The 72,089-nt window shown below is 40.6% G+C and overlaps 1 protein-coding gene across 1 annotated transcript; it reads left to right on the plus strand.

Moving 5' to 3' along the window:
* The first annotated feature begins 9,833 nt into the window (after positions 1 to 9,833).
* Positions 9,834 to 46,071, plus strand: fam204a (family with sequence similarity 204 member A). The gene is made up of 7 exons (XM_024424437.2): positions 9,834 to 10,260; positions 10,653 to 10,743; positions 11,213 to 11,255; positions 11,667 to 11,769; positions 23,549 to 23,638; positions 45,152 to 45,261; positions 45,709 to 46,071. The coding sequence occupies exons 1-7, from the start codon at positions 10,003 to 10,005 to the stop codon at positions 45,758 to 45,760; spliced, it is 747 nt and encodes a 248-aa protein (XP_024280205.1). The 5' UTR covers positions 9,834 to 10,002; the 3' UTR covers positions 45,761 to 46,071.
* Positions 46,072 to 72,089: the final 26,018 nt, after the last annotated feature.

Consider the following 72,089-nt stretch of genomic DNA (forward strand, 5'->3'; position numbering starts at 1 on the left):
TGCAGACTCTTGGGCCTTTCAGAACAAGTAAACAGATCATGCGACTCTTAAATTGCACACAGGTGGACTTTAACGAAATATGTGACTTCTGAAGGTAATTGGTTGCACCAGATCTTATTTAGGGGCTTCATAGCAAAGGGGGTGAATACAACAACCACCCGAGCCACTGCCTGTTCACCCCGCTATCATCCAGAAGGCGAGGTCAGTACAGGTGCATCAAAGCTGGGACCGAGAGACTGAAAAACAGCTTCTATCTCAAGGCCATCAGACTGTTAAACAGCCACCACTAACATTGAGTGGCTGCTGCCAACACACTGACTCAACTCCAGCCACTTTAATAATGGGAATTGATGGGAAATGATGTAAAATATATCACTAGCCACTTTAAACAATGCTACCTAATATAATGTTTACATACCCTACATTATTCATCTCATATGTATATGTATATACTGTACACTATATCATCTACTGCATCTTTATGTAATAGATGTATCACTAGCCACTTTAACTATGCCACTTTGTTTACATACTCATCTCATATGTATACACTGCACTCAATACCATCTACTGTATCTTCCCTATGCCGCTCTGTACCACCACTCATTCATATATCTTTATGTACATATTCTTTATCCCCTTACACTTGTGTCTATAAGGTAGTAGTTTTGGAATTGTTAGCTAGATTACTCGTTGGTTATTACTGCATTGTCGGAACTAGAAGCACAAGCATTTCGCTACACTCGCATTAACATCTGCTAACCATGTGTATGTGACAAATAAAATTTGCTTTGATTTGATTGATACATATGCACGCACCACTTTTCTGTTTTTTTTGTTTGTTTTTTTGAATTTTTTCATTTCACTTCACCAATTTGGACTTTTTGTGTATGTCCATTACATGAAATCCAAATAAAAATCTATTTAAATTACAGGTTGTAATGCAACAAAATAGGAAAAATACCAAGGGGGATGAATCATTTTGCAAGACACTGACTATGTCAGCTGTAGAGGGACACGAGAAAGCCATGATGTCTAAACACGTTTCCATGTGAGTAAAGTCATACGGTTTAAAAAACTCACGACAGCTATGATGGAAACAGGAAGTTTCAATACAATTTTATAAATGTCAGATCATTTGTTTGTTCTACATGGTGAGATCTTTTTGTGTAGGTAAAGTTCATTTATGCAAGAAATGTCGGTTGAGTCACGTGATGATATGGTGTGTGGTCCTCCCACTACGACTGCATGGGAAACCATGCAGTTTATTAAGCTACAGCTGAAATAAGATATGATGAACTTCACAGGGTGGTGAAAGTGCACAGTGATCTTGATTCTCCTTTCAAATAATTAATGAGGGTCTTATTCTGGTGACGATGATTGATGCTTGACTGCTTTGACAAAAATGCTTTGACAAAAATATTCTCGCTCTAATAATCTCATGTAGACTAGCCTAACCACACAGCCTACCTGCAATGTATCTGTGAGTTGTAGGCCAGAGTGCACGTGCCAAGACCAGAGTACATTTACTATTTACAGTGCCTTTGGAAAGTATTCAGACCCCTTCCCTTTTTCCATATTTTGTTACGTTACAGCCTCTTTCTAAAATATATATTCTGCAATCTACACCCAATACTCCATAATGATGTAACGAAAACAGGTTTAGACATTTGTATTTATTTATCAAAATTTAAAAAAAAACAGAAATACCTTATTTATATAAGTATTCAGACCCTTTGCTTTGAGACTCGAAATTGAGCTCAGGTGCATCCTTTTTCCATTGATCATCCTTGAGATGTTTTGGAAAGTCACACAACTGTCTCTGAAAAAAGGTCCCACAGTTGACAGCGCATGTCAGAGCAAATACCAAGCCATAAGGTCAAAGGAATTACCCATAGAGCTCCGAGACAGGATTGTGTCGAGGCACAGATATGGGGAAGGGTAACAAAACATTTCCACAGGTTTGAAGTTCAACAAGAACACAGTGGCCTCCATCATTCTTAAATGTAAGAAGTTTAGAACCACCAAGACCCTTCCTAGAGCTGGCCACCCGGCCAACCTGAGCAATCGGGGGAGACGGGCCTTGGTCAGGGAGGTGACCAAGAACCCAATGGTCACTGTGACAGAGCTCCAGAGCGAACATTCCAGAAGGACAACCATCTCTGCAGCACTCCACCAATCAGGCCTTTATGGTAGAGTGGCCAGACAGAAGCCACTCCTCAGTAAAAAGCACATGACAGCCCGCTTGGAGTTTGCCAAAAAACACAAAGACTATCAGACCATGAGAAACAAGATTCTCTGGTCTGATGAAACCAAGATTGAAGTCTTTGGCCTGAATGCCATGCGTCACATCTGGAGGAAATCTGGCAAAAGCATGGTGGTGGCAGCATCATGCTGTGGGGATGTTTTCAGCGGCAGGGACTGGGAGACTAGTCAGGATCGAGGAAAAGATGAACGGAGCAAAGTACAGAGAGATCCTTGATGAACATTTGCTCCTGAGTGCTCAGGACTTCCGACTGGGGTGAAGGTTCACCTTCCAACAGGACAACGACCCTAAGCACAGAGCCAAGACAATGCAGGAGTGGCTTTGGGACAAGTCTCTTAATGTCCTTGAGTGGCCCAGCCAGAGCCCGGACTTGATCCCGATCAAACATTTCTGGAGAGACCTGAAAATAGCTGGGCTGCAATGCTCCCCATCCAACCTGACAGAGCTTGAGAGGATCTGCAGAGAAGAATTGGAGAAACTCCCCCAAAAATACAGGTGTGCCAAGCTTGTAGCATCATACCCAAGAAGACTCAAGTTTGTAGTCGCTGCCAAAGGTGCTTCAAAAAAGTAAAGGGTCTGAATAATTATGTAAATGTGATATTTATTTTTTTAAATTATAAATGAGCAAAAAAAAAAGTTTTTTGCTTTGTCATTATGGGGTATTGTGTGTAAATATAAGGGGAAAAATTATCAATTTTAGACTAAGGTTGTATCGTAACAAAATGTGGAAAAGGTCAAGGGGTCTGAATACTTTCCCAAAGGCACTGTAACTACATTCTTTTGACAGGTGTCGCTTATTTTCCCCAGTGTATTCTGTCTCTCTGTGCAAGTTCGTCTTGTATGTTAGCCAAGTGAACCAGCGTGTTTTTCCCGCACACCTTTTGCTATTCTTTTTTTGATAGTCCTCTCGGTTTTGACCCCTGCCTGACTCTGGACTACTTTCCCGCCTGCCTGATCATCCTGCCTGCACTGACCTTGATTCTGCCTGCCCTCTGGTACCTTTTGGACTCTGAAATGGTTTTAACCCTTTTGCCTGTCCGCGACCATTCTATTGCCTTACCCTATTGGATTAATAAATATTGTAAGACTCCAACCATCTGCCTCCTGTGTCTGCATCTGGGTCTCGTCTTGTGTCATGATAAATATAGTTTATATTTGCAGATTCTTCAAAGTAGCCACCCTTTGTCTTGATGACAGCTTTGCACACTCTTGGCATTCTCTCACCCAGCTTCACCTGGAATGCTTTTCCAACAGTCTTGAAGGAGTTCCCACATATTCTGAGCACTTGTAGGCTGCTTTTCCTTCACTCTGCGGTCCGACTCATCTCAAACCATCTCAATTTGGTTGAGGTCGGGGGACTGTGGAGGCCAGGTCATCTGATGCAGCACTCCATCACTATAATTATTGGTAAAATAGACCTTACACAACCTAGAGGTGTGTTGGGTCATTGTCCTGTTGAAAAACAAATAATAATCCCACTAAGCCCAAACCAGATGGGATGGTGTGTTGCTGCAGAATGCTGCGGTAGCCATGCTGGTTAAGTGTTCCTTGAATCCTAAATAAATCACAGACAGTGTCACCAGCAAAGCACCCCCACACCATAACACCACCTCCTTTACGGTGGGAAATGCACATGCAGAGATCATCGGTTCACACACACCACTTCTCACAAAGACACGGCAGTTGGAAACAAACATCTTCAATTTGGACTAAAGACCAAAGGACAAATTTCCACAGGTCTAATGTCCATTGCTCGTGTTTCTTGGCCCAAGTAAGATTCTTCTTATTGGTGTCCTTTAGTAGTGGTTTGTTTGCAGGAATTCAACCATGAAGGCCTGATTCTCCTCTGAACAGTTGGTGTTGAAATGTTTCTGTTACTTGAACTCTGTGAAGCATTTATCTGGGCTCTAGGTCTTCCTTTCCTGTGGCAGTCTTCATGAGAGCCAGTTTCATCATAGCTCTTTATGGTTTTTGCGACTGCACTTGAAGAAACAAAAGTTGTTGAAATGTTCTGTATTGACTGACCTTCATGTCTTAAAGTAATGATGGACTACTGTTTCTCTTTGCTTATTTGAGCTGTTCTTGCCATAATATGGACTTTGTCTTTTACCAGAATAGGGCTATTTTCTGTATACCCCTCCTACCTTGTCACAACACAACTGATTGGCTCAAACACATTAAGAAGGAAAGAAATTCCACAAATTTGAAGAAGGCACACCTGTTAATTGAAATGCATTCCAGGTTACTACCACATGAAGCTGGTTGAGAGAATTCCAAGAGTGTGCAACGCTGTCATCAAGGAGGCTTCTCAATGGAAGCTTCTCTAATGTCAAACATGTAAAGTGTGGTGTACCAAAGGGCAGCTCCCTGCTCTCTACTCTTCCATTTTTTTTACCAATGACCTGCCACTGGCATTAAACAAAGCATGTATGTCCATGTATGCTGACGATTCAATCATATATGCATCAGCAACCACAGCTAATGAAGTCACTGAAACCCTTAAAGAGTTGCGGTCTGTTTTGGAATGAGCGGCCAGTAATAAACCGGTCTTGAACATTCCTTAAGTTCTAGACCTCAGCTGAATCTGGTAATGAATGGTGTGGCTGTTGAACAAGTTTAGGAGACTAAATTACTTGGCGTTAATTTAGATTGTAAACTGTCATGGTCAAAACATAGAAATTCAATGGTTGTAAAGATGGTGAGAGGTCTGGCCGTAATAAAGAGATGCTCTGTTTTTTGGACACCACACTCCAAAAAGCAAGTTCTGCAGACTATAGTTTTGTTTAATCTTGATTATTGTCCAGTCGTGTGCTCTAGTGCTGCAAGGAAAGACCTAGTTAAGCTGCAGCTGTCCCAGAACAGAGTGGCACGTTTTGCTCTTAATTGGAATCAGAGGGCTGATATAAATGCTATGCATGCCAGTCTCTCTTAGCTAAGAGTTGAGGAGAGACTGACTGCATCACTTCTTCTTTTTATAAGAAACATTAATGTGTTGAAAATCCCAAATGGTTTGCATAGTCAACTGACACACAGCTCTGACACACACACTTATCCCACCAGACATGCCACCAGGGGTCTTTTCACAGTCCCCAAATCCAGAACAAATTCAAGAAAGTGTACAGTAGAGACCTAATTGCATGGAACTTTCTTCCATCTCATATTGCTCAAATAAACAGCAAACCTGGTTTTAATAAACAGATAAACCAACACCTCGTGGCACAACGCCTCTCCCCTATTTGACCTAGATAGTTTGTGTATATGCATTCATATGGAGGCTACGTGTGCCTTTAAAAAAATGTATCTAGTTCTGTCTTTGAGCTGTTCTTATCTATTGATGTTCTGTATTATGTCATTCTGTATTATGTTTTGTGTGGACCCCAGGAAGAGTAGCTGCTGCTTTTGCAACATCTAATGGGGATCCTAATAAAATACCAAAAGGCAAAAGGTGGCTTTTTGAAGAATCTCACATATAAACTATATTTTGATTTGTTTAACACTTTTTCGGTTACTACATGTGTTATTTCATAGTTTTGATGACTTCACTATTACTCTACAATGTAGAAAATAGTAAAAATAAAGAAAAACCCTTGAATGAGTAGGTGTTCTTAAACTTTTGACCGGTAGTGTATATATTTGCAAACAAATGTATGGGGGATTGGAAGTGATGCAGACAATTACATTGATGGAAGCTACAATCTATCTGCAATATTAAAGCTGATCTACCCCCTAAATTTAGAAAATGTTGTTTCTGACATTTTCGGACTACTAAACAATCATTGATTTAGAACCATGGAGAGTTACCGCAAGTCGCAAACAAAACAGTACTATAACTGTGAGGTAAGTTTCAAACAAGCCTTTCCATTGCTCCCAGGGAATGTCAGGATCGCCTGGGTGAAGCAGAAATGAGTCTGGAGGAGGCAGAGAGTTGTGGGAATGACAGGTGGATGAAGAATGATACTTAGTTTTCTAGAAACGGCTCGGATTTATTAGCCACAACTCGAAGATCCTCACATTCGTGAACTAGCATAACAACAGCTGTTTAGCCAAGGTACAGTGGCTCCAGTAGAACATCTACGGTGAGTCAAAAGGAACACAACAATAACTCCCAGGGGCTACATAACAATGTTATATTCAATGGTTGCCTCAAGTTTGCATGTGGTGGCCTTATCGGTATGTGCTTTTAGCCAACTTGTTCAACTATATCATTGTCGATGATAGTCAGAGGACTTTGCTACTGCACATACAGATCTGAGACCAGACTACAGCAACAGAGAACCAACACAACGATATTTTCCGAGGATGACGTTAGATTGCACTCACTTTTCATCAACAGACTCTCGAAAACCATGAGCAATTTACGTGTTAATATATTTTAACAATGCCATGTGTGAAACCCATTAAGATGAATTAAAACTTTGTGAAATTTGACTTTACTCATAAAAACACTATTGTTCAAAAGCTATGCGTGGGATATGGATAAAATGTGACAAATTCCGTCAGAGTAAATATGGTTTAATAAATGAATTAGCTTCATAAATAATGTCTGTAATGACATTTTAGGGGACAATAAGCCTGAGCGTTGTCAGGAAATAGTTGATGTATGAGTTTCATGCCTCAGCGGTTCCTCAAAATGAATAGGCTTGGGAAGATAGCTGGGGCCAGCAACCAGCCTATTTCCTAGAATTATCTACTTGTTGTCAATTTGCACAGTGGAATTACACATGCAAATTGAACTGCCTGCACAAACACCACTTGGAGATGATAAAAACAAATTAACAAAGGCTATAGAAGGAAGATTTATTTCACTGGCTAACCCAGGTCAAGCAATACATGTATTTGATGATTGTGTGTACCCAATTTTGGTGTAATTATATCAGCAAATTATTCTTTGTAATCTTATAATTTTCCCACAACCTTCTCCTTACACACAAAATTAGCTTCCTCCGTATCCTTGCAGAAAACAATTATTCTTAATACCCTGTCGGATAACACTGCATAATCAGATTTGCGCCTCATATTTTTCAGTTTTAGATACAACGTTCAAAGTGGCTGACTGCTATGTGTGGAAGGTCAAAGGTTAGGTGATAAAGTATAACTGACTGGCTAACGGCACACACACGGATCCATATAGGGTAAGTCAGAATATGAAAATATATATAGTCGCCTCTTAACATCATCCCTCATCTTTGGCAGGAAATGATGAATCCCTGGACCTCCACGTTTGCTATTAGATATCTCATTTACTTTGTACACACAGTGCTAATCTGCACTAATGAATTCTGCCACCCCAAGCCAGATCGAGATTACTTAAAATTATTACCACTTCCACAGATATGCCTTTCCTCATTTGAGGCTCAATTTGGTGAGCTCGCAAAAACAGTCTGTCACACTAAGATACTAATAATTAGGGGTTTAAGATGATTAGTTTATCTCTCTGCACTTACAGTACTGCTGCCTCTTATCCACCATGGCCAAAACTTAATAAGAGACTCCAAGTTTAAAACAGCCAACTCCAAATTACCAAGAAATTATGGAAATAATGAGCTGGAGTACATGCCAAGGAGAGAGAGAGACAGCTCAGAGAGACAATAATTCAACTGTGAAATAGAACACAAAGTCTGGTAATCAATACAAAATAATTCAAGCTTCTACTGCCACCATGTTATTAAATAATATTTACCCTGACTTTGTGGTTCCTCGTTTACCTTCAGAGTTCACCCTGCTTTTTTCCATTGCATTGTCACATAAGTAATTCAATGGGTAATAATTCTGAGTGAGTGATAGCAGCTAATGGTAGCATATTTAAGGGGATAACATAGAGATTTCACATTTTCAGAATGACATTTTAATATACTAGGATAGCATAAGCCCTATCACCCTGGTTTATTTTGCATATTACATTTCTATTTAAAGTGGAGTAGAGAATATTTCCCACAAAGGGCGCAGGGAGGTCAAGGAGATTACTGAATCATTCACCTTTGTTTTGATTGAGGGTCACCTTTAAGGAAGATCTGGGTCATTAGTTGTGACTTTCACCCTGTCATGCATATTTGGACATCTGTAAACAATAATGTAAAGCTGTCTAGCAATCAATATAGTCCAGAGAGAATATGCACACATTTATTGTTGTCAGCCACATCCTTCCATACAATTGAAACAAACATCGTAGGCAACATTTTTCATATAGACATAATTCATGTAGATTATTGGTTTGGCAATCACTTGCAACTAAAAAAGACTGATGTGATTTACTGAATTAGCAATTTAAGGGTAGATGTTCCTTTGCCAATGCCAAGGGCTATACAAGATTTGCATGCTAATCATTCTAATGATAATGCAATGCCTTCAGCTGTTTGAATAAATTGTGAACCATTGGTCACAAAATAGAATACTTATCTTCCTGAGAACATGGCATAAATAACAGATTTACTTGCCAGTTGTCACAAACCACTTATCTACGATTACTAACACTGTATAACTTCCTTGGCGATACTGTTGGCTGAATCTAAATTATTTTTACTTGAATTTCTAGATCGGGAAAGCCAAATAGTTATTACCCTTATTGGCAAACCAGTGAGTGTAGCTTATGCTTTTGTTAAACAGTCAAAAATCGGAATAGAGTAAACCTAGTGTCTTAAACATAGTGTAGGCTGCTGCAACTCGCTGTTGGCTGGGCTCCCCGCTTGTGCCATCAAACCCCTGCAACTTATCCAGAACGCTGCAGCCCACCTGTGTTCAACCTTCCCAAGTTCTCCCACGTCACCTTGCTCTTCCGCACACTCCACTGGCTTCCAGTCGAAGCTCGCATCCACTACGAGTCCATGGTACTTGTCTACGGAGCAGCAAGAGGAACTATCCCTCCCTAGTTTCAGGCTATGGTCAAACCCTACGCTCCAACCCGAGCACTCCTTTCCGCCACCTCTGGTCTCTCAGCCCAGTCGAAGCTCTTCTCTGTCCTGGCACCCCAATGGTGGAACCAGCTTCCCCCTAAATCTAGGACAGCAGAGTCCCTGCCCATCTTCAGAAAACATCTGAAACCCTGACTCTTCACCCTATCATCTGAACCCTCCCCCCAATAAATAAATAAATAAATGAGGACTTTTGTGAACTAACCCTCGCACTTTCCTATTTTACACCTTACTAGCTCTGACTTTGCTGACAGATACTTTATTGAGGAAAATGTACTTACTATGACTGTGATATGTGGTTGTCCCACCTTGCTATCTTAATTTGAATCCACTAACTGTAAGTCACTTTGGATATGAGTGTCTGCTAAACTACTTTAAAAAAATGTTATGTACTGACCTTTTGAAAAACACAATAGCAGCAAATGTATTTTAAAATCATGGAATACCAACACATTTATGGTGGTTGTCGTCTTTTAAAACTAATCATGGAATACCAACACATTTATGGTGGTTATCTCCCTATAATTGTGTTAATTCTGAGAGGGACAATCGTTCAACATCTCAGCAATAATCTGAGTTGCGCAGCGCGACTGTAGTAAAGACGACCTGAAACGCAACCATCGGCTTTAGTGCAGCGATAGAACAGTTTTCATTGGTAGAGACTATATTGTTTTTCCCAATCGGAGTAGTTGTTTTGCAAGAGTCACAATGTCCACCAGGAAGTGAAAATGTTTACAACGCTTCAAGTAGTTTTCGATGCATTTTTAAAATATCAGTTTGACTAACACGTTTTATAAACCGAGTTGCTGTTGATTTGCCATTCTCAAGATGTATAGCGGACTTTTACCGAAAGGTCTGAGCGATGCAGAAATGAGTTCAGATGATGAGGACGACCAAGGACAAAGTGTAGTTGCAAATCAAGAAAAAACGTTAGCCTCAAACAAATGTCGTGCAGTTGGACTTTCGCGTGGTCTTAAGAAAAACGTTGGGACACTTGTAGACACAAGTTCTTCCCATATACAGCCCGTCGTAGAACATGACAAGTCGTTGGAATGCTTACCCGGGATTTCCGAGGAGAAGTGGCAAGTATGTCACACATGTTATGCTTCCTAGTCAGGTGTTGCATATCAAGCTAACGTTAGCTAGCTAGCGATGTTGCCTATATACTCTATAGCATCCCCTAATACTTTTGGATAGGCAGTCTATAAATGATGAAACCTGCATGGAAAACAATAACGTGTTATAACAAAATGGCTGCATTGCTTGGCTATACCACTTATTCCCGTTTCCCAGGATCAGCGCCACTTTCAAAAAGCAAGTCCAATGTGGATAAGCTACTCATCTTTGTAAAGCTACATTGTATGTTTTTCTACCATATACACATTACACACAATTCATGCTGAAAGGGTTAGGGTAAATGCTTTTGTTGCATACATTGTTGTTGCTTAAATGAATGGTTACACTTCATGTTCTTTTAGAGATTTAAAGAGCTACAGAAGAAAAAAGATGAGATTAAGAAGATGAAGCTCCCCAAAAAAAGACAGCGGGGAAAACGACGACATAAGAAAGGTCAATTGCACTTCTTTTTAACCACTGAAAAGATAGCGATCTTTGCCCTGGTCAGATGTAACCGACTTGACCTATCCCAGGAATAATGGAAATGGGAAAAGAAGAGGGTTTATCCTGTGTCCAAATTCTAAGTGTCACATGACCCTAACGTTAGTGTTTTTGTTAAAGTGCTGTGTTCCTTTGTCCTTGTTAAATAAAAAAATTGTATTATAATTGAGTTAGTCTTTTGTCTATAAAAGCTGAACTGGAATGGATCTGAGTGGAACATAATTAAATAATATACAATTCCATTGAAAGTTACTGAAATAAATAGTCAGCCAGTCTACCTCTTTTCACTGTTTTGGATATGATCACAGTGTATGTTAATATTTCTGAGGTCATGAGTTATGACACAATACTACAGACTGTAAAATTGGGTGATTTTGGAGTTTACAAGATTAATTTCTTTGTGTTTCATGTCACTAAACAGATGATGAATCAGGGACTAAGAACATGGAATCAAACAATGAAAGGTAATGTAGACCTAAATGTATCACACAATCTGTTCAAACATAGTTCTATACAGTATTCCACTAACTACTAAAGAGTCTTCAAAGGCTTTGTACCGATTTTCCACCATTCTCCCAAAAGTGCGCATTAGAGCTTGCACACTTTCTTGCACGGAAACTCCCTCCAGCCAATGCTTAGGCTACACCAATCCTATGCTTTAAATCCATGACAGGGAGTGTCCAAGTGCACACTTATGGAAAAGGGTGGAGAATCGGGACATAGCCTTGTTATTGGTGTAGGCCTAACTGAAAGCCTATTCTACCCGGGCATTCCAAAAATTTGATTGGTACTTAGCACCCATTTATAGCCTTAACATATGCTGTAGTCTTGTTCTGAACCGATAATAAACATGAACACTCTTTCTTCTTCGCCAGAGAGCCTCAAGCTGAGCATGACAAGCATTGGGATGGGCTGACGCAGTACTTTGGCATCAATGATAGATTTCAACCCCCTGCCTGTTACAAGCCTGCTCCCAAGGTAAAAATAAAGTCTGCCTGTGTCTAATGCCATCAAGTTATGGCAAAAGCATTGAACATGTTCTGTCTTTCCATATCCATGCGTGTGTAACTTCTTATTGTTTTATTAAATATGACAGGTGGCTTAAGAGGTTTCTAGACTCAAACCTGACATTGTGTAAAATATACAAGATTGTGTTACGTTTTAATGATGAGATTACCTTAATCTTGACATTGGGATGATTCTTCATTCCACTTTTCTTTGGTTGAGATTAAAGTAAGATGTAGATTTGCTCTAGAGAGAAGTGTCTGTACTGAATGTCTATACAGATACCTGACAGCTCCTGCTCACAGTGTTACTGTATGTGGAAAGCTCAGAGTGCACTCAGTACATGCACAATAACATAGGCTACTCAACGTGTGAGAGGCTAATTGTCAGACCCATGGATCTAGCCTACATGGATATGACTCTAGTCTACATAGCATTAGCCTACATTTTGATGAAAAGGTGTATAGAAAATGGCATCACAGACACTTGCTTGCTTTTGTTTTAGTGTCTCTCAGCCTTGTGTCTTTGTGAAGGAAAGTGCATGTGAATAGCTGTTTGTGTGTGTCCTAATAATAACCCTAATAAGAAACTCTTGGACAAATGAGTTAATTTCTTACTTATTTAGAAATACATCTGTGTACTTGATAAATCTGGTGTGATAGAACAAGAAAGAGACGTACATATTTTGATATGTAAATTGTCGTGCAAGCAAAATAATATATATATATATATACACTGCTCAAAAAAATAAAGGGAACACTAAAATAACACCCTAGATCTGAATGAATGAAATATTCTTATTAAATACTTTTTTCTTTACATAGTTGAATGTGCTGACAACAAAATCACACAAAAATGATCAATGGAAATCAAATTTATCAACCCATGGAGGTCTGGATTTGGAGTCACACTCAAAATGAAAGTGGAAAACCACACTACAGGCTGATCCAACTTTGATGTAATGTCCTTAAAACAAGTCAAAATGAGGCTCAGTAGTGTGTGTGTGTGGCCTTCACGTGCCTGTATGACCTCCCTACAACGCCTGGACATGCTCCTGATGAGGTGGCGGATGGTCTCCTGAGGGATCCCCTCCCAGACCTGGACTAAAGCATCCGCCAACTCCTGGACAGTCTGTGGTGCAACGTGGCATTGGTGGATGGAGCGAGACATGAAGTCCCAGATGTGCTCAATTGGATTCAGGTCTGGGGAACGGGTGGGCCAGTCCATAGCATCAATGCCTTCCTCTTGCAGGAACTGCTGACACACTCCAGCCACATGAGGTCTAGCATTGTCTTGCATTAGGAGGAACCCAGGGCCAACCGCACCAGCATATGGTTTCACAAGGGGTCTGAGGATCTCATCTCGGTACCTAATGGCAATCAGGCTACCTCTGGCGAGCACATGGAGGGCTGTGCGGCCCCCACACATGAAGGGCTGTGCGGCCCCCACACCATGACTGGCCCACCGCCAAACCAGTCATGCTGGAGGATGTTGCAGGCAGCAGAACGTTCTCCACGGCGTCTCCAGACTGTCACGTCTGTCACGTGCTCAGTGTGAACCTGCTTTCATCTGTGAAGAGCACAGGGCGTCAGTGGCGAATTTGCCAATCTTGGTGTTCTCTGGCAAATGCCAAACGTCCTGCACGGTGTTGGGCTGTAGTAAGCACAACCCCCACCTGTGGACGTCGGGCCCTCATAACACCCTCATGGAGTCTGTTTCTGACCGTTTGATCAGACATATGCACATTTGTGGCCTGCTGGAGGTCATTTTGCAGGGCTCTGGCAGTGCTCCTCCTGCTCCTCCTTGCACAAAGGCAGAGGTAGCGGTCCTGCTGCTGGGTTGTTGCCCTCCTACGGCCTCCTCCACGTCTCCTGATGTACTGGCCTGTCTCCTGGTAGCGCCTCCATGCTCTGGACACTACGCTTACAGACACAGCAAACCTTCTTGCCACAGCTCGCATTGATGTGCCATCCTGGATGAGCTGCACTACCTGAGCCACTTGTGTGGGTTGTAGACTCCGTCTCATGCTACCACTAGAGTGAAAGGACCGCCAGCATTCAAAAGTGACCAAAACATCAGCCAGGAAGCATAGGAACTGAGAAGTGGTCTGCGGTTATCACCTGCAGAACCACTCCTTTATTGGGGGTGTCTTGCTAATTGCCTATAATTTCCACCTGTTGTCTATTCCATTTGCACAACAGCATGTGAAATTTATTGTCAATCAGTGTTGCTTCCTAAGTGGACAGTTTGATTTCACAGAAGTGTGATTGACTTGGAGTTACATTGTGTTGTTTAAGTGTTTCCTTTATTTTTTTGAGCAGTGTATAATAGTGTATACTTTGCCCTAATTCAATTGGAAGTTCTCGTAATGCTTATTTGGAGTGTTATTTAAATTTTGTTTATCTGAAAGAACCATCAAATGTAGTTTTTGCTCTGTTTTTGCAGCAAAAACGGTTTACTTTGAATGGATATGATATATTTAACAAGAAGCTCAATTAAAGGCCTTGCTCCTCCATTTTCAAACATTCTCATTAGTGATCAATGTCATTTACATATTGACATTACATAAAAAAATGTTAGGCCTAAGTCAATTACACGCTAGACATTTAGAATCTATTTGGGTCTTTCTATAAACTACGGTACCAGTGAGAATTTCCTGCGGTGGACAACTTGTTACAGCTGTTAGGAAGTCAGTGATAATAATCTGCAAAACAATTTCATGTGATTACATTAAGATATAGGGGGAACATAGCCATGTTCAATCAAATTCATGCTGGTTTGACCAATCGGAATCTATGCTTCAGGACTGTTTTGATCACGCGGACTGGGAAATGTTCCGGGTTGCATCTGAATAGTGTCAACACAATGACTCTGTGACTTGGTTCATCAGTAAGTCCATAGAGGATGTTCTTCCTACTGTGATGATTAAAACTAATCCAACCAACGTAAGGCAATCAGAGGCAAAACGACAGTACAGGGACCAAAGTGGAGTCGCAATTCAACGGCTCAGACACAAGACGCTTGTGGCAGAGACTCCAGACAATCATGGATTATAAAGGGAAAGCGAGGCCTACCGAGAGGCGCAGTGGTCTAAGGCACTGCATCACAGTGCTAGCTGTGCCACTAGAGATCCTGGTTCAAGTCCAGGCTCTGTCGCAGAAGACCCATGGGACTGCGCACAATTGGCCCAGCGTCGTCCGGGTTAGGGGAGGGTTTGGCTGGCAAGGATTTACTTGTCCCATCGCGCACTAGCACTCCTGTGGTAGGCCCGGGTGCAGTGCATGCTGACACGGTCGCCAGGTGTATAGTGTTTCCTCCTGACACATTGGTGCAGCTGGCTTCTGGATTAAGCAGGCATTGTGTCAAGAAGCAGTGCGGATTGGCTGGGTTGTGTTTTGGAGGACGCATGACTCTCGACCTTCGCCTCTCCCGAGTCCGTACGGGAGTTGCAGTGATGGGACAAGACTAACTACCAATTGGATACCACGAAAAAGGGGTCAAAAATAAATAAATAAAGGGAAAACCAGCCATGTCGCGGACACCAATGCTCACTCCTGGTCAAGCTAAACATCTACTTTGCCCGCTTCGAGGAAAACAACACTTTAGCCGCTGACGTGTGCCCCCGTCGCTCACGAGGACTGTGTGCTCCCGATCTCCGTGACCGACGTGAGTAAGACATTCAAGCATCTTAACCTTTGCAAGGCTGCCGATCCAAACGGTATCCCAAGCCGCATCCTCTGACGTGTGCAGACCACCTGGCTGTAGTGTTTACGGACATATTCAATGTCTCCCTATGCCAGTCTGTTGTTCCCCACTTGCTTCAATATGCCCACCATTGTTCCTGTACCCAAGAAAGTGAAAGTAACTTATCTTAATGAGCAGTGTCCCGTATAAGGACCATATCACCTTACCCGACACCCTAGACTCAGTACAATTTGCATACTGCCCCAACAGATCCACGGATGACGCAATCACCATTACACTGCACACTTCTCAATTCAATCAACATTACAGTGCATAGTTCCCTATCCCACCTGGACAAGAGGAATACCTCAGCGTTCAACACCATGCCCTCCAAGCTCATCACTAAGCACAGGGCCCTGGGTCTGAGCCCCTCCCTGTGCAACTGGGTCCTTGACTTCCTGATGGGCTGACCCCAGGTGGTAAGGGTAGGCAACAACACCTCTGCCACGCTTATCCTCATCACGGGGGCCCCACAGTGGTGCGTGATCAGCTCCCTCCTGTACTCCCTGTTCACCCATGACTGCGCGGCTATGCACGTCTCCAACTCAATCATCAACTTTTCTGATGACACAACAGTGGTAGGCCTGATTACCAACAACGGTGAGACAGCCTACAGGGAGGAGGTGAGAGCCCTGGTGGAGTGGTGCCAGAATAACAACCTCTGCCTCGGAGGAGGTGAGAGCCCTGGTGGAGTGGTGCCAGAATAACAACCTCTGCCTCAACATTATCAAGACAAAGGAGATGATTGTGGACTACAGGAAAAGCAGGACCGAGCACTCCCCCATTCTCATCGACGGGGCTGTGGTGGAGCAGGTTGAGAGCTTCAAGTTCCTTGGTGTCCACATCACCAATAAACTAGAATGGTCCAAACACACCAAGACCGTCGTGAAGAGGGCACGACAAAGCCTATTCCCCCTCAGGAAACTAAAAAGATTTGGCATGGGCCCTCAGATCCTCAAAAGGTTCTACAGCTGCAACATCGGGAGCACCCTGATTGGTTGCATCACTGCCTGGTACGGAAACGGCTCGGCACTACAGAGAGTAGTACGTATGGCCCAGTACCCCACTGGGGCTAAGCTGGCTGCCATCAAGAACCTCTACACCAGGTGGTGTCAGAGGAAGGTCCTAAAAAATTGTCAAAGATCCCAGCCACCCCAGTCATAGACTGTTCTCTCTACTACCGCATGGCAAGCGATACCGGAACACCAAGTTTAGCACCAAAAGGCTTCTTTAACAGCTTCTAACCCCAAGCCATAAGATTCCTGAACAGGTAATCAAATGGCTACCCGGACTATCTGCATTGTGTCCCACCACACGCCAACCCCTCTTTTACGCTACTGTTACTTTCTGTTTATCATATATGCATAGTCACTTTAACTATACATTCATGTACATACTACCTCAACTGGGCCGACCAACCAGTGCTCCCGCACATTGGCTACCCGGACTATCTGCATTGTGTCCCACCACATGCCAACCCCTCTTTTACGCTACTGTTACTTTCTGTTTATCATATATGCATAGTCACTTTAACCATACCTACATGTACATACTACCTCAATTAGCCCGACTAACCAGTGCCTGTATATAGCCTCGCTACTGTATATAGCCTCGCTACTGTTATTTCTCACTGTCTTTTTACTGTTGTTTTTATTTCTTTACTTATCTATTGTTCACCTAATACCTATTTTTTACATAAAAATTCCACTGTTGGTTAGGGCCTGTAAGTAAGCATTTCACTGTACTTGTTGTATTCGGCACACACGACAAATAAACTTTGATTTGATTGTGTTTGTGTGGGAGTGTCAATATAGTGTGAGTGTGTATATGGTTGGTTTATATAGTCTAGTGTTATTTTATTAGGATCCCCATTAGTTGTTGCAAAAGCAGCAGCTACTCTTCCTCAGGTCCACACAAAACATGAAACGTTACATAATACAGGACATTAATAGACAAGGACAGAACTACGTCATATTTAAAAATAAAAAGGCACATGTAGCCTACATATCAGTACATACAAACAAACTGTCTAGGTCAAATAGTGAGTTTGTGTAGGGTCAGTGCAGATAGTCAATTAATAGTACCTGAACTATTTAGCAGTCTGGCTTTTTAGCAGTCTTATGGCTTGTGGGTAGAAGCTGTCCCTGGGCCTGTTGGGTCGAGAGCCGATGCTCCGGTACTGTTTACTGGACTGTAAAAGAGTGAATGGTCTATGGCTTGGGTTGCTGGAGTGTCTGACACCGCCTCATATAGAGGTCCGGGTGGATGGGAGCTCGGCCCCAGTGATGTACTGGGCTGTCTGCACCACCCTCCGTAGCACTTTGTGGTCAAGGGCGATATATTTTCCATACCAAGTGGTGATGTAGCCAGTCAAGATGTTCTCAATGGTGCAACTGTATAACCTTTTGAGGATACGAGAGCCCATGCCAAATCTTTTCAGTCTCTTTACGACCCTCTGTGTGGGTGTATGTGGACGCCAAGGAATTGAAGCTCTCGACCCGCATCACAACAGCCCCGTCGATCTGGATGGGGTCGTGCTCTCCCCTCTTTCCTCCTATAGTCCACAATCAGCTCCTTGGTCTTACTGACGTTGATGCAGAGGTTGTTGTCCTGTCGCCACACTACTAAGACCAACTCCCTCAGGCCTACCGCCGTCGTGTCGTCAGCAGACTTGATGGTGGTGTTGGAGTCGTGGGTGAACTGGTAGTACAGGAGGGGACTAAGCACACACCCCTGAGGGTCCCCCATGTTGAGGGTCAGCGTGGCGGAGATGTTGTTGCATACCCTCACCACCTGGGGCCGGCCTGTAAGAACGTCCAGGATCCAGTTGCAGATGGAGGGGTTCAGTCCCAGGGTCCCGAGCTTGGAGGGGACTATGGTGTTGGTCGCTGAACAGTAGTCTGAACAGTATTCTCAGTTATTTCCCCTCTTGTCCAGGTGGGAGAGGGTTGTGTGAAGTGCAATTAGATTGCGTCATCTGTGGATCTGTTCGGGCAGAATGCGAATTGGAGTGGGTTTAGGGGGTCTTGAACGGGGGTATTGGTATAAGCACTTCATAATTACAGATGTGAGTGCCACAGGGAGATAGCCATTTAGGCAGGTTACCTTGGAGCTCTTGGGAAGAGGGACAATGGTGGTCAGCTTGAAACATGTTGGGATTACAGAGTGGGACAAGGATAGATTGAAAATATCTGTGGAGACATTTGCCAGCTGGTCTGCGCATGCTTTGAGAACGTGCCAGCAGCCTTGTGATTTGTTAACCTGTTTAAATGTTTTGCTCACATCGGCCACGGAGCGCTAGATCACACAGTCATCCTTAACAACAGGGGCTTTTACGCAAGTCACAGTGTTAAATTCTTAGAATCGAGCATAAGGCATTTAGCTCGTTTGGTAGTTCTGCATCGCAGGGCAACTCATGGCTGGGTTTCCCATTGTAATGCGTTATTGTCTGCAAGCCCTGCCACATACAGTGGGGCAAAAAAGTATTTAGTCAGCCACCAATTGTGCAAGTTCTCCCACTTAAAAAGATGAGAGGCCTGTAATTTTCATCATAGGTACACTTCAACTATGACAGACAAAATGAGAGAAAAAAAATCATCCAGAAAATCACATTGTAGGATTTTTTAAATGAATTTATTTGCAAATTATGGTGGAAAGTAAGTATTTGGTCACCTACATACAAGCAGGATTTCTGGCTCTCACAGACCTGTAACTTCTTCTTTAAGAGGCTCCTCTGTCCTCCACTCGTTACCTGTATTAATGGCACCTGTTTGAACTTGTTATCAGTATAAAAGACACCTGTCCACAACCTCAAACAGTCACACTCCAAACTCCACTATGGCCAAGACCAAAGAGCTGTCAAAGGACACCAGAATCAAAATTGTAGACCTGCACCAGGCTGGGAAGACTGAATCTGCAATAGGTAAGCAGCTTGGTTTGAAGAAATCAACTGTGGGAGGAATTATTAGGAAATGGAAGACATACAAGACCACTGATAATCTCCCTCGATTTGGGGCTCCACGCAAGATCTCACCCCGTGGGGTCAAAATGATCACAAGAATGGTGAGCAAAAATCCCAGAACCACACGGGGGGACCTAGTGAATGACCTGCAGAGAGCTGGGACCAAAGTAACAAAGCCTACCACCAGTAACACATTACGCTGCCAGGGACTCAAATCCTGCAGTGCCAGACGTGTCCCCCTGCTTAAGCCAGTACATGTCCAGGCCTGTCTGAAGTTTGCTAGAGAGCATTTGGATGACCCAGAAGATGATTGGGAGAATGTCATATGGTCAGTTGAAACCAAAATATAACTTTTTGGTAAAAACTCAACTCGTCGTGTTTGGAGGACAAAGAATGCTGAGTTGCATCCAAAGAACACCATACCTACTGTGAAGCATGGGGGCTGAAACATCATGCTTTGGGGCTGTTTTTCTGCAAAGGGACCAGGACAACTGATCCGTGTAAAGGAAAGAATGAATGGGGCCATGTATCGTGAGATTTTGAGTGAAAACCTCCTTCCATCAGCAAGGGCATTGAAGATGAAACGTGGCTGGGTCTTTCAGCATGACATTGATCCCAAACACACCGCCCAGGCAACGAAGGAGTGGCTTCGTAAGAAGCATTTCAAGGTCCTGGAGTGGCCTAGCCAGTCTCCAGATCTCAACCCCATAGAAAATCTTTGGAGGGAGTTGAAAGTCCGTGTTGCCCAGCAACAGCCCCAAAACATCACTGCTCTAGAGGTGATCTGCATGGAGGAATGGGCCAAAATACCAGCAACAGTGTGCGAAAACCTCGTGAAGACTTACAGAAAACGTTTGACCTCTGTCATTGCCAACAAAGGGTATATAACAAAGTATTGAGATAAGCTTTTATTATTGACCAAATACTTATTTTCCACCATAATTTGCAAATAAACACATTAGGATTTTTAATGGATTTTTCTGGATTTTTCCCCCCCTCATTTTGTCTGTCATAGTTGCAGTGTACCTATGATGAAAATTACAGGCCTCATCTTTTTACGTGGGAGAACTTGCACAATTGGTGGCTGACTAAATACTTTTTTGCCCCACTGTACGTCGAGCGTCGGAACTGATGTAATAGGATATTGTCCTTTCGCATGTTTAATGTCTCGTCGGAGGTTGTATTGGGCTTTCTTGTATGTGTCCATGTCCCGTTCCTTGTAAGCCGTTTGTTCTTTAGTCCAGCGCGGATATTGCCTGTAATCCATGGTTTTTGGTTTAGGTACGTTCTTGTAGTCACTGTGGGGACGACATCGTCTATTTTTATTTTACCTTAACTAGGCAAGTCAGTTAAGAACAAATTCTTACTTTCAATGACGGCCTAGGAACAGTGGGTTAACTGCCTGTTCAGAGGCAGAACGACAGATTTGTACCTTGTCAGCTCGGGTGTTTGAACTAGCTACCTTCCGGTTACTAGTTCAACGCTCTAACCACTAGGGTACCCTGCCGCCCCATGCACTTATTATGGTGTTGAATGCTGAGCTATAGTCGATGAACAGCATTCTTACATAGGTATACCTCTTTTCCAGATGGGATAGGGCAGTGCGATGGCAATATGCATCTTGACATTAGAATGAGGTAACACATTACTTGACATTCAAACGTGTTTTTTCCCTTCCAGAAGTTTCCTTCCATTTGTTGTTGTTGTAATACATTCTTTACAGCCATGTTTTTTCCATCACATTTTAAATAACTTGTAGACTCCAACACCATCATTAAGTTTGCTGGCGACACAACAGTGGTCTGCCTGATCACCGACAATGATGAGACGGCCTATAGGGAGGAGGTCAGAGAACTGGCAGTATGGTGCCAGGACAACAACCTCTCCATCAATGTGAGCAAGACAAAGGAGCTGATCGTGGACTACAGGAAAAGGCGGGCCGAACAGGTCCCCATTAACACCGACGGGGTTGTAGTGGAGCGGGTAGAGAGTTTCAAGTTCCTTGGTGTCCACATCACCAACGAACTATCATGGTCCAAACGTACCAAGACAGTCGTGAAAAGGGCACAACAAAACCTTTTCCCGCTCAGGAGATTTGGCATGGGTCCCCAGATCCTCAAAGGGTTCTACAGCTGCACCATCGAGAGCATCCTGACCGGTTGCATCACCGCCTGGTATGGCAACTGCTCCTCATCTGACTGTAAGGCGCTAAAGAGGGTAGTGTGAACGGCCCAGTGCATCACTGGGGCATAGCTTTCTGCCATCCAGGACCTATATAATAGGCAGTGTCAGAGGAAAGCCCATAAAATTGTCAGAGACTCCAGTCACCCAAGTCATAGACTGTTTTCTCTGCTGCCGCACGGCAAGCGGTACCAGAGCACCAAGTCTAGGACCAACAGGCTCCTCAACAGCTTCTACCCCTTAGTCATAAGACAGCTGAACAATTAATTAAATTGCTACCAGACAATTTACATTGACCCCCCCTTCCTTTTGTACACGGCTGCTACTCGCTGTTTATTATCTATGCATAGTCACTTCACCCCACCTACATGTACAAATTACCTCACCTAACCTGTACCCACGCACACTGGCTCGGTACCGGTGCCCCCTGTATATAACCTCATTATTGTTATTCTTATTGTGTTACTTTTTTATTATTACTTTTTATTTTAGTCTACTTCGTAAATATTTTCTTAACTCTCCTTGAACTGCATTGTTGGTTAAGGGCTTGTAAGTAAACATTTCACGGTAAAGTCTACACTTGTTGTATTCGGCGCATGTGACAAATAAAGTTTGATTTGATTGGGCTAGTTGCATGTCTGACATCAACGTGTGCGCAATTACAATGGTCATTTAAGATGGTAAATTTCAGACAGTTTCATATAACATGGACTACTTGTCAACAGTGTGTTTATGGTATAATGGAATGTTTTGCCTTGTGTGCTAGGTTTTGTGGGTTTTGACACTGTCATAACCAGCCATAAATCCAGCCATATTTTTCACAACCGGTCTAAATATGTGTCATGACAGTGTTATGACCATGTTATGTCAGGTGTTTTGACGTATTATGACATGGTTTTGACCGTGTCATAACGTGTCATGGCGCTGGGTGTCAAGTGTTACCTAGAATGACAAGATAGTAGCCTAGAGGGCATTATTCACAATATGAACTGGTGATCAGGTTATGAAATGACAAATACATTTTGGTTTCCATTTTACTCTACTCCTGCAATTTTAAAGGATATAACTCCTTGTCCTAGGTCTATGCTGTTGTTAGGCAAAGTGATTTGCCAATTTGGCATATTCACTTTTATTCCTGTCAGGACACATGTGGAACTGCATTTATTAAAAAAAAAAAAATGTTATAACCATTTTGAAATGTTGATCCCAATGTCACACATTGAAAACCCATTAACAACATATTTTATTTGGAACATGAACATTGCCACTTTGCCAGCAAGTAGACCACTGTAAAGTTGTGGTAGAGGTAGATTTTATTATTGGTTTTTCTGTAATTATTACTATATTGCCATATCATTATTAGGCTCAGCTTGCTGTCTTTGTCCAAATTAATTTGAGGGATGAGTGTGCGTCTATAAACAACCGGAGTCCTTGAATCATTCGTATGAAGATGCTTCCGAGAGGGCTCCCCCCTAATTTAAAATGGTCTTGCTTTCATGTGTTCTGTGAAATTATTGACGAAATGATCTTAACTCTACTTCTTTGGATAGTCTCCTTTTTTTGGGGGAGAACCACCCCTGCCATCAGTAACCAGGGGCATCTTTGCTCCCTCCTCTGCTCCAGCCTGTAATGGAAATGTGTAATTAAAGAGTCACATTTATGTTTGGTAATCTCCAGTAGCATTTTTTGAAGATTTCCCCACTAATATCCAATCAAAAAGGTTTTCATTTGTGAAGGAAAATCTACATATTTGTAGTAATAGCAATCATATTAAAAGTAAGGCCCAGGGGACTTTTTGAAGTTACTCTTTGATTTCCCTCCCCCTTTTTCTATTTCTAAATCACTACATTTTCCCCTTCTCTCCAGTCCAGCTTAGAAAAGAGCATAGAGAGCGCCATCGCTGAAGGGGACTTTGGGAAGGCGGAGGAGATGAGCGACAGACTCGCCACTCGAGAGGTATGTTGTACCGATAAGAGATCTTTGGGGCGCTCCCGCTGTGACAAATTGAACTAATGGATCCGTGGCCATTTCTTCCTGCCAAGACATAGGGGAACAAAAACACACACAGGCACCCGCAATTGAGAAGTCCTGCAGCCCTTTCCCATTGAGTTAATGGAAAGCCCTCCCCCTTAGTTTTGGAGTTCGGCAGTGTCAAAAGCACTTTTGGCTCAGTTTTTTAATGAAGGGCTACATTGCTTTCAAGCCAACTGTTAAAACATTCTCAAGGTGCGAGTTTCATACCTTTGAAGTGCACACGTCCCTAAATGCACTGCCTGCAGTTTCGAAACCACTCGTCTTGGCAGGCATCGGGGATCAAGCGGTTTGAAGCTAATTTAGCAGAAAAAGTTGCCCACACACCCATAATTGTGCTTAAGAAGACATCGCTACTACTTTTCATAGTTGGCGATTGCAGTATGTTCAATTGTCACAACTTGAATTGTATTAAGTGAGAGATGTGATGCTCTTATAGAAGCACTGATATTAATGATACTTTTGAAAAACTAGATGATTTACTTTTGAATTCAGAAAGGATGTTTGGGGAATTTTTTGTTGTTGTTGACACTTCTCTGTTTTCTCAATGACATTTAAATCAGCGTTGAAAAAAGGCGCAAGTTTAAGTTTGTTCCGCCTGAGTGAATCTGACCACAAGTCAGAGACCACTATGATGACACACCAAATGTGGTTGATGGATTGTGGGAAAAGAGCAGGAATGGGCTTTTGTAGGCTACAGTCCAAGCCAATAGTGTGACTGTTGTAGGCATCCAAAGGTTATCCAATTTTAATAAACGCTTGGAGGTAAAGGATGACAGCAGTGGTGTAGTCTACGGCGATACGGATATCACTTATTATTGATATCTACATAGCACATTGATGTGAATCACACTGCTGCTCTCTCATTTAGCTATTTGCGCCTTACAGATTGTGGTTGTTGTGGGTGGCTGTTCACAAATCTCAACGTGTATTTGAACACAATAATGGTTGAATTCAAGAAGTTTAAGCTGCCTATCAATCATTGTTTTTGTAACCGATGGACAGCCTGTGAAAAATGCACTCTTGCAACAGCTGTATAGTGTGGATCCCAGCCTATGGAATAAAAGTGGGTCTTTTGTTGCTCAATCTAATTGATACTGATGAAAAAAAATCCATAGGCCTAAAGGACACGTGCTCAAACTTGCACAAGTTGACTTAAAGGGACAATCTGTAGTTGCTACATCAATTTTTGGATTTATAAATCTATATATATTATAATATATACTACTGTTCAATAGTTTGGGATCACTTAGAAATGTCCTTGTTTTTGAAAGAGAAGCAAAATAATGTCCATTAAAATAAAATCAAATTGATCAGAAATACAGTGTAGACATTGTTAATGTTGTAAATGACTATTGTAGCTTAAAACGGCAGATTTTTAATGGAATATCTGCATAGGCGCACAGAGGCCCATTATCAGCAACCATCAATCCTGTGTTCCAATGGCACGTTGTGTTAGCTAATCCAAGTTTATCATTTTAAAAGGCGAAATGATCATCGGAAATGCAATTGCAATTGTGTTAGCACAGCTGAAAACTGCTGTTCTGATTAAAGAAGCAATAAAACTGGTCTTCTTTAGACTAGTTGAGTATCTGGAGCATCAGCATTTGTGGGTTCGATTACAGGTTCAAAATGGCCAGAAACAAAGTCCTTTCTTCTGAAACTCGTCAGTCCTATTCTTTTTCTGAGAAATGAAGGCTATTCCATGTGAGAAATTTCCAAAAAACTGAAGATCTCGTACAACGCTGTGTACTTCTCACTTCATCATGGTTACTACATGATTCTATATGTGATATGTCATAGTTTTGATGTCTTCACTATTATTCTACAATGCAGAAAATAGTAAAAATAAAGAAAAATCCTTGAATGAGTAGGTGTCCAAACCTTTGACTGGTAGTGTGTATATATCCATTGATTCTTGAACAATGTAACTTATAAATTCCTCATGTGCTTAGTTCAACTGTCACACTCCATGAGAACCCAAAATATAAGCTCAATCAGTCCTCCATGACAACAAAGTAATAAACAATAGAGTAGTGCTGGCTAATAAGTCCTTAGATTTAGGTTCATGCTCAGGTAAAACAATTTGGCTAATCTATACTTCCATATTTCCAAGTCCTGTTCTTGAAGATCAAGGGGTATAACATTGATTGGAATGACTAGAATTCTGTTAACTTTGGTTTTTAATGTAAATTATATAATTGAATCTTATTATATGTAGTAGAGAGTGATGGGTTAGGAGAAGCCTACATAACCAACCCATAAAGTAAAATGTAACATCATATGGCCAGCTATGTAAACTTTAACATTGATTTATCCTGCAATAGATGTTGTTCAATTTGTAACATTTCTGTCTTCTAATGCCTCTTAAGTGGAAAGTAATCAAAAAGTAACGAAATGTAATCAGATTCCGTTACGGAGTTTGGGTAATCCAAAAGTTACGTTACTGATTACAATTTTGGACAGGTAACTATTAACTGTAACGGATTACATTTAGAAGGTAACCTACCCAACCCTTATCATTACAGCGTACACGTTTCAGGCTGTCAGCCATGTACAGTGTCTTCAGAAAGTATTCATGTCCCTTGACTAACACTGAACCCAAACCGGCTGCGCGCGTGCGCTATCGTGCATAAATGTATTTTGTCCCCCACCACCAAACGCGATCACGACACGCAGGTTCAAATAGCAAAACAAACTCTGAACCAATGACATTGATTTGGGGACAGGTCGAAAAGCATTAAACATGAATGGCAATTTAGTTAGTTAGCTTGCACTCGCTAGCTGATTTGTCCTGGGATATAAACATTGAGTTGTTATTTTACCTGAAATGCACAAGCTCCTCTACTCCGCAATTAATCCACACATAAAACGGCCAACCGAATCGTTTCTAGTCATCTCTCCTCCCTCCAGGCTCTCATCTTTGAACTTATATGGTGATTGGCATCTAAACTTTCATAGTATTACCACGACTACCGGCAAAACAGTTTGTCTTTCAATCACCCACGTGGGTATAACCAATGAGGAGATGGCACGTGGGTACCTGCTTCTATAAACCAATGAGGAGATGGGAGAGGCAGGAATTTCAGCGCGATCTGCATCAGAAATAGAAAGGAGTTCTATTTTAGCCCTTGGCAACGCAGACACTCATTGGCGCAATAATTGAATAACATGGATTTCTAAATGTATTTTGCGACGTGTCTGGTCTGGTTGGCATGTTAATCCACATTTTGTTGTGTTACAGCCGGAATTCAAAATGGATGATTTAAATATTTAAAACGTGTTTTTTCACTTTGTCATTATGGGGTATTGTGTGTAGATGGGTAAATAAATTGACAAATTAAATGCAAAAATATGTAATTTACATAAGCATTCACACAGCAACTTCAGCTGTGAGTCTTTCTGGGTAAGTCTCTAAGAGCTTTCCACACTTGGATTGTTCAACATGAATTTATTATTTTCAAAATTATTCAAGCTCTGTCAAATTGGTTGTTGAACATTCCTAGACAACCATTTTCAGGTCTTGCCATAGATTTTGAAGTAGATTTAAGTCAAAACTGTAACTCGGCCACTCAGGAATATTCACTGTCTTCTTGGTAAGCAACTCCAGTGTAGATTTGGCATCGTGTTTTAGGTTATTGTCTTGCTGAAAGGTGAATTCATCTCCCAGTGTCTGGTGGAAAGCAGACTGATCCAGGATTTTGCCTGTGGTTAGCTCGTTTCTGTTTCTTTTTTTATCCTGAAAAACTCCCCCGTCCTTAACGATTACAAGTAGTGATGCACCAATATGACATTTTTGGCCGATATCTGATATTTTCCTTGCCCAAAAAAAACGATACTGATGACTGATATTATACTTTTTTGTGTCCTTTTAAGCATTCTAGTACAGTTAAATAGTTAACACACACATGTACGTAGTGGTCTAAGGCACTGCAGCTCCGTGCAAGAGGCGCCACCGCAGTCCCTGGTTCGAATCCAGGCTATATCACATCCGGCTGTGATTGGGATCCCATAGGGCGGCGCACAATTGGCCCAGCGTCGTCCGGGTTTGGCCGGGGTAGGCCGCCATTGTAAATAAGAATTTGGTCATAACTGCCTTGCCTAGTTAAATAAAGGTTACACACACACTGACCAAAAAGTTATTTTGTTGGCATTTACATATATCCCCATTTCCAGTAAAACATAATCAAAACCTATTTCTTTCACTTACTTGCTGTGCTGTTTCGTTGTTCAGTCGTTTCATTCTCAACCAGGATTTCATCATACATGTCAAGCAGTGAAGTTTCAGCTCTGTTAGTCAGTTGTTCGAATGGAGCTTGCTAGTGTGTCCATGTTTCCAAGCTTCAAACATGTTCTCAAATGCCATTGAAATTGTAGCAGCGGTATGACAACCAGCACATTCATGAGAATGAAATACGACTTTCCTCAGTACAAAATCCTTGACAACTAACTGTGCTCAGACTCAGCATGCTCATGGAGCTTATATCACTGGTCCAAATGTCAGTCGTGAAGGTTAGCAGTGATGCTATTACTGTGTAACTCCGGTAGGGGAACAGCTGAAAAATAGCTCACTTGGCAGTGTGTATCGGTGCTTGAACAGTCGGCGAAAGCCAACATCACCCACGACAGAGAACGGTTGATTGTCAAGGGAAATGAATTCCATTATCTTGGCTTTAATGGATTTCACCTTTCAGTTTTCTCGCTGAAATATTCTTACTCTTTCAAATGAATGCTCACCTTGTTGACTGCTCGATCCACACAGCAGACATTGTGGGCTAGGTTAGGAATGCTGTGTTGCACGTGTAGCAACACATGTACCTACGTTATATAGGTATGCACGTCATCTTTGACATCGGTTTTGCACATCAGCGTTAAACTAGACCTCGGGCCGATGTCAATGTTGGCATTTTTAGCTAATATCGGCCGATTCTTCACCGATATATATCGTGCATCCCTAATTACAAGCATACCTATAACATGATGCAACCACCACTATGCTTCAGTAATGTGTTGTATTGGATACATAACATTACATAACTATACGTAACACTGTATTCAGGACAAAAAGTGAATTCCTTTGTTACATTTTTTTTAGTATTACTTTAGTGCCTTGTCGCAAACCGGATGTTTTGGAAGATTTGTATTATGTACAGGCTTCCTCCTTTTCACTCTGTCAATTAGGTTAGTATTATGGAGTATCTAAAATGTTGTTGATCCATCCTCAGTTTTGTCCCATCTCCCATTATTTCATAAAGGTCAAATAAAAAAATAGCCACTGAACTCTAACTGTTTTAAAGTCACCATTGGCCTCAGGGTGAAATCCCTGAGCAGTTTCCTTCCTCCCCAGCAGCTGAGTTAGGAAGGAAGCCTGTATCTTTGTAGTGACTGGGTGTATTGATACACCATCCAACATGTAATAACTTCACCATGCTAAAAGGGATATTCAATGTCTGTTATTTTTACCCACCTACCAATAGGTACCCTTCTTGGTGAGGCATTGAGAAACCTACCTGGTCTTTTGGCTGAATCTGTGTTTTGAAATTCACTGCTCGAATGAGGGACCTTACAATTATCTGTAGGTATTGGGTACATAGATGAGGTAGTCATTCAACAACCTTGTTAAACACTATTATTGCACACCGAGTGAGTTCATGCAACTTATGATTATTACTCCTGAAGTTATTTAGGCTTGCCATAACAAAGGGATTGAATACTTTCAATTTTTATTAATTTGTAAACATTTTGAAAAACATAATTCTACGTTGACATTATGGGGTATTGTGTGTAGGCCAGTGACAAAGGAAAAATCTAAATTGAATCTGTTTTCAATTCAGTCTGTAACACAACAACATGTGGAAAAAGTAAAGGGGTGTGAATACTTGCTGAAGGCACCGTACCTAAAGCTTTGTTCAGGTAAACATTTGAACTTCAACAAAAGTTAGGCCCTGCACGCAAATCATGATGCTTTTTGTACTCTATCAAACATTAACCTGGTTGTCTATTAAAAATGTTGAAGAGGGACACACGGTAAGGGATTTGATTTTACATGCAAGCAGACTGTTTGTTGAAGGCTGATTCTTGTACCCAGCATAATATAAAACGGACTATAAAATACGATAATGCAAGTGGTCAAAGTAAAGATTAGAAAAATTGAATGACTTGCTTTGTTGATGAGAACGTGGCACCTGTAGTTCCAGAAAGCCTCTTAGAGCAGTAGTGGATTTGGGTAGAATTAGCGGAGGTTCTTCGCCTATCTGTCACCTCCCTTGTGGCTTGCCAGGAACATGAAGGATGGGCTTGACAGCAGTCTGGCAGCCATAGCTCACTCTGTAGCTGTGTTTACCTCATGATGAGAACAGTGAATTGACTGAAGTTTTGGGGGGACAAAGTATCAGAAGGAACTATCGCGTACAACAGAAATGGTGAGACGGACTGCGTTCATTGTTCTGTATCACTTGTTTTTTTATTAGGCCATTATTAGCCTGATGGAAATGTTTTCTACGTGATAATGAAAGCTGATGACAACTGACTTACAAATTCCACCTACTTCATACAGTACCGTGAATGAGTAGGCCATTGATTGAGATTTCACCATTAATTCTACTGTAGTATGTTAACTATGTTGTACAGAAGTGGATACGGATGTGAAGGCTTGGGCGGTATCCAGATTATCGTACCTTCATACCGACCTTGTGCCATACCGGGAAATTCGGTAATACTGGCAGAAGTACATGTAAAATCCCACATTGAATGCTAACAATCGCATTATGAACATTCTATACACTTTCTGACCTAAACTATTTTCAGGACAGACAACCCAGCTCATAAAGTTATAGACGTAACTCAAAAATGCTACTCATAGTTTGCTGCACGTACAAAACAAATATTACACAGCAAGGCTCTTGGTCCAGGAGGGGATTCTCAGCTTTACCGGCAAGCAAAACTCAATTTTTGAAAAAGCTATCTAGCGAACTAGCTACTGAATTAGCGAATCAAATGGACAACTGCAGAGCATTTAGCACATTTTTAGACAGTTCACTTAATAGTTATAAGATATCTAGCTGGCAAAATCTTTGTTGTGAATTCCACACTCGAACTAGATCAACTGGGCGTGCTGCACAACAGTGAGTGTAAACAAACACCACGTGACTGGGTACTACTGGTAAGCTTCATAATAAATAATTATGTGACGGGTGAAATGAAGAATGCGATCTTTATCCCCTAACATATTGCACAAGTTCACTGCAGGTATTTACTTAAAAAGTAGCTAAACAAATTCAAATGTCTTAGACGGTATTGAAAAATGTGGCTATTTCCAAATACCCCTGTATATGGTATACCACCCAAGCCTACTGATGTTTTTCATGGTGGCAAAGGGAGGGTATATTACTGGTAACGTTTACCAGTAAACTACCAGAATTGTTGTAACTTTCAAGTTTTGGAGGGAATTTTAGCACAGTGTCCTTTTTGGGTACTTCAAATTATCACAGGTGTCTATAATTATTTCTGGCCCTTTGTGTGGCCTTATCACATGTTAAATATATGAAATAATAAAGAAATCAAAATAGAAAGACAAAGCTGTAAAACATTATCCTAAATGTAAACCATCAACTTAATGAATACCACTGGTGTTTTAATATGACTTTCAGCATAAAATATATTTTATATTTTTTTATATAAAGGATATTTCTTTGTTGTTTTGGTGCCAAACTGGTGGCAGTTGTGAAAAAAGTCAATATTTGGAAGAGTTGCGGAGTTAATTAAAAAATGTCAGTGTTGTCTCGATGTTTTTTAATTCATTAGGATATTTTCTCTTGAACCATATGGTCTATCCACTAGAAACTCATGGACAATATGGACAATATGGACACATATATATATATATATATATATATATAACAAAAAAGAAAAGTACTATTTATGAATATATATTTGTTTTAAGTTATTCAAGTATAAATGACCTGTTAGTTACCGGTAGTTTTCCAACCCTACTTGTGTTACTGCTGCAATGTCCCTTTTCAAAGATGTTTTGCTCAGTCTCACTAGTGGATGTTGGACCAAATATACTGTATCTAAAAAAAAAAAAAGTGGATCAACTTGAGAGTAGTGTAGTTTGCTACAAGTGGCTGCAGGAAGTATCTAGGTTGCAGCTTCAATTCCTGCATGCAGTCTACATGTAAATCGCTTTGGCTAAAAGTGGCGGCTACGTGGCCTTATTATTGATAAATAATGGCATGCGGTGTATGAAACAGGCTCTGGAGAAAAGTGCATCTAGGCGGAGAATTCTACACCCACATGTCTAATCTGTCTTGAGTTCAACATCATTGCAATGATGTTTGAGTGTTGATTCAGGACAGTCCTATGGTGAAAAACATTTAGAGCATCAATATTCTCAACTGGGGCCAGAATCAATTTCAAGGTTATTATTGAAGAGTCTCATTTGATACTGTATGTAATGGCTTATATGTTTCATTTGTTTACGGTCATAACACTTGAGACATTATGGCAGGCTTTTTAGTGCAGGGATAGGTTTTTAACACGGAAAGAATGGAAAAGGAATAGACAGCTGTGAAGTACTCAAGAGGGTGTGTCTGTCCCCCAAGGCGTTATTTGTCAAGAAAACCTAGTACACTGTGAACAACTATGTATCACAGCCTTTTCATACTCAATCTACCAGCATTGCACATACGTATCTCTTTGAACCACGGTGAAATGGCTGAAGATTGAAAGAAAGCCTGTCATAAGGTTCCTCCCAATAAGGGAATTGTTTGTTTCTGCCGTGTTTTGAGCTTGCGCAATCAATTAATGTTTTTTTGTTTTTTTTGCCTTTGCTTTCTTCTTTTTAATCTGAATATGAAAACAATTTGGTAAAACCATTTTTTGGGGGGAAGGCTCCTTACAAATTCTCTGATACATGCGCTTTCATCTGTCCGGTTGCTTTGAGATTGTGTTCTCATTAAAGTATATATTTAAATATATTCTCCAGAGGCTGCAAGTCTTTTGTTTTTAATACCTTTTTCAAATATATTTTTTAAAAGTTATGTTCTTCTTTAAAGTTGGAAGTTAAGTATTAAGTCCAACAAAAAAAAAGGTGATACAAAGCAATCGCTTTCCTTCATTAGGTATCTGTTCATATTATTAACTGGTACCTTACTGAGACAGTTTCGAAGGAAGCCTTCAGTTTTCATCCCTAATACCTTATACATTTTAGAAAGCCATTGTTTGCCGATAGGATTGGCAGCGTTTCTTCTTTTCTCACGTGCGGTTTTGTTTGTTGATCTTTTGCCGAGCCGTTCTTTTCTTGTTGTTTCTCAAAGGCCGGCATAGAAGTCACAAAATACTAAGAATAGCTTCTGGGCCCTAAAGTACTTTTTAATATTAGTACAGTGTATTAAGTGGTGCATGTCTTCCAATAAGGGCACTTGCTACTCCATCCTTTGATTATTGAACATTATTTTACCCAGCTGTAGGTTACATATAGTGTAATTAATTTCCCCAATTAGCATAACATTAAGTGCTATATATAACTCGCACACCCTTTTGTCAAGAGAGTTAATAGGATTCAGCAGCTCTATTTGAAAGATGAATTCCAGAAAGCATTCCTGGAAATGAAACGAAGGCTGTATTCGGCTACGACTGTAATTCAGTAGTACAGCATCTGCTCATAACAGCTCGTGGCTCCTTATAACTGCCTGCACAGGTTCATAAATGCCTCTGATTCATTCACAATGCGTTACCCACGTGGTTTAAAGAGTTTAACAGATTACCCCCAACCATAGCTGTAGGTAGGTTAAATAGCAATGCACTACTTAATCCAATGCTTATTGTAAATCACTGCCTCTTCAGCGGACATCCATCCTGCAACACTTGCTAATTTTCCCTCTCCTGTACAAACCAAGCAATAAGCTCCCCTTTGAAATACTCTGCGGCAGTACTTTATAGAGTAAGAGAGAATAATACAAGACAAAAAAAAATGTCACACCATGTTAGTGCTTCCAGTTTCCCCCTAGCACTGATCACAGCTATTAGCGGAGCATTACCACTTCAAAACAGAAACTCTCTAGTCTGACACAATGGGTGGGGGCGCGGCGCATGTTCTTTTCATGAATTCCAGAAGCGAAAGAATATGACAATTCTGGAAAGAAACACCTGCATGGTTCATCATAGCTCCTTGGCTAACCACTGGTAGGCGAATGTACAGATCCCAGAGAAATGACACTGAAACATATACCGTAGATAGTTGAACACAGGAATCCAAGCCAAATTATCTACAGGTGCTGCTCGTGGCAATCCAGATTCTTAGAGTAACTCTGGATATCTAAATAACGTGTAAAGGACCAACTTAATAGTCACTTGACATTAGATCATTGTTGGTCGGAGATAGAGATCTAGAGCCATGTGAATGGTGGTTGCTAACTTGCATAGGGTTATCACTACTTCTTATACCACGCAAAATGGCTTGAGATGATTAGAAATCTCATTACTTCTACCATTTTCAATGAAACTAGAGCTATACGAAAGAATGCCAAACCACCCTTGACATGCATCCCTTTAGAAAGCACTTGTTTTAAGTATTGTGAAACAAAAGTGGCACAAAAAGGCTTTTGTTGGGCGAGACAAAAGAGCTGAACTAAGTGTTTTCGTGTTACTTATGTTATTTGTGTGTTCTCCCTTTTCAGTACCTTCGCCTAAGATGCCACGTGTTTGTAATACAAATGTAATGAGCATTGCTTTTGTGGAAAACACTCGTTATCAGATTTTCGCTGTCCCCCGCCCCACATCAGAACACGAGGCTCTCTTCCTCTACCCATGCTAGGCCCCCGGGCGACTGAGAAACAGTTAAGGAAAGTATTTTCTTTGTTCGGTTTCCCTGCACCATAAGCAATTTATCACAGAATGAACTTTTTATTGTATCTCTGTATGACTCACATTAAATTTTCACCCATTAATTTTGAAATGGGTACTAAGCTTTTATCAAATGCTTGGGAATCTCATTTGGATTATTGTATTTCATTAATTACTTGATAGACAAAGCATACTTTTCAATGTAGATTTTTTGTGCTGTTTAATTAATTAGCATGTTTTCTCTTTTAATTAAAGCCATTTTTTAAATTAAAGCCCACAGCAAAACACATATATAATTTGTTTGTAATTAGGCCTTAATTGGTGGTAGTGGAAGCTTAGCACCCTCGGTTTCTTTTTTCATGATTGCCATTTTATTGCCAGTCAGTCATTAATTAAACTGTTTTTCTAATTAGCTTATAAAACTGTTGATGGTACATTATTGTAAGTGTGAGTTCAAAGCTTGCTAATAAGCCTTCCCTACTCAGAAGAGGCAAGATAATGGAATATGTACAAAGCGGGCAAACTTTCAGACTCTTTTTCGGTCCCTAAAGATGACAGTATCTAGCATCAGATTATTAGGGAACAGAAAAATAGAGACATGCTTTATACCACTGGCTGTTCGGCAGCATCTTCCCAGGAGTGGCTCTCTTTTTTTGCATGTCATGTAATGCTGTTTGTCAAATTGGCAGTAAGATTACAGAAACCTCTGACACGACTGCCCCCTGAACGACAATAATGATCATCTTTATTGAGAGAATATGCCTCAGGAAATCCTTTTACTGAGGAGTGGCTTCTGTCTGGCCACTCTACCATAAAGGCCTGATTAGTGAAGTGCTTCAGAAATGGATGTCCTTCTGGAAGGTTCTCCCATCTCCACAGAGGAACTCTGGAGCTCTGTCAGAGTGACCATCGGGTCCTTGGTCACCTTCCTGACCAAGGCCCATCTCCCCCGATTGTTCAGTTTGGCCCGGCGACCAGCTCTAGGAAGAGTTTTGGTGGCTCCAAACTTCTTCCATTTAATAATGATGGAGGCCACTGTGTTCTTGGGGACTTTCAATGCTGCATAAATGTTTTGGTACCCTTCCCCAGATCTGTGCCTCAGCACAATCCTGTCTCGGAGCACTACAGACAATTTCTTTGACCTCATGGCTTGGTTTTTGCTCTGACCTTATATAAACAGGTTTGTGCCTTTCAAAATCAATTGAATTTACCACAAGTGGACTCCAATGAAGTTGCAGAAACATCTCAAGGATGATCAATGGAAACAGGATGCACCTGAGCTTGATTTCACACCGAAACGTTTCAAAATATAACGTATCGTTCCTGTATCATATCGGAGCCCATGTATCTAGATATGTATCAAATCGTCTTGATAGGAAAGGATGCACATCCCTATTGGTCATTATACAATTTCATGATGACAAATAGTCTTTATTCTGTAGGTGTAAAAAAAAATAATAATAATACGTCCAAGTACATGAAAGCATTACTGGCATTGGTTGTCTGGTGAGACTATTTGACTGCTTATCTAATCAAAGCCATGAGCTGTATATCCTCCCCATATTATTTTCTATTCAAGATGCATTGTCATGTTCTCTCAATAAAGATGATCATTATTGTCGTTCAGGGGGAAATCGTGTCAGAGGTTTATGTAATCTTGCTGCCAATTTGACAAACAGCATTACATGACATGCAAAAAAGAGAGCCACTCCTGGGAAGATGCTGCCGAACAGCCAGTGGTATAAAGCATGTCTCTATTTTTCTGTTCCCTAATAATCTGATGCTAGATACTGTCATCTTTAGGGACCGAAAAAGAGTCTGAAAGTTTGCCCGCTTTGTACATATTCCATTATCTTGCATTTTCTGAGTAGGGAAGGCTTATTAGCAAGCTTTGAACTCACACTTACAATAATGTACCATCAACAGTTTTATAAGCTAATTAGAAAAACAGTTTAATTCATTAATGACAGACTGGCAATAAAATGGCAATCATGAAAAAATAATTGTCTAGTAAAATAAAGGTAAAATAAATTGATAGCCCGCTTAGAGTTTGCCAAAAGGCACCTAAAGACCTAAAAAAAAAGATGAAGATTGAACTCTTTGGCCTGAATGCCAAGCACCACGTCTGGAGGAAACCTGGCACCATCCCTACGGTGACGCATGATGGTGGTGGTGGCAGCATCATGCTGTGGGGATGTTTTTCAGGGACTGGGAGACTAGTCAGTATCGAGGGAAAGATGAACGGAGCAAAGTACAGAGATCCTTGATGAAATCCTGCTCCAGTGTGCTCAGGACCTCAGACTGGGGTGAAGGTTCACTTTCCAACAGGACAAAGACCCTAAGCACACAGCCAAGACAACGCATGAGTGGCTTCGGGATAAGTCTCAATGTCCTTGAGTGGCCAAGCCAGAGCCCAGAATTGAACCCGATTGAACATCTATGGACAGACCTGAAAATAGCTGTGCAGCGACACTTCCCATCCCACCTGACAGAGCTTGAGAGGATCTGCAGAGAATAATGGGAGAAACTCTCCAAATACAGGTGTGCCATTTTTATAAATGTGGGAATTTCTACAAACCTGTTTTTGCTTTGTCATGATGGGGTATTGTGTGTAGATTGATGAGGGGAAAAACAATTTAATACATTTTTGAATTAAGGCTGTAACTTAACAAAATGTGGAAAAGGTTGAGTGGTCTGAATACTTTCGAATGCACTGTAAGTCAATAAGTCATCGTCTTACTTGTCTTTTCCTATGAGATGACGTGCAAATAATTTTTTGCCTACATTTCTTTTCAGGCCTGTGTTTCATTTAAATGTTGACCACCATCCAACATGGACATGTTTATTAGTCAGAAACACCTGCTGATAAGTTCTTCCTATTTGCGAGTCGTCTGAGAGCCAAACGTCTTTTCTCCGTACACTTGGGTTTCCACGAGATAAAACAGCCACAAAGTCCAAATTGGCTATATTGTACAAATTCATGAAAACAAAAATGAGCTTTTTGGTCTTAATTTAGGGTTAGGCTAAGGTTAGCAGTATAGTTATGGTGAGAGTTAGGTTTCAAATCTGATATTAGGTAAAGGTAGTTAACTAGATGTGTTAACTAGTGATGCCACGACACTTGGCTGCCTTGCCATGGAGCAAATAAAAATGTTGCCCAAACAAATTTTTTTGCACCTCCCCTTTTTTTTTACCCGCAAATTATCGTAATCCATTGGGTAATTTGTTAAATTGAAATCATTTTTTTAGCCAGTCTGCATAAAAAAAGACAATTTTATAAATGTCAAATCGCATGATATGATTGCATTTTAGAACCCCGCTCCCCCCGTCGCCACAAGAGGAATGGTTTTGAGCAATAATGTTTTAGGCCAATTCATTTTGCATGGCCAGGTGTGCAGGGGTTTGCTTATTTTCTACCATTTCATTGATCCAAAAGAGACATCTCAACCCACCCGGGGAACCTGGCCATACAAAACTAACTCGCCCATTGCTTCCATACACCCTCCAAAACGTTCAATATTTAGGCTATCCATATTACGGAAGCTTATATTCATTCTATTTCTATTGCGGATTTGCAGTCGCAATTTAGATAATGCATTGATATACTGTATAGCCAGCGTGCGGAAATGATAACAGAGAGAACAAAGAATGTAGCTATTTGATCATGTCTGTGTGTGTTTCCAAATAGGAATGACGTCTGGAATCCGACACTGTTTCACTGGAATTATCATATGGCAAAAGTCAGACAAAACATCAACCCGGAAACATGTCAACGGCTCGTTTAGGCACGTTTTAGTTGAGACTCATCTCTTGGCAGGTATTTATATTTCTGAAATAATTATTTTCACCTGACTTACAGGAATGCCTGTCTTAACTGAAATGTCTTCACATAAACTTTCATTAGCTAGCTACGGTTAGCATGCTAGCTAGTTACACTGAGAGCGGTGCGTCAGTGCCCTATTTGTGATTTCTCTGCTACACGTGGAAATCACCACAACGTTCCCACCCCAAAGTCCTGAATATGTATTCGCAGCCTGCATCAGTCTTCGAGGTGGAACCGTAACAAGAATTTCCACTCTAGGTCAAGGATTACTTGAAAACAGTGGTGTGCAGAACGGCATCTCGGAACCCACAACTTGTCGGTTTTTGTCACGGATTGGCTATTGTAGCAGACGATCACCTCGGGATCCATTTCTATTAGCTAAAAACAAGAAGAAGTGGTTTCAGTGGGCACCGAGATCACCAAGACTGGACAATTGAGGAGTGGAAGAACATTGCCTGGTCCGGACATTGCGTCATGCAGAGTCAGGATTTGGCCTATGCAGCATGAGTCCATGGCCCCATTCTTCCTGGTGTCAATGGTACAGGCTGGTGGTGTATTGGTGTGTGGATTGTTTTCCTGGAACACCTTGGGTCCATTGATACCAATTGAGCAATGTTTCCATGCCCCTAGGAATTCAAGCTGTTTTGGAGGCAAAGGGGGGATCCAAACCGGTACTAGATGAGTGTACCTAATAAAATGACCACTGAGTCTATAGCCTAACATTGAATTTCACCCCATCTCATAATCAAGTGGTTTGGAAAGTTTGAACGTTTTGATGGACTCTTCTTCTCCTGCTTTTCGACCATGTGTAACCGATGTGAAATGGCTAGCTAGTTAGCGGTGTGCGCGCTAATAACGTTTCAACCGGTGACATCACTCACTCTGAGACCTTGAAGTAGTGGTTCCCTTTGCTCTGCAAGGGCCGCGGCTCTTGTGCCGCGATGGGTAACAATGCTTCATGGGTGTTAGTTGTTGATGTGTGCAGAGGGTCCCTGGTTCGAGCCCCCGGGTCGGGGCGACGGATGAAAGCTATCCTGTTACATTGATGCTGTTGACCCGGATCACTGGTTGCTGCGGAAAAGGAGGAGGTCAAAAGGGGGGTGAGTGTAACCGATGTGAAATGGCTAGGTGGTGAGCGCTACAATCGGTGACGTCACTCGCTCTGAGACCTTGAAGTAGTGGTTCCCCTTGCTCTGCAAGGGCCACGGCTCTTGTGCCGCGATGGGTAACAATGCTTCGTGGGTGTCAGTTGTCGATGTGTGCAGAGGGTCCCTGGTTTGAGCCTGGGTCGGGGCGACGGTTGAAAGTTAAACTGTTACACATGCAGTGCGGGTAGCAAAGGTGATTGTTGTCCTCATTATGAAATTATCAACATTACCCTTTATATAAAATAAATTACCATATACACTGATCATTTCAAGCAAAACTATTACTGATGGTGAACCTGAACAATCAAAATAAAATCGAATCTAGGCTAAACCCCGATCACCATGTATCCTACCTATAGCCAGATGAGAGTTGTGTCTCCGGCGGTAGTTTAGGACATTTTATTCTGGTAAAACATCTTTTCACACCTTTTCAACAGCGCAATTTGATAAAAAAATTACCTGGCAAATTACATTGGTTGTCACTCAACTAATAAAGCCTAATATTGTGCAAGCCATTTCACAAACATGTGAATGATGGTGACGTGCAGATTTGCCAGATCAGGAATAGAGATACCTCTCGTTAGTCAGCACGCACAGTTGTGCACAATGCACAGTTCAACTAGGCCACTGATATTGCCTGGGGTTATTCATCATGCAAAATGACTTGTAGATCAATGACTGTCAACTTAATGACTTGCTTAGTTCAACACGCAGTTGTCACCAAAGATGAGAGGTATTTTCCGAAGGTATAAAAAGTAATTTGTGTAAAACTTTTTCTGAACCGGTAATTCGTGACGTTTGAATTGATTTTCTGACCTCGATGCATGCTACATTTGGATCAGTTTGGGTTCCCACAGACTTAGGCCTCACTCCCCCCTATCTGAGATATCTACTGCAGCTCGAATCCGCCACATACAACACCCGTTCTGCCAGTCACATTCTGTTAAAGGTCCCCAAAGCACAGACATCCCTGGGTCGCTCAGCTTTTCAGTTTGCTGCAGCTAGCGACTGGAATGAGCTGCAACAAACACTCATACGGGACAGTTTTATCTCAGTCTCTTCATTCAAAGACTCAATAATTGCCACCCTTACTGACAGTTCTGGATACTTTGCTTGATGTATTGTTGTCTCTACCTTCATGCCCTGTTGTCTGTGCCCAATAATGTCTGTACCCTGTTTTGTGCTGCTACCTTGTCATGTTGTGTTGCTGCCATGCTGTGTTTTCATGTGTTGCTGCCATGCTATGTTGTCATCTTAGGTCTCTCTATGTTGTGTTGTCTCTCTTGTCGTGATGTGTGTTTTGTCCTATATTTTTATTTAATTTATTCGGATTTTTAATCCCAGCCCCCGTCCCCGCAAGGAGGTCTTTTGCCTTTTGGTAAGGCCGTCATTGTGAATAAGAATTTGTTCTTAACTGACGTGCCTAGTTAAATAAAGTTTAAATAACTAAATAAATGATGCACTCATATCTTAAACATTTGAACCGGGGACCGAAGCATATCGGTGAATCGTTACATTCCTATTGACCAAGTTCCACCCCCGTCCAGGACTCAACCGGGTTCCAGCGGCCAACAACCTTATAGCTTACCAAGGGATCCAAACCTCTTGACGAAGTTGATAGGCGTTGGGTTAAAGTTGCTACACTATCGCTCTTCTACACTTATCCATATCAAGTTCCTAATGCCTGGGCACACTTTCGATGACCTGACACCAATTTGCAAAATCATGTGTTGCATTGACCTGGTCTCAGACTTGGGTCATGGGATTATCATCCCAACCTTTTGTAGCCGTTAAGCCGGGGGGGGACTCTGTACCTCTTGATGGTAAACAGTAGCTAGGTGTTGGGTTAAGGTAGCTTCTAGCTACATTCTATTGCATGGCCCTACACACCATTTGGCTCACAGTGAAATAAGAGCACATCCGCATAATCTAACACACGTAGAGGTGAAGCTTTAGGCCTATGCATTCCATTTGAGCCCGACTTCACTCAAATCATTGTCAAGACTTTTGGTTATCCGTTTATCTCTTTGATCACAAATGTTATATTTTCCACAGATACACAGAATATTAACTGTCATGTTTCCTCCCTGGCTTTTTCAGGGAGTTGAACTCGACCTAATTCTTCTTATCAGCATAGGCATTTCTTTGTTTAACCTGCACAGATAGGACAACCAATAATTGGAAATAGATTGAATGACATCAAAGCAATTTAGTGGACAAACTGCTTTATGCTTCATTGTCGCAGTAATGCTTTTACGTGGCATAAACAAGATCAATTTGAAGTATAACAATCTGACTTTTCAGACTAGAAATCCATTTTCCTTTTTCCCTCCCTACCTCGATTCTTCGAAATTAGATTGAAATTACATATGAGCTGCTAATCTGATATTCATTCCATTCTTATATAGCCCTGCTTCCCAAAGTTGACTAAGGCCACATTATTTAGGCATTAAGGTAGTGTGATAAGGGAATTAGGCTGGTCATTAATCGTTTACACGTCAAACGCAGTGGAGCAGCTCGGGGTGGTGATTTAGCGAGGCAAAGCCACATAGCCCCTGTTAATCCACCTCTCACACGTTTTAATTGGAAGAGGCTTCCCAGGATAGGACATTTATGAATGGGTTTAAGGCCATTTCTCCCTTAAAGCCATCATTTATTTCATATTCTTAATACCAGCTTGAACATTTTATCCATATAGAAGAGCATTCGTGTTTTGAAGTTGAATCGTCTCTCCCTGCCATTTTGTCTTTTTGAAGCTGCTGTTGTTTGTAATTGTGTATCTTGGGATATCCAGGGATCCAGAAGTTACTGATAACTACACACTCAGAAGACTGTATGCAGTCATGTTGGTAAACTGGTAGTACTACCGGCATTATCCCCCAATGTCTGGATTATTGTCACTGACAGAAGACACATCCACGCGGTCCATGAAGTAGGCTATGCTGTAGCATACAAGTCAGCTCAAGGGGGGGGTGTGTATGACAATACCTTGTGTTACTCAGTACTATTTTGTGTCCATACAATGGACATGTCTTATCACAGCCTTGTCTTTAACATGGTCCGTGCTGAAGTGACATATAATATAATGAGGCCCCATATTTGGAGGTCCACTTGAATCTCTATGATGACCCAAACATGAGTGACAATAGAAAGCGTTACTATTGTCTTAAACCCTCCTAGTGGCCCTAAGGTGCTGCTACTGCTGCGGTATAATGCAGCATGAATATTCTGCCTGCAAACCTTCCAAAGGTCACAGTATTAATCCTTTGAATAAACCTTGTGTTAAACAGAGGCTGTGCTCAGGACAGACTTTTAAAGGAAAGACAATGGTTTTGGGGGGAGGGGGGGGAACGGATGGTATCGGACACTAAATCTTCTTTTAATATTGGGTTTTAAGGAAACATGGATTGGCTTGTGTGACTGCCTTAAACAAAGAACACATGAGTTTTTTTCTTCCTGTTGTGTAGGCTCATGTCTCTTTTCTTTTTTTCTAGCTTTGTATTTTTTATTCTGGCAGCACATTTTTTTTAAATTTCTTCTGGCTTGTGATGTGAAAGGATTTGGCACTAAGACGCAAGAAGGAGGGGGAGAAAAAAATCCTGAAAAGTGGATCAAAAAAAGTAAATGAAAAATAATGTCATATTACTGAAAATATGAGAGGCTAATTTGTGCCGACTTTTTGCTAATTTTGTTCTCGCCACAGAAAGAGGAGCCGTCACCTGCTCGGCGCCACAGCGCTGACAGTGCCAGTGATCCATGAAATAAGCTGCCGCTGGCTTTGTTCAGATAAGAATGAACAAATCTGCACAATGTACTGCTCTCGGAATCTCATTTTCATACTTGCATGCAGGCTAAAAGAAATAAGCTGTTTGCAGGCTTGATTAATCAGACATTTGAGGGCTTTTTTGTCTCTTTGATCTGTTCTGTCGCCTAGGTAACTTGGTTGACATTAATGTTGAGCCCCAGTAAAGACAATCAGGGATTGTAGACTGAACTGATAAAAAAAATTAAAGACCTTTAACGCTTTAAATATAGTAACTGCTCAGTGGCGTCATTTGAAAGAGAATAGGGGGGAATGTGAGGGTTTTAATTTTGGTTTTGGAAGAGGGTTTTAATTTTGGTTTTGGAAGAATGTTTAGGAAGGCGTGGTTTCTAGACCTTTGCATTTCAAATGATCCACACGGGAGAGCAGGTTAATGTGGGTAATCCTTGTGTTGTAAAGAGTATACATCTCTGGGTGTAAACTTCAAAAGGAGCCATTTAGCATCCTCCAATTTCATTGTATTTTCTCTCAAAACTATGCCTTTTACCCAATTACTTTATTTTTGGAAAATGTGTGAACACAGGAGCCTTTCTGAGATTTGTCAATAATTTAATAAACCTTCAGATGTACAATCCCAGCGTGTGCCACAGCCAAGCAAATGCATTTAGCACCTACACCACTTAAACATGGTGCTCAAAACGCCCTGATGAGAATTATCTGCTGGCAAATCTACTCCCGACATAATGATCACCCATTGTAACTTTCCCTTTCTCCAGCATTCCAACTAGAAAACATAATTTATTGGCTATAAAACCTATAAAAAATGGCAAGGAATTAGAAAACTGTCATAGTATGTTAGCTTCAGGTTATGCAGACGCTTTACAAATCTTCCAAGTGACTGTATAGATTAATGCCTCGAGGGCCCAGCCAGAGCCCAGTACTTGCAGCCAGCTGAAGCCCTTATCTTAAATCCAAGCAAAGTACCATTAATCTTTTTGAAAGACCTTTATGGCTTTTAATGTATCCCAAATTAGAACATTTTACACCCTTGGTTCCTGAAATATGGTGATAAAAAGCCTTTAGAGTTACATTTGTCCTGGCTGCTCGCTCTGACCTGCTTAATCCCAGCATGCATTAGGAGATATTTTAGTTTTAGTCTTTCTAATAAAGTTTATCCCACTTAATTATAATTGAAAGAAAAAAAATCACTAGCAGGTTTATTTTTTCCCCCAGTTAAGAAATGGCGGCACATTTCTTCATTACCTTAAGACTTTTTTTCTTTCCCCTGATTGTACTCTATGCATTTTTAGAAAGGGTGATTTGTTCCAAGTGTTTATCAAACTTTTCCTTCGGTCGAATAATAAACCTATCTCGGGAGTGACAGGATTTCTCCTTTTGTTTCTCGTGCTTCTGTGCGACTGGGGTTATTGGGATTATTCTGCTCGACAATACATGCACTTCCTCCCTGGGATTTGGACAAAATGTGTTTGCCACTTGCAGGCACAGTCATTCCTTTAACTTTTCATTTAAAGAACTGCGCACGGTCTCCTCTAGTGTACATTAAAACGATTTAGGAAAGGTCATGATTATTATTTTTGCACGTTCGTGGTAAATAGTTGACTGTCTTATTACTGTTAAGCAGTTGTCTGTGTGTATGTACCATGTTTTATTTTTCTTCACCAACCCAGGGATCCTTATGCCATCATGACTGTCGTTGCATCATGGTCGGGGTGAGACAAAACGGGGACCGGAGGCACTCATGGGATGCCACCCTGACACATCAGTTGGAAGAGCTCTGCTTGCCAGAGAGACTGATTTACATCCTCTAATGGGCCTTGTCTTTGTCTCCCTCTCAATAGCTGGCCGTGAAAATCGCTCAAGCCGCCGATTGCCGTGACTTTGTGCAAAGCAAACAGGAAGCGGAGGCTTCTCGGGCAGCCCAGAAAAGGAAGACGCAAATCGCTTGGGGGTGTGTTGTCTTTTTTGCTCTCCTCCCCACAATTATCTCCTTAATTTACATTACATCGCAGTTTGTCAGTGACATACATTTTATTATGCATATTTGCCCAGCTTGCCAGCTTCTTTCCCACTTATTTCATGCACAGGTATGCGTACATGCTAAGTTTCGCCTATACAGAGAATGCGTGTTCTGTAGCCGTCTCGTAAAATTCGATAGACACCATTTTGAACTGTCACAGTGGATGTCATGGTTAGAATATGTGCAAAATGTGTTATGTCAATGTTTAAGAACTACACTTAACTTACTGTCATTTCAAGCTCTCAAGAACTTGGAAATATGTGTATTTCATTCAGAAATGAATTGTCTTTTCTGTAAAAGAGAATATATTTTGCAGGATTTTTATTCCAAGTACTCAAAATAGGTTTTTGCTAAATCAGTATTTTAATATTGTTTCAGGTTTGAAGCCAAGCAAAGATGGGAAACCAAAAGCAACATGGGATATATGTGACATAAACCCAGAAGAGAAAGAAATGTACATTTTTGTAAAGATTTGTGTAACTTCTCAGTTAATTTAATAAAGTTTGTTAGAAAAGATGTTTGTACCTGTACAATTTTGAGAGGAAATGTCAGGATACTGTACAAAACAATAACAATAAAAAAACAAAGCCTGTATAAGATGAGAATTATGGACTGTTCAAATGAATTCTCTGAGCACTCCATGGTGGCTGCTGTGTGTGTGCTATTTTCCATTTACATTTCTGTGATTTGAGCATTTCTGGGCCTTTTTCCTTCCAATTAAATCTGGTGTACATTACTGGATGATGCGTTTATTTATTGCTGTAAAGTGGGTTAATCATGAAGGCGCTCCTTTCTTCTGAGGAGGTAGAGAAAGAAGAGATTAGGGTCCTAATGCAATGTACAGGATAATGTGCGATAGGATTTGCCAGTGCAAAATGAAATTTGGCTGCTGTAAACTGTTCTGAGCAGCCATAAACTGTAAATTGTGTCAACAGAGAGGGTATGAGACATGAAACGGAGGCTTTGGTGTTGGCCTTCACCCATGCTGAGAAAGATGCCATTGTTCCTCGGCTTAAACAAGAAGCACAGGATATTTCTGAGAAGCCTACTCTATGGCTGTAAAGAGTCTGAGCAATGATTAACAATGTTGTTGTGCACCCAGTAGATTTGATGCCAGTCTTTTATAGTTTCTTTGCACCCTGATCATATTTTGATCTGCAATGACCTCTCCTAACTGGTCCAACCCAAATCCCCCATGCCGATTGCGATAATTATTATTGTAATTTCAAATTTCATGCGGAAAAATAGCAAGTCTGTTAATTGCCGTTATTCATAACCTTACATTATTTTGTTAACAATGCAAAATGATTGCTTTGCTCCAAGGCAATCTGGATTTATCCACCTCAGATGTTTGCTGTTCACCCATTTGTGCACCCACTCCACGCTGGAGTGCACGCTGTATCCTATTCTCACAGTCCTGCTGTATAGGCTGAATCAGTCACTCACTGCAAGACTAAATGGGCAGAACATCCTCATAAAACGTTTACTTGACCGAGGCAACTTAAAACTTTAAGCATCTGAAAAAGCTGAGAACTACAATGGATTCCACAGACAAGAGAACCAGCTGTTTTTCATTTCTGAGTAACATTTAAGAACCTTACTGTGATTCTTGTTCGATAAAAAGTGTCTAAAAGAAACAAAAATGGCTTCATAGCAAAGTCTCAAGCAACAATTTAGCTTGGACTGTCTGGGAGTGGTCGGAAAACAAACTGTTATTGGCAGAGAGGTTTGGAACTCTTACGGTATATTAACTAATTCACCGCCTGGTGATGCCAGGCCAAAACTCCATCCCTCAAAACAAGCTGACATTTCAGGTGATCTTTTCAATCAGCTCTTACACTAAAAGGGTATAATCTTTTCACAATTTCACAGTATTATTCCAACCTCATAGTGTGGAAATGTGTATAAAACACAGGACAGCACATTGGCAATAGTTTTCAGAATCACTTTTACATGATACTATTGTTTATTTGATGGGTGGACATTTTGCTGTGGGGAAAAAAAAGACATTTGCTCTACAGTATATGTTTTCATTGAGTTTCTGAGACCATCAGATGACGATTGCCTGAATGAGCGAAGACTTACTAATCATTTCCACGCTGGAGCCTTACAGTATAGGACTCTGTGTGTGCGAGAGGCAGTCAGATATGAAGATGAGCTAATTCATCTATTTAACAGTCCTTCAGTGAGAAAGAGTTTAACAATGTTAATCACCTCAAAGTGCTCTATATGGGTTATTGTCCTCACTTTGATTGTGATTATTTCAAAAATGCATATTGATTGAGAACAGAGAAAAAAATTGGAATGGTTTTGATACACAACATTAGACCGTTCATTTCTGGTGCCTAAAACTAAGATCAAATTGGACAAATCCTTCTAAAAACATTGCTTTAACATGTCCCATTTGTAATGTATCAAGCAGTATTTACTATTGTTAATTATGTTGATTTCCAATAATACTGAAGCCTCGCTGTTTCAAAAGTCTGGATGCAGGCTAAGCAAAATCTCCTTAGCGTTTTAACACTGCTTTAACAAATAATCATTTTAAGTTGACCCTTAAATTGTGTGTTAGGCTTCCAACACTGTGTTTTGGAAACTGGTATTTTAAAACTTAACAGTCATTCAATCAAGAACACTTGACAGTGTTGAGCTCACAACACTGTGGGTGTTGGAAATACATGTTTGAAAGCAAGTCATTCAATCAAGATAACTTAAGTGTTAGGCTCCTGACACTGGGCGTTGGTGACATGACAACACAGTGTTTCCACAGGAGTCGCATCAAAAACACTCTGGGTGATCATAACTTAAACGACTTCCTGTCATTTTAAATGGTTTCACAATGAACTTGCACTGCTTAGCACTGTGTGGTCATTTTGGATCTTTTCTTAAACATTGCACCCTCCAACACTCAGAGAAAATGACTGCTTTTTTATCAGGGTGATATTCCATTTGGCCTGTTCTCAGATAATGTTTAACTTCTCTTGGAAAGACCCTTTTATATGTACATCATCTCATCCTGTGTCCTAGGCATAATGCTGTTGAACCAGTGGACTCAAAACAATGGCTAGAAGCAATTCACATCTGTGAATATGCTTTAGCTATATGTTAGCCTGCATATAGCCATTTAAATGTTAGCAAGTCGAGTGTTTTCATTGAACATGACCAGCGTACAGCCTAGAGCAGCGCAGCCACCGTATCAATAGCATCTCCGTTTATTAATCTCTTTGAACATAATGCCTTGAGCGGAGAAGATACTGTTTTTTTTAAGCAGGAAAATCCTGTTTCCTTCTCTCCATGTTACGGAGTCATTTTCAATGGGTTTTTACTGCAGGCCAAGCTTGGCCTCTGACCTATGTTGATTTGTTGTGAAATGCATCGACAAATTCCTCGGGCACATGTTGAAACACTTACGGGGGAGAGCAGTTGTTGTCGTCAGGAGTGGAATAACAACAATCCTATTAAATGGTTGAAAAGTAGTTGTTGTGCAATTGTTGTGAAGGTTCTGCCGTGAACAGGGACATGTGTACCTTGTAATAGCATATCAATGGGATCACTAGCTGGTGTATCACTAGATTAAAAACAAACAAATATCAAAAACAGACTTAACTCCAGAAGCTCGGGGATATGACCCCAGGAAAATATCTCGGTGTCTCAACTAAGATGCTACAGATAAGGGGAAATATTCAAAATATCTTGACCATAGACTGGTCTCTAAGAATAGAAGAATCTCTCGTAGGCTCACGCACATCCATAGATGGATGGATGTACAGAACATTGGCTTTGAATTGGACTGCAGTCTCAAATTGTAGTCAAATAAAAACATTTTGTTGCGTTTTGTGTCAATGCTGCCCCTTCCTTATTGAAGGAGTTTGGTTGTGTTTCATATTCAGTATGTTCATTCCTGATGAATGTAAACTAGTCTCAGAGCGACAGGCGGTATTGGATGTTGACATTTCCCCCGGCTGATTTAATGACCTGTTTAATTCTGGCACGTCCACGGCACCTCACAGATGTTTTGCGGTTTTAATTAGCGTAATCATCACTCTTGAAAAAGGCCATAGGGCTGTTTAATGGGTCTTGTTTGTCAAGATGCGCAGAATTATAACACAAAAGACATGCCGTTTATTCTAATGCAACAATCATTAAATGATTATGGATCTGTCACAATTAATAATCGCACCAAAATAGATTTGTCTTTGAGCCAAATTAACCCCCAATTTCCTTTGAAAAGATTTGTTTGTACAGTGTTTGGCTGTTCATACTTTTTCAGTCCAACGGAGTGGTCTTACTTAAAGATGAGGTATAATGCTTTTTAACGTGTTATTAGTCTGTATGAGCTTTGAACCTATGTTACGATAAGGTCGTTATGTCTCGTTCACTGCATGGGAATAGTCATCTCAAAACTGCTATAAAGAACTGTATTGAACGGCAATCAATGGCTTACCTTCGAAGAATCAAGATCATTCTCAAAGAATGTAACACCATTGCAGGCTGAATCAGAAAGACAAACAAATTAGTAAGTGTTAATATGGTCTATACAGTGTCTATATAGACCATATTAGCACTTGCTGTGTCTATTGTCTATATAATAAGGATGTGGAAGTAAAATGAAGAAAACCAGTACATACCTTGCAACAACCTTGCACATATACAAACTGTTATCTTTTCTAATGCTATCTGTCTAACTCAGAGTAATTATTGAGGACCTCAGATTCATATGACTGTTTTCAAATAAAAGCGAGAGCAAGAAAAGAGGATCTCTTGGGTGACCACAAAGCTTCACATCAAATTATGAATGCATGTTATTTCTGTCACTAATTGAAGTTTGGAACTCATGATAAATTCCAATACTCAAGCTGCCAAGTACCAAGCAAGAAATATGCCCACTGTATCATACTCCGATTAGCTGGATTTAACACTGTCCTACGTTTTTTAAAACTGCAACTTTTTCAAACTATGGGAATGAGGTCAAGTAGACATAACATTTATAATCAGATTTTTGTTTTAAAGGAATGCTTATTAATACAATTTCACAATAATTAAAAATAAGACTGTGGGTTAGTTATTATGTGGGTTAGATATTACATTATATGAGCTGGAAATTGTAAAAGCATTTGAAATCATGTATTATCATTTTACATAACTTAAAGAACACAAAATGAAAATTAACTTTCAATTAATTTTTTCCTGACTATCTGGAAGTGGAATAAAAAAACTCTCAAGAACAAATATGCTGAGCACGCAGTCATTATGCATTCATCTTCACTAAGCAAGCGGCATATTGCGTTTTATCTGTATGAATAGTGTATTTTTCTTTAAATAACCATTTAACAATACACACAAAGGTAATGACATCATAAGGAACACCGGAGCAATACCTGCTTTAGAGAAAAAAACACGTTTCTGCCTGCCCTCTTTGTTTTTACAGTAAATAGTATGCAACATAATGCAAGATGTATGTTTTACCCATTGGTTCTGTTTAGTACCTCTACTGAAACCATGCACTTTAATATGCCACTTTTAGAAGAAAAAAAAGTTATCCAAAAACATGTAACATGACTTTTACTGTGAAATGCTGTGACTAGAAACGGGAGAGTGAAGTGACCACGAACACAGGAAATTGGGCCAGAGTTACTGAGTAGAATAAATGGCTTAGGAAGAGCCATTTCCAGAAAAAACACACCTGCATCACCCTAACCTTGAGGTCAATGCAGCAACTGACAGAGCAAAAAGTATTCTTTTGTCTTACAAATGAACAAAAAAAGGGATCCCGAAATCGCTCCAGGGGATTTGCTCAAATTAACTTTAAGTGACGCAATTAACGTTACCTTGATTTGTCTCATGAATGAGCACAGTGAGTCTGGCGTTTGTGGCCATTCATTGTCTACTTCCTAAAGAAAGAATAACCACCTACGTCAAGCTACGTAATTATAGAACTTTGCTTGATTGAAAACAACCAGCTTACAGTCAAGCATTGTTCAAGAACTGCTGAAATAATACTATGTATTGTCTTTCACTGTTTCATTGAGAGAGAAAAAAATGAACATTGGATGAAGCAGATTATCACCAAAAAGGATGGACAATAATGTTCCCACTTGCAATTTGGGTAACACTTTATTTGAAGGTCCACATGTTGGCCACTAATTTGTAGTTTGTAGGTATGTATATAAGCATCTTATAAGGCCTTTATGATGTCTTATTAACCATATATTAGGTCTTAATTAAGTGATGTGTTAGTCAAACAGAAGTCATGTAGTGCTGGACAATCCTTAATAAACTCATTATTAGCTTACAATAAAAAGGTATATTTACACTGAGTGTACAAAACATTAGGAACAACTTCCTAATATTCAGTTGCAACCCCCTGGTGCACCAAGTCAGTCTATGTCATGGAAAGAGCAGGTGTCCTTAATGTTTTGTACACTTTGTTAATAAGCCTAGTTAATAAAGAGCAAGTCACACAAGAAACAGGCTCTTCGTAAGCTGTCTCAATGTGGAACTAATAAGGGCGTAGTACCTCTATGTGTTTACATCAATTGTTTACATCCGTTTTGAGTGTTGGCTACATGACGTATATACTGTATGAATCCATTTATCCTTTTATCAGACGTCACACATCCCCAGTTTCAGCCAATCAAATGTTTTTTGATCAAGGGGTGGGCCGGTGTGCCGCTTTGCTATTCATAATATAACCGTATACAGCCGACATTCATATGGCAGTACAGTATATATGGACCTTTTGTTGTTCACATCAAATGTTGTTAAATGTTGGCTGAAAGGCATATATGAGGGGAGGTGGGCCCCTTTCTGTCCAATGAGGTCATTTCTGGACCAGTTTTCAGCAAGCAAAAAATATGATCACGCTTCAGAATAGGGAACACATATTGAGGTACTACGCCCTTATTCGTCCCACATTGAGAAAAGCTGACTAAGAGTCTGTTTCTTGTTTAACTAGCTCTTTATTATAGCTAATGATGAGGTTATTAAGGATTGGCCAGTACTACATGACTTCTAGTGTTTGACTAACAAATCACTGAGTTAAGGCCTAATATATGGTTAGTAAGACATCATAAAGGCCGTATAAGCTGCTTATATACATACTTATAACCTAGAAATTAGAGGCTAACGTGTACCTTAACGTGTTAGCTTAGCATTGATGTAATGTACACACAAGTAAATGTTCCTATTGTGGTAGTCTTGAACTGCTTGGAGAAAATAAATGTGTGCAAAATGTAGTGCTTCATTGAGCCATTCGTCACTCTCGTCTGCAGCTTTGTGACACTCCTGCCCTTGCTGTTGTAGTCAAGGCAGAAGGTTGTGATGTTTAAGGCTCGTCTGACTGTTAGGGAAGGCCTAATGAGCGTGGAACCAATTTGTCTTCAAACCCCAAGGAACTTCGTGAAACTCTCCAAAGTAATTCCCTCAATTCTGACTTCCGAAAACCTTGTCTCGACACAAACAATAGCTGTGCTTTGTAAAAGCCATTCTAAAACCTCTGCCAAGCATATTTATCATTTGAATGACAATAGGCCACTTAACACTGCTTAAATAATTTCTGTGCACTATCAGCTACTTGACTGGCTTTGTGTTTTAACAACGGACTATCATTAACTGCATGGGTTATGTGGCAGGCCCTTATCAGGGGCTGTGAGTTTGATTTGGAACCAACTGCTGTACCATGTCATAAACAACTTTTTCAAACGAACACAAAGTAGTACAAGCAATATAAGTATATCTTTCACTCTATCCTTTTTTTGTTAGATTTTCTTGGATGTTTTTATTCAAAATATAAAATGGTTTGAGCTCTCCATCATAAGGCCTACATAACTGTCAGGTAAGACCACGTGGGGTAGGACATAACATGTAATTTAAACTGATTTCCGTTTATGGCAAGTGCCCATGGCATAGTAGACATGGTAGACATGGTAGGGTTACCAACACACTTTGTAAATAAAGACAAGAACCCACATTAGATATAAATATTTTACAATGTATGGAGGCAAGACAGATTTATGGCATTACGTCCTGTCTGAACACGATTGGTATGAAAGTCATTCATTTAGAAGAAGTTGTCACATTTATAGAAATTGTTTATTTTTCTCCCTTAAATGGTGTAGAGACCTGCATCCCATCTCTTGCTTTTGTGACATTTCAAGGTTTGCTGCTTGAAAATGCAGCGCAGAGACAAAGAGACAGAGAGAGCGAGCGTGAGAGAAGATGAATCATCTTCAAAAGGACGAGATAATGCTGTCCTGGGTGGTCTTAGACTTTCTGAACATGTTTGATGCCCACATCACACCCATCTACGATGATGAGTGCAGATACCAAAGTACACATTGGCAATTTTTTTTTTCTACAAGAAAATAACAGTCCTAATATGCTCTATCAAGTGTAATGCTATGCCTACGGCAGTGTAAGACTTTGTGGCAGATCATTGAAGTAATGTTTTCCACAATGTTCAGCCGACAAAAGTCTTTTCATGAGATTTGCCATCCAGACTGAGTCAAAAAGACTGACCATATCTGGAGTTTGGATTGGGAGAGAACTGAACTGAATACTAAGATGCGAAAACTTCCTTTATAGGACCAGTGACCAGAGGTGCCTTCACCCTGTACGTATTTCAAAAGGCTGCAATTAAATTAGTTTGGAAATGACTTATGCAGTGTTGTGAGGCTTTCAGGCAGTTTTGGCAAAATAGACCCCAGCAAAAAAAGAAACAACTCTTTAGGTAAATAGAGACCGTTTGTTTACTCAGTGGAAGAAAAAGAGGGCCCCCGAACAGAGCGCTAAGCTTAGCCAGGCCCCGCCAAACGGGACCTCTCACCATCAACTTCAGACTTATTAAATTGATTACCAACTCCAGCTAATTAATCAGAGACAGTGCCCTTTCTTGTCATGCAGGGAGGGAGCTGTGTGTCTCTCACAGAGTTTCCCTCTCTCAGTAACACCCCTCTCCCATCTGCTTTCTCCTGTTCCCCTTTCTCCCTTTTCTTTTCTCAGCATTGATTGAAGTAGAGGAACAGTCATTTTCTTGCATCATCTGGGCTGGAAGGATGGGAGGACAAGTAGTAATTACCTTAAACAAACAAGGCCAAGATTGCTTGTAAAGCTACCCCTCTATTGAAGCTGGTGAAACAAGAAAACAGAGCGAGAGCATAATGATTTCAAAACACACTTCAGAGCCTCGGTCTTACGCTCTGCCCCTTACAATTCTTCATTTTGTAAAGGAACAAACTATAAAGATTCTAATGACAAGTCAACAGACATCACTAAAGACATCTATCGTTTGAAGCTTGGCCAGGTGTTGGGGGGAAAGCGTTCCACTGTTCTCCCCTGTCTAGATTGGGTATTCGTCTCTACAACGCTGTATTCAGGGATGCAGTGGTAAAAAGAAAAGATGGGTAAATGCTGAATAGAAGGGTGGCCACCATTATGAACTCTATCAACGCTAGTTTAGTGCAATATGTGCTTAAATGCGATATACTTAAGCAATAAGGCACAAGAAGGTGTGGTATATGGCCAATATACCACGGCTAAGGATTGTCCTTAAGCACAATGTAACGCAGGAATGGCTGGATACAGACAGGGCTCGAACCACCCAGTTTATAAATTAATATATCACGATATACTATACGATAGTCATATATATCGTATACGAATTTCAGAGGTGTAGATGATCACTCTCACATGGTTTTCCAGTACAAGTTGCTAATAGGAGCACATTTACAATGATTTAAGTACATGTTGCTGATTGAGGCACAAGGTGAAGTCAGTGAAGGGAACAAGAAAACATAACGTACATTCCTGCACCAGAAATGACGTTTTGAGTAGACATTTCACTCATCCGTGACCTGGTAATCAATTAATTGATTAAGTCAGTAACTCGTACATTTCATTTAAGGGCCATAATATACACAATCAAATAGATATTTTCAATGCAACCTTCAAGGCATATGGAGACATTTGACAGAACTGCAGGCAAAAGAGATTACGGAGTGTGTTGCCCCTTTAACTACGGGGTGTTTAGCCATCTGTTAGCTGTCAGTCAAACTGAAACCGAAACTTAAGTTTAGGAGTGGTTAGGGTTGAGGTTTGGGATAGGGTTAAAAAACATTATTTAGATTTTTTTACACAACAATGCCTAGCACTGAGATTGAACCTGCAATGCTCAGAGCCGTAGTTCACATTTTAAACTCATCCTCAAACTCTTCCCCAACACCCTGGATGGTACCAGGCACTCACGTTGACCCTAGTGGACGGTTGGAAATTGCCATGTAAATACAATTCCAAGCCATGCCGTAACTTCACCATTCTAATCATGGCTGGACAGCGCATAATCCACTGGAGTTTGGGCTCGTTATTCTTAATAGAACAGTGTTCTAGACCATGTCATTGATGGTTTTTACTGTGGCTCTGCATTGAGGAAATATCAGCATTGTGTGGGACTTTCATGAGCCCAGATCCTCTTTCCCCCAATCCTCACTTCCTGCTGTTCTGTATGATTGTGGAGCCTTTGTCTTAGCCTGATGTGTTTGCCTCTTCCTCTGGAGAGGCTAATAGAGGCTTTTTACTCCCCCAATCTTCCAAAATGCCAAGTGTAACTGGTGCCCCTATTGCTCCTAATTAATGCGTGATTAAAGAGTGAAATAAGGGATTCTACCCGTGATTTGTTTTTTCAAGGAGTGAGAAATTAATCCCCTTTGGATCTTGCGGAATCATTTAAGGATTTTTCTTGTTCTGTTTATCAAATAAACCAAGTAATTAGAGACTTTAGATAAGTAGGCTAAATTGATGCCCGCCCTATGTCTTCCTAGGCTGTTCGCTGATAGAGACTGCCATTTTGCTCTGGTAATGTCTGGCATTATACTTGTCCAATAACAATGCCTTTGTGTTTGCCGTATTAGTAATTATGCTTGGGAGCTTCCTTGACCTTGGTAAGCATTGTCTATCTTATTCCTGGATCAGTGTACTCTATTATATTGTTAATGCAAGGAGTTATCGCCAGGGAGTTTACTGGATCTAACCAGTGAGGAGGTCCCATGTAATAATTTGTGTAAGTGGCAGCATAATTAACAATACCATTGGTAACATAGTATTACCATATCATTTGATACTATTTATTATGATATTTTACTGCAAAAGCTTAATACTATAAGTGTGAGTGATTTATTGCTGTGACCTTGTTGTGGTTCTCCAGCAATCTAAAAGGAAGAATGCAAGCTGTCACTTTCAAAAGAGTAAACTTCCTCCGAGATCAAATGTGGCGTTCCACAGGGATTGATTCTTGGACCTCTAATATTTCTAGTTTATAAACAAGGGATGGTGTGACATTTTGTCAATAAATTCATAGATACCATCCTTTTGTCTCTGTATGCAGTTTGAAAGAAGTTGAAGGTAGCTTTTGGAGCCATTGCTAACAAGCTTTAGCGCAATGACGGGAAGTTTAACTTCTTGGATATAGGGGACGCTCTTTTGATTTATGGTTAAAAAACGTGCCCGTTTTAAGCGCAATATTTTGTCACGAAAAGATGCTCGACTATGCATATAATTGGCAGCTTTGGAAAGAAAACACTCAAAGGTTTCCAAAACTGCAAAGATATTATCTGTGAGTGCCACAGAACTCATGCTACAGGCGAAACCAAGATGAAACTTCAACCAGAAAATGGGCAGAATTTTTGAAGCTCTGTTTCCCATTGTCTCCTTATATGGCTGTGAATGCGCCGGGAATGAGCCTGCCCTTTCTATCGTTTCTCCAAGGTGTCTGCAGCATTGTGACGTATTTGTAGGCATATCATTGGAAGATTGGCCATAAGAGACTACATTTACCAGGGGTCCGCCCGGTGTCCTTTGTCTAAATTGGTGCGTAATCTACAAGCTGCACGCAGTCATCCAGTGATTGAGAGGAGAGAGGAGGCTTTCAACGAACGATATATCATGAAGAGATATGTGAAAAACACCTTGAGGATTGATTCTAAACAACGTTTACCATGTTTCAGTCGATATTATGGAGTTAATTTGGAAAAAAGTTCGGCGTTTTGAAGACTGAATTTTCGGGGTTTTTTGGTAGCCAAACGTGACGCACCAAATGGAGCAATTTCTCCTAAACAAATAATCTTTCAGGAAAAACTGAGCATTTGCTACCTAACTGAGAGTCTCCTCATTGAAAACATCTGAAGTTCTTCAAAGGTAATGATTTTATTTGAATGATTTTCTGGTTTTTGTGAAAATGTTGTCTGCTGATGCTAACGCTAAATGCTACGCTAGCCGCGCTAGCTGTTACACAAATGCTTATTTTGCAATGGTTGAGAAGCATATTTTGAAAATCTGAGATGACAGTGTTGTTAACAAAAAGCTAAGCTTGAGAGCTAGCATATTAATTTAATTTAATTTGCGATTTTCATGAATAGTTAACGTTGTGTTATGCTAATGAGCTGCGGGGATAATTACACTCCTGGATACAGGTTTTTTTCGTAGCTAAACGTGACACACCAAACGGAGCGATTTCTCCTAAACAAATCATCTTTCAGGAAAAACTGAGCATTTGCTATCTAACTGAGAGTCTCCTCATTGAAAACATCTGAAGTTATTCAAAGGTAATGATTTTATTTGAATGATTTTCTGGTTTTTGTGAAAATGTTGTCTGCTGATGCTAACGCTAAATGCTACGCTAGCTGCGCTAGCTGTTACACAAATGCTTATTTTGCAATGGTTGAGAAGCATATTTTGAAAATCTGAGATGACAGTGTTGTTAACAAAAGGCCAAGCTTGAGAGCTAGCGTATTAATTTCATTTCATTTGCGATTTTCATGAATAGTTAACGTTGTGTTATGCTAATGAGCTGCGGGGATAATTACACTCCTGGATACAGGTTTTTTTCGTAGCTAAACGTGACACACCAAACGGAGCAATTTCTCCTAAACAAATAATCTTTCAGGAAAAACTGAGCATTTGCTATCTAAGTGAGAGTCTCCTCATTGAAAACATCTGAAGTTCTTCAAAGGTAATGATTTTATTTGAATGATTTTCTGGTTTTTGTGAAAATGTTGCCTGCTAATGCTAATGCTAAATGCTACGCTAGCTGCGCTAGCTGTTACACAAATGCTTGTTTTACTATGGTTGAGAAGCATATTTAGAAAATCTGAGATGACAGCGTTGTTAACAAAAGGCTAAGCTTGAGAGCTAGCATATTAATTTCATTTCATTTGCGATTTTCATGAATAGTTAACGTTGCGTTATGGTAATGAGCTTGAGGCTGTATTCACGATCCCGGATCCGGGATGGCTCGACGCAAGAAGTTAAAGGATCAGCTAGCATGCACAAAGTATCCTGTTGTAAATGATAAGCTGTCCAATATATCAAAATGCTCTATGCAACAATTCCGCCAGCAAATAGCCCTTTATTTGTATGATATATACGTAATAGTATTGTAATAAACTTACTTTGAAATATTTTTTGTATGAGTCGTACCTCAGTAAACAAACAAAAATCTGATTAGATGAATTGATTAATTTTGGACAATGTTGGCCAACCTAAACTTTTTCAGGACCCTGTCTTTCAAAGATAATTAGTAAAAATTCAAATAACTTCACAGATCTTCATTGTAAAAGGTTTAAACACTGTTTCCCATTCTTGTTCAATGAACCATAAACAATTCATGAACATGCACCTGTGGAACGGTCGTTAAGACACTAACAGCATATGGTAGGCAATTAAGGTCACAGTTATGAAAACTTAGGACACTAAAGAGGCCTTTCTACTGACTCTGAAAAACACCAAAAGAAAGATGCCCAGGGTCCCTGCTCATCTTCATGAACGTGCCTTAGGCATGCTGCGAGGAGCAATGAGGACTGCAGATGTGGCCAGGGCAATAAATTGCAATATCCGTACTGTGAGATGACTAAGACAGTGCTACAGGGAGACAGGATGGACAGCTGATTGTCCTCGTAGTGTCAGACCATGTGTAACAACACCTGCACAGGATCGGTACATCCGAACATCACACCTGTGGGACAGGTACAGGATGGCAACAACAACTACCTGAGTTTCACCAGGAACGCACAATCCCTTCATCAGTGCTCAGACTGTCCGCAATAGGCTGAGAGAGGCTGGACTGAGGGCTTGTAGGCCTGTTGTAAGGCAGGTCCTCACCAGACATCACTGGCAACAACGTTGCCTATGGGCACAAACTCACCGTCGCTGGACCAGACAGGACTGACAAAAAGTGCTCTTCACTGAGGAGTCGCGGTTTTGTCTCACCAGGGGTGATGGTCGGATTTGCGTTTATCGCCAAAGGAATGAGCGTTACACCGAGGCGTGTACTCTGGATCGGGAACGATTTGGAGGTGGAGGGTCGGTATGGTCTGGGGCGGTGTGTCACAGCATCATCGGACTGAGCTTGTTGTCATTGCAGGCAACCTCAACGCTTTGCGTTACAGGGAAGACATCCTCTTCCCTCATTTGGTACCCTTCCTGCAGGCTCATCCTGACATGACCCTCCAGCATGACAATGCCACCAGCCATACTGCTCGTTCTGTGCGTGATTTCATGCAAGACAGGAATGTCTGCGTTCTGCCATGGCCAGCAAAGAACCCGGATCACAATCCCATTGAGCACGTCTGGGACCTGTTGGATTGGAGGGTGAGGGCTAGGGCCATTCCCCGCAGAAATGTCTGGGAACTTGCGGGTGCCTTGGTGGAAGAGTGGGGTAACATCTCACAGCAAATATTTATACAAATATTTACACATGTTTAGTTTGCTGAAAATAAACGCAGTTGACAGCGAGAGGACATTTTTTTTTTTGCTGAATTTTTTATGAATCAGTGTACTGTTAAACCGTATTATCTAAGTTCCTCTGACTCTTTCTTCCTTAGACTACACCTTATGGCTATAAAATACCTCTATATGGATATGTACCAAGCCTCCTATGTTGCATCCACTTTCGACATTCTAACAAAGCACCTGCAGCAAGTGCCTCCGTCTGATCTTTTTTAGTAGACAGACACTTTGAAGCCAAGAAAGGCTCGTCTTTGTAATAGTGTTTGTGTTACATAGGTCTGAAAGGATGAAGGTGGTAAACTGCCATCTCTTAGTATGAAAAACGGGAATAGAGCTATCTATATGGATAGCTTCTTAGACCTTCCATTTACCTCTTCTAATATGTAGTGTTTACGCCTTTTTTGAAGAATAAGGGGGGTTGTAAATCAAAATAGATTACTCTAATTGCTAACTTAATTTAATTTGTTAAAGAACATTACTTTAGTTTTAGATTTTCTTTGCTGAAGAAATCCAATGTAAACGTTACACTGCTTACAGATTTATTCAGTCGTGAAATTGTTCCATTGTTTTGTCGTTGCACCATTGGGAAGCACATTTGTCTTATTTTGCCTTTGTTCAGATGCTTTTCAACCCTAAATTGACTAAGTACCCTCAATCCAGTCAATTGACAGGATGTAAACTGACGTAAACTGACAGGATCTCAACTTTCACGACGTGGTGTTATTGATATAGTGTGCTCTGCATGATGTTAATGTTAAAATAATCGTTTTTGACAGGATAAATGAAAAATGTCATATAAAGGATTCGTTCTTCTTTGTAAAGTACCCATAAAATACAGGACTCAAGAGCTAAGTGGGTCATAATATGATTATGCCCTGGTGAAGTGATTTATGATTATTCAATAATCCTGTTTTGCCAGCTGTTCTTTATTCCAGGAGCACTGTCTTTGAATTATGTTAATTCTCAGTTTGATAGGCCTCCAATCCTGCATCTATTGCATTCCTGTAAGTGATGGGGAATAAATAAAATTGCTTGGTAAATGTACACTATTGTGTTGTCTGTCTATTTCCTTTGCCTTCCATAACTTTTGTGCTGTCTGATGAAATCTTCTGAAATGTACTTGTACAGTATATGATCCGCTCCATAGCAGTGGTACAGACAAGTTGGGTGTCAAGAGACTGCACGGTGGTACTACAGAGGCCAATCAGGTTTCATGTCCACTGGAGTGGACGTTGCAGTGAGATGAGATGAATCATGGGTAAAGATGATAGATCAATGTAGCAGCCACGGAGCTTGTCCCCAGCAATTGTTTGCAAGGCCTTGACGCAGCCATATTTTCCTCACACTCTCCCCACCTCTCCTTTCCCTTCCTTCTTTCCCTCCTCCCCTCTCACAATCCATCCCTCCTCTTGTGTTTTTTTTTGCGGGAACCTAGCTGGCGCAAAGCCTCCCTCCAATTAGAACAGGAATTGCGGTGTGGATCAGGTGATGGAGTGGGATGCCTGTTCTTCTGACCATGGTAGATATTTCTCGTCACCATCTCAAAGTTGTACGCTTGTCGCTTTCCCCCCCTCTTACTACCCTCCTTGGTATGCATTATAACATAGCTGCAGGAAGAATGACAAACACTGTTAATCTCCTTGCTCGCTGGCAATACATTACAAAGGGGGTAAAGCAGGCTATTTCACCAGCACTGTAAACACTCAAAATTCAACATTGTCCATTACCTCTTAAACACAGCCGATAACAAGCATCATTAATTAAACTGTGGGAGTAAGTGGGGTTACATAAATTGAAATTAATAATCGTCTGCATACATAAATAGAATGCACATTTCAGAATTGTTTCCTCAACACCCCCCCCCTCCCTCCCTACCTCCCTCCCTCCCCCGCCAATGTAGATTAAAAGGTTTGGCTTCCATATAAATGCAATGTTTCAACCCAATCCTAGGGATAGGTTTAGTCATGGAGTGCTCTTTTAATTTGTTTGCCACATTCTCATAATATTTACCCAGAAAAATGATCAAGTAGGCATTTAATTGCTTTAAGAAAATAAATCACTTCCCATAGCTATTGTATTGATGCCAAGTCTATTGCGCGTAAGCTGCAGAGAACATGAAATATTTCGCCACTTGTTTTTGAAATATCCATTGTTGAAGGAGCACCATGGACAATGCTTTGACTTACTGATCATAATATTATTTCATATAACATATTTAAAGTCAAACTACATTTCTTTTTCGATCCGCTTGCCCTCCACTTCGCAGTACCTCAGTCTAATCTGTCTGATGTTTCCTTACGACTCTACCACGATTATCCCCCACCTAACAATAATCGTAAAGGATCTGATCCCTGATTTAAATCATGTATAGCATGTTTTGGCTAGAATGTTGACATTACATGAGACACCCCTGAATTCTCTAAAGGCTTGAGCATGCCTGAGTGACTAGAACAACCATTAGTGGTGTTGTCAGGGAGAATCAAGTTTGGACATGCCCACCATCATCTGACTAGGAGAAGAAAGATATTCTACTTTCAAATGATTTGTAATTGAATTAACTCTTTCCTCTGGAAAGGACTATTTCAGAGGATGGTGTAGATTATGTAAATATGGACGGGGCCTGTCTTTGTGAGCCCCTACGTGCATTTCTTTTCAAGTGTTGCATTCAGGTCTTGATGAATGTGTTTACTGTTTTTGAAACATGAACTCCCGGTTCGATCTCTTAAGAAAAAGGTCATAGAAATGATTATTATCTGACTATTGTTATTGATAACCTATGGATAGAAGGGGCTATACGTAGAGGAACGAGGCTTGTTGTATGATAGGTCTAATACTGTAGTAACATTGACATGCAAACTGCTAGAGAGGGGCAATATCCACAGCAGTTCATTAGTTGATGGCTTGCAGGATATATAGAACACTTATTGTGATTCATGTCATTTCATGGGACTGAATTTCAAGTGAACATTATTGTACCCGTTGCCATTGTGCCGCTATGGTCATTTTGAATTTGAAGATTTTTGCCACTTTGGGATACATCGATGTTATCTCAATGGGATAACCAGCATAGACAAAGATGACATGATTGACATTTGACCAGAAGCATTTCATGCTGGGGAGAGACAGATCCATCAGAGGGTAGTATAGATTTTACATTCCCGCCATCGCTTCAAATCCCTCTGAAATACAGACGGATACATGAGGGCTTTGACAAACATCTGCCATAAGCCACAGGTCACATCCATTGATGATTAGGAGATAATTGGTCTGCACAAGCCCAGACTTGAAGACATGAGCATGGATCCATAACTGCCTCATTGCCTATGTGGGTGGGCAAAGGTGGCTCGGGTTGGAGTTTTTTTTTTTCTCCAAGTAATTTCACATGGGTATGCATATGCCTGGGGGGGGTCCTATTGGTCTAGGAGATGGGATTTCTCACTGTACTTCCTGTTTATAGCATGGTCAATGTCTCATTAATATTGAGGACCTCTGCTCTGTTCATACTTCCAAATATAATGACCATAAAGGAATAGCATACTTTGACAGCTATGGACATTCTAGTTCAAAAGGGTGACAAATGAGTAGCTTTGTTGTGTCATTTACACACATCTTGACATGACCGAGATAATATCATAGGTTGAAATCAGATCCCTGATTAGCCGACGGTTATGCTGATGCCTCAGTGATAGAAAATCAGTGTTTCCCCAGGTCCTCCACTCATTTGTGGTCCCTGATTCATTAGGATGGCAGGTCTCTTCTGGGTCCCCTCAGCAACAGACTGAGGCTGTAACTCACAGCAGTCATGAAAGATCTGCCAATATTAGCCCACAGCCCGCTAGGACACTGCACCCTAAACAATAGGGCTAAAACAATGACTTGAATGGCGTCATTTACGTGGTCTTTTTAACAACACTCTTCTCTCAATTACTAATGAGATAGCTGACAACAAATTGTCATAAGCACATTGCCCATAGCTCATATACCACCATGGGAATTTCCATTAAAGGCGTTTGAGTTGGAATCAGCGAATAAATAAAGGATGTCCTCGTGGGAAATCAAGGTAACAAGCAGATACATGTTAAAACTCTGGAGAGACTTCCCATGGAAGCTGAAGTGGGCTTCACAAAATGCAGATGTGATGGAACCACAGACGGTGCTCAACGGGGCTCAGGCCTTAAAATAAGTAATGAAGCAATTAGTCAGACAATTATGAACACCTGTGACGCTGATTGGCACAATGCTGCTTCGTCTGTTTTCCTGATTCTAAAGATGCCTTAATGTTGCTAAGTTAACCTCTAACGAGGCTTGTAATAACGAGGAGGGACAAACACACCGTACACACACGCACACACACACGCACGCACACACGCACACACACACACACACACACACACGGTTCACATTAAGAAGAGGAGTTCATCCCAAAGAGCAGGTTGCGTCATGTATTATTGAAACCAGCTGTTGTATAAACACAACTCCAATAAATTGGGGTCTCCATTTTTCAGATTCATTAAGGTTAATGCAGTTTTAATTAGTACTTGATTTGAAGCCTATTAGATGTAATTCATAAGTATTTTCTAAGACCTGCAAACTGCATTGCAATGGGATTAACAAGATAAAAGGCACAACTTGGAATTAGTCACTGTTGGTTCATGCGTGGACACAGGGATACCTTTCTGTCCACTGTAACTGTCTGTTTATTTGCACAAGTGCTTTCAGTCACGTTAAAACAATTTAATGACTGGAGGGTTTTGGACTGCAGGGATTGCATCACCAGTCAGAGGAACAAATGGAATGGAGGTTCCGGCCTGATTAAAATAAATCCTTTGAAAAATAGTGCAGAGTTTTCTTTTTCTCAGCTATAAAGTGAGGTGTCCTGTGACACCTTTTTTAATTTCTCCTCCCAGTATGTGACATAAATGGGACATAAAATGGGAATATGTTTGTTGAGTTATCAGCCAGAGGTTCTCCTATAAAAGTTTATCCATAAACTCTATGAAGCTGCTGTTACAAACACCATAGATTTCCCCTTCCTGGTTTGACAGAAACTATTGTAAACACGTCTTATTGAAAGCACATCGGTGAACAGTGAAGATGGGTGGAAATTACAGGAAGAGAGCACGTAGCTGAGCCGTTGACAGCCAAAGTCACAACCCATTAGGAGATCCACCAAGTGGGGGCTCTTTTACCATGAAATGCTTACTGTACAGGGATGAATCATTAGCATACCCTGTTTGACATTGTCACACTGAGACATTTTCATTCAGGGCAGAGAAGTCAGATAAAATGGTGCTCCAGCCTCAACAAGGTTATGAAACAGGTGGAGCCTTTCTGGCTCACAGGGTCTCTGTGCAAGAACTCTTAGTAAACATTTTTTTTTTTAAATGGTCACATCTGTAACTCAAACTCCACAGCCTCCACTTTTGAGACTTGAGATCTATTTTGTACATTTCTTCTTTGAGAGAGGCACACAATGGGAGTTCACTGAGGATCAGTTTTCAATTGGATAATAGGCTTGTGAAATGAGGGGATTGCGAGTGCATTGCTTTCACACATTCTTATATATCTCTGTAACGTGTCTCTGTAATGTGAACCACATTCTGCTCAAATCTCAATTCCTCTGTATCCTTTTTAGAGATCACATTCAATTCACACATCATGCTTCAAAGCAACCTAGACTGGACAACCTGAATCTCATATCTCAACACCTCTGAAATGATAAATATAACATTCATTTGACATGTTTATACCATTCCCCTTGAACCTGTAGGCAACATTCTGCGTACACCATTAAACTATACTGAATCATTGTATTCCTCTCCTCAACTAATACAGTATCTCAATCACCTTTGCCCCTTTGAACTCGAGGTGACCTATAATTCTGTAAACCCATGTTGAGATTAGGATTACAGTGATCAGGCTGAGGGGATAGGAGAGTTATGCTCACTGAGTGCCTATATGTACATCATTACTGTGTCTATAGCAACAATCTATGCCTTTCATGTCTGTATTTGAGTCCTAAATGAATTCAGTATAATCTCAATAGCACATGGTATTGCATGGCATGAGAAATTTGATGTATTTGTAAAATAAATAAATAATTGTGAATCGTTTAGGTGATTAACTGTACTTTTATCCTAATGGTGAATAACTATTATTGTGATTTATAATATTTCCCAAACAATTGTTTTCTACAGCCACGTCCACATTTTTTCTGAGCTACAACTGGAACCCAGAACATAATACCGCAACTGGCTGTAATGTTGGGCTCGGCAGTGCATCCTCAACCAGCTCTGTTCATTCCTTTTCCATGAATGGAGGCACCTCTCCACACTGCAATGTGAAGACCGAGAGGTGCTGGGTCACAGTGGCCTGCTGCATCTCCTTTAACCCGCTGTAGCCACTAGATGGTGTATGATAACCACAGAGACTCATCCCACTGGGGCCGACTCCAACTCGCTGATGAGGTACTGCTCGCTAGAGGAGAGACCTGGGGATGAGAGACGGGAGTGGAGAACAGTCTAGAGACTTTACGATAGATTCCAATCTGCCTTCTCACATGGGTCTGTACATGATTTATTGTCTCTTCCCCCCCACCCCCCACCCGCAAATGAAAACTTTGCACTTGCTGTACACTGTTATCATTTTTATGGATGTCTTTACAGATGGGAAATGTCATTGTTAGGGACAGACCAATAAAAGTCAGTTGTAAATTACTTTAACAACATGATGGCTGGTGCACATTTCTGTCCCTAACACCATATTGTTGGAGTGGCCTATCGATTTCAAATGACTCATACTGTACTCTCGGTGTAGAAGAGGAACTCGACACGTCCTTTAATTTTGGCTCACAACTGTTGCGTTATGTCTGAGCTGTGAGCTCTTTCATCGCAGTAGTGACACATTTGGTGTTAAGGTTCTGTGGGACCACTGTGTATTCCCCATAATGAACTGTAAACGTATCATTTACAGTTATATAGACAGCTTTGTCTCATATGCTGTACAGCATATTACCCTCTAATTACCCGTAACTTTCAGTTGCACTGAATGCTCAAAGCTTGGAGGTTGAAATTGTATTATTATTATTAATAATAATCGTCATATTATTAGCCTGTTATAAACTGCAAAATATCATGCAAAATCACATGGGCTAAATACATACATAGTACTTTAGAAGAGGGTTAATACACTTACTACCAAGCGTGTCTCCTTTGTGGTGCTGGGAGATACTGTCCCGTGTATGCTGGAGTATTTAAAAAAAAAAATGTAAATACATAATGGGTAATACAGCAGAAGTTCATTGAGAGAGTGCATTCTTGTATTGCCGTGCTTCTTGTGTTGCCGAGCAAATTCGGCAGCTTTTCAACACACGCATAAAAGTGAATGTGTCGACATTCCTTATGCATTTTTACACACGGCTCTTATCCAGGACAATTTACCGGAGCAATCGCGGTTAAGTGCCTTGCTCAAGGGCACATTGACAGATTTGTCACCCAGTCCGTTTGTGGATTCAAACCAGCAACCCTTTGGCTACTGGCCCAACGCTCTTAACCGCTAGGATACCTACCGCCACTGCATACTGTGTCATACCGATTTGTGCTACACTATTATATCTGTGGCCAGGTACTAGAGTACATGTAGTTGGGGAACTTAATAACCCATCACCTGCATTAAGGCTTTCTATGGGTTCAGTCAAGGGTCACTCACACCAATAGCTAAACCAGATTTATTTTCCTGGGGGCACCTATGTCAACACTAGTTACAGATCCTATTATAAGACGTCAAATATTTTTTTAATGCTTTCGGTAAATGGCAGGACGGTTTTTGGGGACGACAATGAGAAGACAATTCCAATATTTTGGATCAGAGATATTCCCTATACGGGTCAACTTTAGAGTCTCAGGGCTCACCCTGACCAGCAATGTTATGCTGAACTCAATGAATTTGAAATAAGTCAAAGATTTTCTTCATGCACTTCCCCAGTTTAAACAAGATCCTTTGGATGGAAACGTGTGGATTTATTGTAAGTAAGAGATATAAGAGAGAACTTAATCCCCCACCCAATTGTAAATCCCACCTCCACTCCATAACGCCCCATCCCATCACTGACCTTTTGTCTATGTTTCCCCCCCCCCAAATAATGAATGCTTTCAGACTATATCAGAGGAACGACCTCACGCATGGTCCACAGTATTGGAATGTCATAACACAAAATCACCCAATCAGCATGCGGGGCCGAGAGCAAACAGAGAGCAACAAGGCCCTGGCACACTGAGAACAGTGGTGAAATGGGCCCTCTGGATGTCAATGTAATAGAATGGCTTATGATGTGTAAATAACACACCACTTAATAGCACTCTCGGGCCTGACAACTCCCTTCTAGCACGCTGAGATAGCATTGGAATCACAGGGGCCATGGAGAAGGAGAGGGAGAGAAACACATGGTTCTTTGGGACTGGGTCTGTCTTCTACCGCAGTCCCGACTCCAGAGCCTCCCCTTCTCTATACCATTACTCCTGTTGACCTTAACAAACAGCAGGAAATCATATGTTACCAGCGAGAGCTCACAACCAGCGTGATAGTCGAAATCATTTCAATAATAAAAAAACATGATTTGTCTTTCAAATATAGACTGTTATTTCAATGAATTTGAGAAGAAAGGACAGAACGGTTCCTTATCTTCTCTTGAAATATTGAAGAGGATCTTCTTATGAAATATAAAATAGGCATGAAAATGTTTACTTTACTTTGTTACTTTGAAAGCTGTACAAAGAGGATTTTTTTTAACCTTTTAAAACAATAGCTTTTTATGACTTTGCACTCCGGCTCATCATAGCTATTCTGATTTAGCACTGTAGCACACATGTAGTTAGTGCAGTACACTCCAGGACAGTACAATCTCGCTCCTGTTTTCAGTTTGCTGAAGCTAGCGACTGGAACGAGCTGCAACAAACACTCAAACTGGACAGTTTTATCTCAGTCTCTTCATTCAAAGACTCAATCATGGACACTCTTACTGACAGTTGAGGCTGCTTTGCGTGATGTATTGTTGTCCCTACCTTCTTGCCCTTTGCGCTGTTGTCTGTGCCTAATAATTTTTGTACCATGTTTTGTGCTGCTACCTTGTTGTGTTGCTACCATGTTGTTGTCATGTTGTGTTGCTACCATGCTGTGTTGTTATGTGTTGCTGCCTTGCTACATACAGTACCAGTCAAACGTTTGAACACACCTACTCATTCAAGGGTTTTGCTTTATTTTCCCAATTTTCTACATTGCAGGATAATAGTGAAGACATCAAAACTATAAAATAACAAATATGGAATCATGTCGTAACCAAAAAAGTGTTAAACACACCAAAATATATTTTATATTTGAGATTCAAGTTGGACCACAGGGTGAAGGAAAAGCAGCCAACAAGTGGGAACTCCTTCAAGACTGTTGGAAAAGCATACTTTGTGAAGCTGGTTGAGAAATGCCAAGAGTGTACAAAGCTGTCATCAAGGCAAAGAGTGGCTACTTTGAGGAATCTAAAATCTAAAATATATGAAGATTTGTTTAACACTTTTTTGGTTACTACATGATTCCATACGTGTTATTGCATAGTTTTGATGTCTTCACTATTATTCTACAATGTAGAAAATAGTAAAAATAATGAAAACCCAAAAATGAGTAGGTGTGTCCAAAATGTTGACTGGTACTGTAAGTATTAACACCCCTGAGTCTATACTTTGTAGAAACACCTTTGGCAACGATTACAGCTGTGAGTCTTTCTGAGTACGTCTCTAAGGGCTTTACACACCTGGATTGTGCAACATTTGCCACTTTTCTTTTAAAAATTATTCAACTCTGTCAAATAGGTTGTTGATAATTGCTAGACAATCATTTTCAGGTCTTGCCATAGATTTTCAAGTAGATTTAAGTCAAAACTCTAACTCGGCCACTCAGGAACATTCACTGTCTTCTTGGTAAGCAACTCCACTGTAGATTTTGCCTTGTGTTTTAGGTTATTGTCCTGCTGAAAGGTGAAGTAATCTCCCAGTGTCTGGTGGAAAGCAGACTGAACAAGGTTTTCCTCTAGGATTTTGCCTGTGCTTAGCTCCTTTCCTTTATTTTTTTGTCCTGAAAAACTTCCCAGTCCTTAATGATTACAAGCATACCCATAACATGATGCAGCCACCACTATGCTTGAAAATATAGAGTGGTACTCAGTAACGTGTTGTATTGGATTTCCCCCAAACATAATACTTTTTTATTCAGGACAAAAAGTATATTTTTTTCCCAAATGTTTTGTATTTTTACTTTAGTGTCTTGTTGCAAACAGGACGCATGTTTTGGAATATTTTTTATTCTAAATAGTCTTCCTTCTTTTCACTCTGTCATTTAGGTTAGTATTGTGGAGTAAGTGCAATGTTGTTGATCATCCATCCTAAGTTTTCTCCTATCACAGCCATTAAACTCTAACTGTTTTAAAGTCACCGTTGGCCTCATGGTGAAATCCCTGAGCGGTTTACTTCCTCTCCAGCAACTGACTAAGGAACGACGCCTGTATCTTTGTAGTGACTGGTTGTGTTAATGCACCATCCAAAGTGTAATGAATAACTTCACCATGCTCAAAGGGATATTCAATGTCTGCTTTTTTTTTACCCATCTACCAATAGGTGCCCGCCCTTCTTTGTGAGGCATTGGAAAACCTCCCTGGTCTTTGAGGTTGAATCACTCCTCAACTGAGGGACCTTACAGATAATTGTATGTCTAGGGTACAGAGATGAGGTAGTCATTCAGAAATCCGGTTAAACATTATTATTGCACACAGATTGAGTCCATGCAACTTACTATGTGACTTGTTAAGCACGTTTTACTCCTGAGCATATTTAGGCTTGCCATAACAAAGGAGTTGAATACCTACTGACTCGATACTTTCAGCTTAATTCCACTTTGACGTTATGGGGTAATTGTGTGTCGGCCAGTGACCAAAAATATCTAAATTGAATCTATTTTAAATCGAGGCTGTAACACAACAAAATGTGGAAAATGTCAAGGTGTGTAAATACTTTCTGAAGGCAATGTACATACGGAACATGTTCATTCAGCAAATGAAGATGTGTACCACATATGCAACTTTTCACAACTCAATCATGCTGTTTGAAAACACATTAGTCAATACAGATTTACAGAAAGTTGTGGTTGGCTGGTGAGGGTTGTTTTAATCAAGAAGACACAAAGAAAATCTTCTCCAAACCTACGGCTAACTATTTCAAAATGGCTTATGTCAGCATAAAATGGGACTCTATACTTACCACTTGTCATGCTCATTACTTATAATTGTTATTCAATTGTAAATCGTGATGACAGCGATACTATGAAATCCATTTTCACATGCATTTAATACAGTTTCTTGCACATTTTGAATTAAAGATACCCTATATGACTGATCAATGCAGGTAATATGATGGGTGTTAATATGTTAAAACAACCCGATCTGTTGTTTGTGGCACTTCATTAATCCACCACCATTTCAGACATTGTTTTCACAATGTATTTTGTATGAATACTCAGGCTTCGTAATAATAATGCAATTTTACAACGTAATTGTTAGCGTAAATACTGTAAGTAATAGTGGGTATTTCTAATGTGCAAAAATCTAAAGTCTGAGTTACAGTAAGCTATAAGAATGTCTTAGGAGAAAGTACGTCTCATTGTATTGTTTATCATTTTGAACAAGTCATTTTGCAATTTGCAAAAAAAGTATTATCTTTTGGGGTTCCTACCAGCGTGCAATTATCTGTGTAGCTTTATAATATAAAAACAGTATCTGTCTTTAGCTTCAAACATTTCATTTAAAGTTAAAGGCTGGATAGATTTTTATGAAGGATTTAAGCTATTGCATTATATTCAAACATTTCACAGTAAATTCTTGAAAACTTTTTCGGATACAAAATGTGGAACAAAGTGAAACATTTTACATTACAACAACAGTTCTGCTG

Source organism: Oncorhynchus tshawytscha, linkage group LG06 (assembly GCF_018296145.1).
Source record: "Oncorhynchus tshawytscha isolate Ot180627B linkage group LG06, Otsh_v2.0, whole genome shotgun sequence".
Taxonomy (NCBI): Eukaryota; Metazoa; Chordata; class Actinopteri; order Salmoniformes; family Salmonidae; genus Oncorhynchus; species Oncorhynchus tshawytscha.

What these genes read in the sequence shown, in the direction of transcription:
- fam204a (XM_024424437.2), top strand. Translation starts at nt 10,003, where the DNA reads ATGTATAGCGGACTTTTACCGAAAGGTCTGAGCGATGCAGAAATGAGT. An exon ending in TTTCCGAGGAGAAGTGGCAA is followed by an intron (nt 10,261 to 10,652) that starts GTATGTCACACA and finishes ATGTTCTTTTAG; the next exon opens with AGATTTAAAGAGCTACAGAA. An exon ending in GTTACAAGCCTGCTCCCAAG is followed by an intron (nt 11,770 to 23,548) that starts GTAAAAATAAAG and finishes CCTTCTCTCCAG; the next exon opens with TCCAGCTTAGAAAAGAGCAT.